Genomic DNA, 72,089 nt, shown 5'->3' with positions numbered 1-72,089 from the left:
AGACCGACTCTGCATAAGCCGCATCACCTTCCTCACATTCCAAAGCGACCCTACGGCTCCCATGAACCGTTATTGTCCCCTTGTAACCCGGCATCTTGAGCTGTAAGTAGATATAACAAGGCCGCGCCATGAACTTGGCATAAGCCGGCCGCCCAAACAAGGCGTGATACGGGCTCCGGATCTTCACCACCTCAAAGGTTAGTTTTTCGACCGGGAATCGTGCTCGTCCCCAAAAGCCACATCCAGGGCTATCTTACCGACAGGATATGCAGATTTGCCAGGCACCACACCATGGAACACCGTGTTAGACGGTCTGAGATCCTTGTCTGTTAGACCCATGCGGCGGAATGTCTCATAGTATAGTATGTTAATACTGCTCCCTCCATCCATGAGTACCTTGGTGAATTTGTAACCCCCCACTTGAGGGTCTACCACTAATGCTAGCTGGCCCGGATTATCAACCCGGGGTGGGTGATCCTCTCTGCTCCACATGATAGGCTGCTCAGACCAGCGCAAGTAACGTGGTAAGGCCGGTTCAACAGAATTCACCGCTCGCTTGTGGAGTTTTCGGTCGCGTTTATCCAAGCTAGTTGTGAAAATATGATATTGCCCATTGTTCAACTGTTTTGGCTGGCTCTGATAACCCGACTGCTGCTGCTGCTGCTGCTGATTATTCTAGTTGTTGTGACCGCCCTGATTGAGACCTGAACCGGAGGCTCCATCATGACCCGGCCCATGGAAACCGGATCCTGAACCGCCACCTGACCCATGGTCATACCGAAAGGCATTAGAGTTTTTAAACTCCTGCATAATATAACAATCCTTCCAAAGGTGGTTAGCCGGCGCCTCCTTCGTCCCGTGCTTTGGGCAAGGCTGATTCAACAGATAATTCAAACGGCTTGCGTTAGGATTGGGAGCCCCATTACGATTTGCCGCTTTACCTCTGCGCCGCTGCCCCCTGTCCTGTGCATTAGTGTTGGCCACAAAGTCCATGCTGCCATCCGCCTTGCGCTTGCCTCCGTTTCCATGACCCGCCGGTTTGTACTGTTGCCCCTTGGAGTTGCTATTCTTCTTTCCCTTCCCTGCTTCATCATCATCAGTCTCGGGATCCTTGGTACTGTCCGAATCAGCATACTTCACTAAAGCGGCCATGAGAGTTCCCATGTCATTACAGAACCGCTTCATGCGTCCCAGCTTCAATTTTAAAGGCTTAAACCGGCAGTTGCCTTCCAGTGTTAAGATCGCAGAGTCAGCATTGATCCTGTCAGACGAGTGCAAAACTTCTGAAACGCGGCGCACCCAATGGGTCGTTGACTATCCATCCTCCTGGACACAAGCCGCCAGGTCTACTATGGACTTGGGCTGCTTACATGTATCCTTGAAATTCTGGATAAACCGGGCCCGCAACTGGGCCCATGAGCTGATAGAATTGGGCGGTAGGCTCTTCAACCAAGTACGAGCCGTGCCTTCAAGCATCATGGTGAAGTATTTTGCACACGCGGTCTCATCCACGTCTAGCATCTCCATGGCCATCTCATAACTCTCTACCCACGCTTCGGGAGATAAATCAGCGGTGTAATTCGGCACCTTGCGCGGACCCTTGAAATCTTTGGGCAGGCGCACATTGCGTAAAGCGGGGATTAAACAAGGCACTCCCAAAGCGGACGCGACTCCTGGTCCGGCGAAGGTGGTAGGACGAACCGGTGTAAGTTGACCCGCATCATTCTGTGCTGCTAACTCGGCCTCCCTTCATGCTCGGGCCCGGTCCACCACATCCTGAGCATCGCGAACACCACCTGCCGGGTTATTGCCACGGGCCGCTTCACGGCCTCGCGCGCATTGCTCGATATGGCCGGTTCATCCATGCGCCTGCTATAGCTCCGGCTTGGACGGGGCGTAGAGTGAATCCGATCACGGCTGTACGAATATGCTTCCTGCTGAATCAGCGCGGTCTGGAGAAGCTCCTTAACCCGACGCGTCTCTACCGCTTGCGGAGAGTCCCCTTCGACTGGGATAGCCTCTAATCGCGCGGCGGCTGCAACAAGGTTGTCCATAGGATTAGAATAATGACCTGGGGGCGTCTGGACCGGCGGAGGAACCACAATGTTCTGCTAAGGAGGTTCCATCAGGCGAGGTTGGACCATCGCCCCTGGTCCTGGTGCCTCAATCCGGTTTGTCTCCAGGTGCTGCGGCGGATTACTGGGTCCAGCTCCTGGAGTCTGAAAGAGATTTCGGGGGTCAAACCCTAATGGCAGGCGTGATCTATACTTCCGCTTCAAAACCTCCTGTGATGCGTTCTGATCAAGCATGAGTTTGTAGGCCTGGGCGTCCAAAGCGGCCCGCTCTGCAGCCATCCTGTCTTTTTCTGCTGCCAGATCCGCTTTGGCTTGTACTATCTGCTCTCTCACCTTTGCAATCTCTGCATCATGGGCCTCCTGATCCGCCGGATTGGCCTCTGCCATAAGCGCGGCTAGTGCATCAAACAGATCAGATAGAACTTGAACCGGCGGGCGCACAAGGCCTCCTGCCCCTGCTGCCGCTGCCGCTGCTGATCCGGAGAGCATCGCTGCGGCGGTCGAAGAGTGATTCGCCGCCTGTGTGCCGGCCATGAATATTCCAACCCGGTTGACCTGGCCTGGGGGGTCCGGAATACTGTCGCCATCGGAACAGCCCCTAACCTGATCGTCTTGCAACTGGTATAGCGATTCGGTCTCTCCGGTTGAGGACTCGTCACCGGAATAGACGACGGTCTCGCTACCGTGTTCTGATTCGTCCTCACGCTCTCCTCCGTGGATGACTCCAACGAGGACACGCTTCACGGCCGGTTTAGCCTGGGTAGATCTCGCACGCTGAGCCGTCTCGACGAGGTCGGTGCAGATGTCCGGCTCAGGCCCAGGCTCACCGATCTTGCCGATGAAAACGTGTATGCCACCAAAGGGGACCCGGTACCCGTACTCGATCGAATCGGCCTCGGGACCCCATCCTGCGTCGTCGATGTAGATCCTGCCACGACGACTCTTGGTCATCCGGCCCACAACATAGCCTTCGAGTCCCTTGAGCTTGCCCTCCAAGACCGTCAAACCATCGTGCGATAGCCCCACGGTGGGCGCCAACTATCGTGGATTTGTCACGGCAGATGTCCTAGTGAAAGGACTTAGTCGTGGAGCCATCGCTACGAGTTTAATTGAAGGGGTTAAAGCGGACACAAAGACACGAGGGTTTTATACTAGTTCGGCCCCTTCGATGAAGGTAAAAGTCTACGTCTAGTTGTGATGGAATTGATGTGGTCTCGATGGCTAGGGAGCAAACAAGCTTCGCCTAGGCTCGAGTTGTGGTTGTCTATCTTTGAACCGCCGCCGGGTCGTCCCCTTATATACACGGGTGACGCCCGTCGGTTCATAGAGTCCCAACCGGTTCATACTCGTATCCCGGTTGGTATCTCTCTATTCCTAACTTACAATACAAGTTATACATCAGGCCGGTTTACGGCTACAGGTTCTAAACCCGACTACAGGCCTTGGGCCTTCATCTGCTTATACCACTAATGAAGTTAACCCGGCCCAAGTAGGTCGGTTTACGCCTAGTGGTAATATCCCCAACCAGATAAGATAGTGATTGACAGAATTCTCTAGTCACCATCACTAAGTTACTAGAACTTCGTGATGAACTATAGTATGCAAGGGATGACGAAAATGATTCCCGAGCTCTTCGTGATGTTGAAATCGATGAAGGTAGAAATTAAGAAAGAGCATCAAGTGTTGATGATTGAAAAGACCACTAGTTTCAAGAAAAGGGCAAAGGGAAATAAAGGGAAACTTCAAGTAGAATGGCAAACAAGTTGTCACTCCCATGAAGAAGACCAAAGCTGGACCAAAGCCTGAAACTGAGTGCTTACACTGCAAAGGAAATGGTCACTGGAAGTGGAAATGCCCTGAATATTTGGTGGATAAGAAGGATGGCAAAGTGAACAAGGGTATATTTGATATACAAGTTATTGATGTGTGCCTTACTAGTGTTTATAGTAGCCCCTGAGTATTTGATACTTGTTCAGTTGCTAAGATTAGTAACTCGAAACAGGAGTTACATAATAAACAGAGACTAGTTGAAGGGAAGTGATGATGAGTGTTGGAAATAGTTCCAAGATTGATATGATCATCATCACACACTCCCTATACTTTCAGGATTAGTGTTAAACCTAAATAAATGTTATTTGGCGTTTGCGTTGAGCATGAATATGATTTGATCATGTTTATTGCAATACGGTTATTCATTTAAAATCAGAGAATAATTGTTGTTCTGTTTACATGAATAAAACCTTCAATGGTCATACACCCAATGAAAATAGTTTGTTGGATCTCGATCATGATGATACACATATTCATAATATTGATGCCAAAAGAGGCAAAGTTAATAATGATAGTGCAACTTATTTGTGGCACTGCCGTTTGGGTCATATCGGTGTAAAGCGCATGAAGAAACTCCATAAAGATGGATTTTCGGAATCACTTGGTTATGAATCATTTGATGCTTGCGAACCGTGCCTTTTGGGCAAGATGACTAAAACTCCGTTCTCTGGAACAATGGAACGAGGTACTAACTTATTGGAAGTAATACATACCGATGTATGTGATCCAATGAGTGTTGATGCTCGTGGCAAGTATCATTATTTTCTGACCTTCACAAGATGATTTGAGCAGATATGGGTATATCTACTTGATGAAACATAAGTCTGAAATAGTTGAAAGGTTCAAAGAATTTCAGAGTGAAGTGGAAAAATCATCGTAACAAGAAAATAAAGTTTCTGCGATCTGATCGCGGAGACGAATATTTGAGTTACAGGTTTGGTCTTCAATTAAAACAATGTGAAATAGTTTCATAGCTCACGCCACCTGGAACACCACAACGTTATGGTGTATCGAAATGTCGTAACCGCACTTTATTGGATATGGTGCGATCTATGATGTATCTTACTGATTTACCACTATCATTTTGGGGTTATGCATTAGAGACATCTGCATTCACAATTAAAAGGGCACCATCTAAATCCATTGAGATGACACTATATGAACTGTGGTTTAGCAAGAAACCCAAGTTGTCGTTTCTTAAAGTTTGGGGCTGCGATGCTTATGTGAAAAAGTTTCATCTTGATAAGCTCAAACCCAAATTGGAGAAGTGCGTGTTAGAATACCCAAAGGAAACTGTTGGGTAATCCTTCTATCACAGATCTGAAGGCAAAACGTTCGTTGCTAAAAAATGGATCCTTTCTAGAGAAGGAGTTTCTCTCGAAAGAAGTGAGTGGGAGGAAAGTAGAGCTTGATAAGGTAATTTGTTCCTTCTCCCGAATTGAAAAGTAGTTCATCACATAAATCAGTTCCAGTGATTCCTACACTAATTAGTGAGGAAGCTAATGATGATGATCATGAAACTTCAGATCAAGTTACTACAGAACCTCGTAGGTCTTCCAGAGTACGGTCCGCACCAGAGTGGTACGGTAATCCTGTTCTGGAAGTCATGTTACTAGACCATGATGAACCTATGAACTATGAGGAAGCGATGATGAGCCCGGATTCCGCGAAATGGCTTGAGGCCATGAAATCTGAGATGGGATCCATGTATGAGAACAAAGTGTGGACTTTGGTGGAGTTGCCCGATGATCGGCAAGCCATATTGTATAAATGGATCTTCAAGAGGAAGACAGATGCTGATAGTAGTGTTACTATCTACAAAGCTCGACTTATCGCAAAAAGGTTTTTGACAAGTTCAAGGTGTTGACTACAATGAGATTTTCTCAACTGTAGCGATCCTTAAGTCTGTCCGAATCATGTTAGCAATTACCGCATTTCATGAAATCTGGCAAATGGATGTCAAAACTGCATTGCTTAATGGTTTTCTTAAAGAAGAGTTGTATATGATGCAACCAGAAGGTTTTGTCAATCCTAAAGGTGCTAACAAAATGTGCAAACTCCAGCGATCCATCTATGGACTGGTGCAAGTATCTCAGAGTTGGAATATACGCTTTGATAAGTTGATCAAAGCATATAGTTTTGTATAGACTTATGGTGAAGCATGTATTTACAAGAAAGTGAGTGGGAGCACTACAGCATTTCTGATAAGTATATGTGAATGACATATTGTTGATCGGAAATAATGTAGAATTATTCTGCAAAGCATAAAGGAGTATTTGAAAGGAGTTCTTTAAAATAAAGACCTCAGTAAAGCTACTTACAAATTGAGCATCAAAATCTATTGAGATAGATCAAGACGCTTGATAAGTTTTTTCAATGAGTACATACCTTGATAAATTTTTGAAATAGTTCAAAATAGAACAGTCAAAGAAGGAGTTCTTGCCTGTGATGCAAAGGTGTGAAGTTGAGTAAGACTCAAGACCCGACCATGGCAGAAAATAGAAAGAGAATGAAAAGTCATTCCCATGCCTCAGTCATAGGTTCTATAAAGTATGCTATGCTGTGAACCAGACCTATTGTATACCTTGCTCTGAGTTTGACAAAAGGAATACAATATTAATCTAAGAGTAGATCACTGGACAACGGTCAAGAATATCCTTAGTGAGGACTAAGGAGATGTTTCTCGATTATGGAGGTGATAAAAGAGCCCATCATAAAAAGTTACAATGATGCAAACTTTTACACCAATCCAGATGACTCTAAGTCTCAATCTGGATACATATTGAAAGTGGGAGCAATTAGCTAGAGTAGCTCCGTGCAGAGCATTGTGGACACAGAATATTTGCAAAATACATACGGCTCTGAATGTGACAGACCCATTGACTAAGCTTCTCTCACGAGCAAAACATGATCACACCTTAGTACTCTTTGGGTGTTAATCACATAGCGATGTGAACTAGATTATTGACTCTAGTAAACCCCTTGGGTGTTGGTCACATGACGATGTGAACTATGGGTGTTAATCATATACAAATATGAATATTGGTGTTAAATCACATGGCGATGTGAACTAGATTATTGACTCTAGTGCAAGTGGGAGACTGAAGAAAATATGCCCTAGAGGCAATAATAAAGTTATTATTTATTTCCTTATTTCATGATAAATGTTTATTATTCATGCTAGAATTGTATTAACCGGAAACATAATACATGTGTGAATACATAGACAAACATAGTGTCACTAGTATGCCTCTACTTGACTAGCTCGTGAATCAAAGATGGTTAAGTTTCCTAGCCATGGACAAAAGAGTTGTCATTTGATTAACGGGATCACATCATTAGGAGAATGATGTGATTGACATGACCCATTCCGTTAGCCTAGCACTTGATCGTTTAGTATGTTGCTATTGCTTTCTTCATGACTTATACATGTTCCTGTAACTATGAGATTATGCAACTCCCGTTTGCCGGAGGAACACTTTGGGTGCTACCAAACGTCACAACATAACTGGGTGATTATAAAGGAATACTACGGGTGTCTCCAAAGGTACATGTTGGGTTGGCGTATTTCGAGATTAGGTTTTGTCACTCCGATTGTCGGAGAGGTATCTCTGGGCCCTCTCGGTAATGCACATCACTATAAGCCTTGCAAGCAATGTAGCTAATGAGTTAGTTACGGGATGATCCATTACGTAACGAGTAAAGAGACTTGCCGGTAACGAGATTGAACAAGGTATTGGATACCGACGATCGAATCTCGGGCAAGTAACATACCGATGACAAAGGGAACAAAGTATGTTGTTATGCGGTTTGACCGATAAAGATCTTCGTAGAATATGTAGGAGCCAATATGGGCATCCAGGTTCCGCTATTGGTTATTGACCAAGAATAGTTCTAGGTCATGTCTACATAGTTCTCGAACCCGTAGGGACCGCACGCTTAAGGTTTCGATGACAGTTATATTATGAGTTTTGATGTACCGAAGGAGTTCGGAGTACCGGATGAGATCGGGGACATGACGAGGAGTCTCGAAATGGTCGAGACGTAAAGATCGATATATTTTATGACTATATTCGGAGTTCGGAAAGGTTCCGAGTGATTCGGGTATTTTTCGGAGTACCGGAGAGTTACGGGAATTCGCCGGGGAGTATATGGGCCTTATTGGGCCATACGGGAATAGAGGAGAGAGGCCAAAAGGAAGGAGGCCTGCGCCCCCTCTCTGGTCCGAATTGGACAAGGGGCGCATCCCCCCTTTCCTTCTTCCTCTCCCCCTCTTTCCCCTTCTCCTACTCCAACAAGGGAGGTGGAATCCTACTAGGACTAGGGAGTCCTAGTAGGACTCCACACTTGGCGCGCCCCCTCCTAGGGCCGGCCTCCTCCCCCCTTGCTCCTTTATATACGGGGGCAGGGGGGCACCCCATGACACACAAGTTGATCTACGGATCATTCCTTAGCCATGTGCGGTGCCCCCCTCCACCATATTCCACCTCGGTCATATCGTCGCGGAGTTTAGGCGAAGCCTGCGCCGGTAGAACATCATCATCGTCACCACGCCGTCGTGCTGACGGAACTCATCCCCAACGCTTTGTTGGATCGGAGCCCGGGGATCGTCATCGAGCTGAACGTGTGCTGAACTCGGAGGTGTTGTACGTTTGGTACTTGGATCGGTCGGATCGTGAAGACGTACGACTACATCAACCGCGTTGTCATAACGCTTCCGCTTACGGTCTACGAGGGTACGTGGCCAACACTCTCCCCTCTCGTTGCTATGTCATCACCATGATCTTGCATGTGCGTAGGAAATTTTTTGAAATTACTACGTTCCCCAACAGGTTAAAAGAACTGGAGCTCATCTCAACATGAGTTCTGCCTATCATCCAACCACTGATGGACAAACAGAGCGGGTTAACCAACAAGTGGAAGAATATCTTCGCAGCTTCATCAGTTCTCACCCTACCAAATGGAGCAAATGGCTTCCCATGTGTGAATTCTGGTATAACACTAATTGGCACTCAGCTGTGGGGAAATCTCCATTTGAATTGCTCTATGGACACCCTCCAAGATATTTTGGTATATCTGCATCAGATTCTGTAGCTCCTGTGGATATTCAGGTGTTGTTGGATGAATGACAGGTGGTGGTCGAATCTGTCAGACAACATTTGCTGAGAGCACAACAGCGCATGAAACATCAAGCAGACAAGCATCGTACAGAGAGACATTTTGCAGTGGGAGATAAAGTTTTTCTGAAGCTTCAGCCTATGTTCTGTCTTCAGTGGTAACCACAAGTTAGCATTCAAGTATTTTGGGTCGTATGAAGTGTTGGAGAAGATTGAGGAAGTGGCTTATCGCCTAGCACTTCCACCAGGCAGTAAAATTCACCCTGTCTTCCATGTTTCACAACTTAAACAAGTTATTCACCCTAACTGCACCGTCCAGCAAGTGCTTCCGTCCGTTGCTGCTCACTTGCAGGTTCCTGTCAAGATATTGCAGAAACGAGTGCGTCAAAGCGGCAAGTGTACCATTGCTCAAGGGCTAGTACATTGCATGCCAGCTGCCGACAAGAGAAAGACGTCTATAGTGATCCAGAATCGGCCCAGATAGAACCGGACCAAGAGGCCTCCCTAGTGGCTTGCAAGCCCAGACTTGGCCCGCTGAGCGGGTGTATGATATATAGCCATTGGCGCTTTCTTCTCTGAGTTGGCTAGGATTGGATGGCTTCGGCCGAGCTGTATTGTGATGATGGATAGAGGTGTGGGTGGCTGGGAGGAATCCTCTATCTAAATTCAAATTCCCATTCAATCTTACACTCAAACCCTAGATCGAGCGAAGTAGTAGTAAGTACCTTACATGTTAAGTGCCACTGGCTGGACGGTGTTAGATGCAAACGCACGAATCGCGGTGCACACTGGGTCGCCATGTCATCAGCGGCCATGCGGCCACGTCTATCTCTCTCGAACTATGGCGCCCTGCCTCCGGCACGCCATCGACACCAGGATTCCGGGGTTCGTCGCCCGCAGAGGAGATTCCCGTCAGGCGTTGTGGCGTGGTGCTGCGAGGATCTCGACGAGGGTGGCGCGGGATCCACTGGACCGCGGTAGTTCACCGGTGAGGCGACGGCTGGCGGCCGCCCGCCGGACTCGTCGCGCCTGAGTTCGCGGAGTACTGCACGGCGCTCCACCCGATGACGATGAGCTTGTTTGTCCGTGTCGGCTATGTGCGTTCGTGGCCGGAGCTCACCAAGCGATTCTGGTAGAGTGGAAGCTGAGTGAGGCGACGAGGCAGTCGGCAGTGGGTCTGCTGCCCATGGTGCTGCTGGAGGTGGTCAAGCTCTCGGCTGAGCTCGTGTTTTGGGCGAGGGCATGTCGGTCTAACATACCCGGCGACGCGGGATGCGGCCGCGCAGGCGCTTGGGTGATGGACCGGCATCGACGGGCAGGTGCTGGAGCTCTGTTGTATCTTCCCTGAGTTCGTCTTCATCCCGCTCATCTTCCGGTGCTTCATCAGGTTCGAGAAATTGCATCCCCGAGTAAGCCGGCGTCCTCATTTTCTGTTCAGAGCTAAGGAAACATGTTGATTCATCAGTGTACTTCTGCTTTTTCTGGTCCTTCTTTATAGCTTTTTGTTACCATGGCAGAAACTGCTATGAGTTTGGTATACATCGTGGCAATTTGTTTATGTAAACTTGCCATGTGGGCAGTACATGCAACTCTAGCTTTGCCATGATCTAAATCACAAAAAAAAATTGTAAACTTGCAATGTGACCAGTACATACAACTCTAGCTTTTTGCGATTAGCCATAAATCACTTTGTTCTCTAGATGTTGTAGTGAATCAAAAGTTTCTAATTCCTTCTTTTTTACTGTAAATTATATATTGGCAAAATTATCTTTTTTTAGTTGCCATGGCAAATTTACCTATGTTGACATGGCAATCTATCTATGTTGACATGGCAAATTTACCTATGGCGGTCTTCTTACCTATGATGTATTTTGCCGTGGCAACTTAACATGTATTGGCATGTTAAGTTTTGGGACCATCGTCACATGGCAAATGTATTTTTTGCACTTCAGTAAAGCCTGACAAATATTTAAAGGTTCTAAAACATGGCAAACTTGCCATCCTTAAAAAAATTGCCACCATCTTCTTACATGGACCATGGTAAACTTTTTAAACAAATCCCCGGCAGAATCACACACGTAGCATGGTTGTTTTGTATGTAACATACTAACATAGTACCCATGACATACGTAGCTACTTCCGCCATGATTTCACATAGCATGGCAATTTGTGTTCATTTTTCTCCTTTTTTACACATAGCATGGATGTTTTGTATGTAACAAAGTAGCCATGCTGATGGCACTTTTAGTTTGTTGATAATGGCAAATTTAATTTATTGACCATGGCAAATTTAGTTTATTGATAATGGCAAACTGATTTTATTGATCATGGCAAATTTAGTTTATTGGTTCATGGCAAATTTAGTTTACAAATCATGGCAAATTTAATTTTCAAATCATGTTAAATTTAATTCACATAAATTTTGTCGTGGCAAGTTTTGATGCAAAGTTGCCATGGTAAGTTTCGATAGGAATCGGCCATGGCAATTTTCTTGTTCATACTTGAATTTCAACCTTTTCCGTTTTCTAACACACGGCAAATTCATCATACCAAACACGGCAATTCTTGATATGAATCTGCCATGCCAAGTTTTGCTACGAAGCTGCCATGGCAATTTTCTTGTTCATATTTTTTGATTTTCAATTTTTTGTGTTTTTCCACACACACACACACACATGGCAAATTCATCACACAAAACACGACAATTCTTGATACGAATCTACCATGCCAAGTTTTGATACAAATTTAGTTTATTGATCATGGCAAACTGAATTTATTGATCATGGCAAATTTTAGTTTATTGGTTCATGGGAAATTTATTTTACAAATCATGACAAACTTAGTTTATTGATCATGGAAAATTTAGTTTTCAAATCATGGAAAATTTAGTTTAGATGAAATTTCACCTTGGCAAGTTTTAATACAAATATGCCATGGCAAGTTCTGATAAGAATCTGTTATGGCAATTTTCTTCTTCATACTTGATTTTCAACTTTTTGTGTTTTTTCACACATGCCAATTCATCATACAAAGACACGACAATTCCTGATATACATCTGCCATGGCAAGTTAATTGTTCATACTTGATTTCCAACTTTTTGTATTTTCTCACACAAGGTAAATTCATCATACAAAAACACGGCAATTCTTGATACGAGTCTGCCGTAGAAAATTTCTTTGTTCATACTTGATTTTAAACTATTTGTGTTCTTTCTCACACACGGCAAATTTCTGATTCAAAATACATCAATTTTGATTAAAATTTAATGGCATTTAATTAAAAATGCCATGGCATTTTTATCTTTATTGTCCTTGCAATTTTTCTTTTTTCACATGAATTTTCATTTTGTGTTTTTTCACATGGCAATATGGAATTTTTTTTTTGTCATGGCAGATTTGCCATGCTTTATTGGGGAATCAAATATGTGTTTACAAACCTTGCCATTGTAAAAAAAGAATATAATGGCAAATAGTTTGGTCAATCTTGAATGGCATTTTTGGATTTTTTTTTTCATTTTGATGCTTTTTAAAGATGATGGCATTTTTTAGTAGCCGAGCAAAATCTGGGCTTCTATTTGTCACGGAAAAATAATCTGGGTCTTTTCATTTAATTCGCCGTCAGCGGGTTTTATGTTCCTTTTTTTCACAGGGAAAGGGTCTGGTGTGATGGAGGCCTGTGGGCTATGGATTCCCCCTGCCGAATGAATTCATGCGGGGGGATCAATCCCCTCGTACCGAACAAGTCGTGCGGCATCGGCGTCCAAAATTTATTGTTCATAGTGCGGTTATAGTTTTTGTTCATCATGATTTAAATTTTGGTGTTGAAGTCAAAATTTTGGTTCGGTCTACTTAAAGAATGTATCCATTACACTTAAAATGTTGGTTCATTGCAGTAAGAAAAAAATTGTCCGCCACAGTCCAACCTCCCGTTCTTTATAGTTTTATTTCCTTTTCTTTTCATGTTGAAATTTGTCCACTCTACTTAAAAAATGTATTCACATTCACATATTTTTTTCTGTTCATGATAGTTAAGTATATTGTTCACCAACTTGCAGTTTTTGTTCCGAAGCCAAATTTTTGTTTATACTATGGTAGCAAACGTAGTTGTTTTTTTGCAAAATAGTTCACTACTAGAAACTTGATTCATGGTAGTCAAGCGTTTTGTTTCCAGTGGTTTCATTTTCTACTCTCAAGAGAAAAATTTATAACTTGTTCACTGCACTTAGATCTTTGGTCACTTTGATTGACGCGGGGCTGAGCTGTGGCGACCGGGGTGGTGCAGAACTGCCCAACCTCCCGTCTTGTCCCTCGTGCGATTGGTCATGTATTTCACCAAACAAAGCTTGGTTTAGTCTATTTACGAAAGGAGAGAAAGTGAGAGATAGGTAACTTTGTGTAGTACTCCCTCCGTCCCATAATGTAAGACGGTTTTTGACACTACTATGACAGCCTGATTTTTGGCCCTTTCTTTTCCTTTTGTTTTTCCGAGGTTTTTGCCTGAGTTTTCTTTTTTTTCGTGGCTTTGTGGTCTGGAAACTGAAGAAGATGACCTCTTCTTTGCTTCCAGAGTGGCTTGTCATTACTAAATCCTCTCCTAGACCCTGTCATTTTCATCCTAGCCCAAATCCCAATATTCTTTTTATTGGGAATATTCCTTTTCTATTAAAGGAATAACTCAAATTGCCCTAGGTTGTGAAGCAACCTATATTTCCATCACTCCAAAAATTCCCAAATAATTCTCATAAATTGTTTGGGTCATATCTTGATCAAATATGGCAAAACTATTCATTGCCATGTTCAAAAGTAATTCCCCAATATTCCTTTTTCTATTCTGCCCTGAATGGCCCTTTGTGAAGGAAGTGTCATTTATATTTTTCCTAGTGGCTCCCATCCTTTTTGGGAATGTTTATATGTCCGAATAATTGCCTCATGCACAAGTTAAACTTTATTTTCCTAGTCAATCTTCCTCAGTGATTTTTCAAAGTTTCTGTCAAACAGAAGGCTTTGTGAAGGAAGTACTAGCTAAGAGTACCCAAATGAGTTGAAATTTTGCACACTCTTTAATGTGCTCATATTAACCCCCTCCACCAATTTGCAGTCCCATAAAATCATCTATGTGAGCATAGGAGCAAATCTTTGATTATGGCAATATTTTCAGGTTGTGAAGCGAGTGCATTTTGTATTGCTTCAAAAATCCTGATAAATTACCAGATCATTCTTATACCCATGAAACATCTCTCCACCCATTTTTGCATCATTTAATTGATCCATTTGATCACCATAATTATTCCAAGTTTCTGGACAGAAATGATGTTTGTGAAGCAAGTGCCATTTTGGCTTGTCCATTTGGCATGAGCTTTTTACAGAATCTTTATATGTCCATATCATGAGTATTTGCCAAGCTGCATCTCATTTCATAACTCCATGTGAGAGCATCATCATGATCTAGTTTCTGGACCATTTTGGTCAGTTGTGAAGCAACTGCAGTAAATCTTGATCCATTTACCCTCAAACCCCCCAGGACTGTAGTCCTTTCTACCCTAAGCCTCCCAGACATCAAATTTACCATTCAAACTCTTTGGTTTTACCTCTAGGATGTTGCCAAGTTTGCAACAGCAAACTTGTGGAGCATGGTTTACTCAGCTCCATTTGTCTCTGCCCAAACCTTTACCGTAGTAACAATCTATCTTTGAAGGACTACGTGGTAGACATAATCTGGCCTCAGTAAAACCTCCAGAGTGCACCATGCCAGTGGTGACCACGAGGGCAGCCAGCCAAAACGGTGGTCTAGCCACTGTTGGCCTCGGCATCGTTGCTCCAGCTGGATTTGGCTCGTCCCCGCATGTCTAGTAGCTCTGCATCATTGTCGCCGTTCGCCTGGACCCCGCCCCCCCCCCCCTCCATTTTCTTCTCCGATGAGCCGTGCCAAGGGTCGAGCAGTGCGCGCCCGTGAGCTCGTCTTCTTCCTCGCTTTTGTCTTCTTCTTCCTCTCGTCCGCGAGCGCCCCTCGTCTCCGTGAGCCTCTACTGCTCGTCGTGACCCTCCTCGTCGCCTCCCCGTCCCTCCCCGTGAGCCTTGGCCGCGCCTGACGACGTCGCGCCATCGCCGACGCGCGGACACGTCGCCTGCCGCATGCCACCTCGCCCCCTCCCCCTCGAGCTTCCCCCGCGGCTATTTAAGCACACCTCGAGCTCTCTTGCAGTCCACCATCCCTCCTTGCAGCTCTCCCCCTCGCCTCGGAGCTCCCTGTCCGCTTCATGGCCGAAGCCTCGCCGCCGGTCGCTGCCTAAATTGGGCCAGTGTCGTGCTCCCCTTGCCTTCCTTCCTCCACCAGTAGCATCCCCGAAGTCCAGCGACCCATTCCCCCCCCCCCCCCTCGTTCCCTCGGCTACTAGTCGTCGGAGCCCTAGTTTTCCCGAGGCCGAAGCTCCTCTCCGCAGCGGCCCCTGCTGCTCCCTCTCCAGTGCTCGTCGCCGGCAACGGATACTACCCCGGGGTGCGCCTCCTCCTCCCGATCTCGTGGGTAGGTCGCCCGTCGCCTGCCGTGGCCGGACACACCTGCGAGCGCCGTCGGGGCGGTCGCCTCCCCTCGGCCCGGCGCGCATCCAGCTGGAGAAGGAGCCTGCCATGTGGGGCGTTGACCTGGCCAGGCGGGCCCCGTGACCCCACCTGGCAGCGACCCAGGCGCCCGGCCCCGCTGCTGCCTCTTTGACTGGTCAGCGCCACGTGGATAAGTGGAGGAGCCCCGGCGCGAAGCCGTTTTCCTGATTTGAAGGCATATTCTCAGAAAGACGCGTTCGGTTTAAAACTGCCAGGGACCTGTTTGTAGAAGTATTTTTACAGATTAGTCCCTGAGTTTTAAATGTCCGTATCTTTTTATCCGTAACTCCAAATGAGGTGATTCCAAAGCCTACTTCTTTGTTTCGTCGAGCCCGTTCTGTTGGCCATCCATTCACTATGGTTTGACACTGTGAAAATGACCATTATGCCCTTGCCCTTATTCGGCCCCCTCCAAGAGAGTATGTTTTCCGGCGATTCGTTCCGCGATTTTCTCGCGCTTCTCCCAGTGATTTCTTCCACCCCAGGAAACCACAATACCCACTTGCATAATAGTCATGCAGTAGCCACGGTTTTCAACTTGAATCTTTATTAAATATTTGCTTGTTGAAAAGATGGTTATCGTTGTTCCGGTGATGTTTAGATTTGCATGTTCACTTTTGTGCTAGGTTGTCTTGTACTATGTTATCATGTTCTACCTGCTAGTATTTCCTTTCATATGTTTATGCTTGCTAGTAGTACATGTTGATGTTGGTGATGGTCATGCTAGTCAGTATGCCATGCTCAGTGGATATGAATTATTGTTGATATGGTGGGTAGTTATGTGATACCCTCATGATTATGTTGATATCATGTTCATGCATTTTATCATGGCTCAGCATATTTGCATTCAAGTTAACCGGATTAAATTGAACTTGAATAACTGTTGGTTGAGTCATGGTGCCATTGAAATGATGCTGACCAGTGCAACCACGCTTACCGGTATGGGACGGTCCTAACTGGGTCTATTGTCGCGCCTCTCGCCGGTGCCTCTAACGAGGGAAGGTTATGGGCGCGCGATACCTTGATCAGGTAGGCGGACATAAGACTTGTGTTCCCATTGTTGTTGTTATGTGCACATGTCCCCGTTTGGGACGGTTTATTGTTTTGGGCCACGGCGGTGGATTGAGGTATCTTGAGGTAGACACGGGGCCACCCATGACTTAGCCCAGTGGGGAGTGAGTCGGAGTGGCCGGGAGAGTGTCATGGCAATAGAACGGTTTTGTCGGAACGCCGTTGGTCCACCCGAATGGGAGTGCGAGGCCATGGGTTCCGTAGTGTGGGTACAGTGTACTAACCTCTGCAGAGTGTATGTTAAATCTATCGATAGCCGCGCCCACGGATAAGGGCCCAGTTCGAAAGTAGGGTACACCATGAGTCAACAGTAATAAGAATAACTTGATTAATGACAACTCGTGGTTGTGATCGCCGTAAGGATCACGGTTTGGGGCCAAGTGTTGGTCGTGGTTGTGATCGTCGTAAGGATCATGGTTTGAGACCAAGTGTTGGTCGTGGTTGTGATCACCGTAAGGATCATGGTGGTATTGAGGATACCGAGTCGTTGGATATTCGTGATGTTGTGCGAGAATCGTGGGTAAAGATCAAGCTCCTTGTGGCCATTTAATGATTACTACGGTATTGTTTATACCAAGCTTGATTTGATCCTGAGATGATCGTGTGATGTCCGAGGTTGGTAAGTGATGCATGTGTTGGTTACGAGGTAACCCGAGCAGAATAAGTAGTGCATGATAGTGTCATCATGTTGCATGCTAGTATTGTCGGATTAATATGTTCATTCCATGTTCATGTTCTGTTAGCCGTATCATGTTCATCTTGTTCATGCTATATTGTTTTGATGATATCATGATAATTCCTGTTTAACCTGTAATTGCCATGTTGTTGTCTGTCTTGAATGCTTCTGGTTATTGTGAGCTTGCAAGTACATTCAATGTACTGACCTGGCGTGTCATGCCAGCTTGCAGGTCATTCCGGATTTGATTGCTTGCTTGTCGTGGTTTCTGTTCGTGCGAGCTGGGATAAGCGTTCTAGCCAGAGTCCCTGCGGAGTGGAGTTCACCACCGTCATCGTTGTTCCGCTGCTAGAGTTCTTTCGCTGCATCGTGTTGTTCTGCTGCTTGCATAGAGTAACAGTGGCAGGCTCGATCACCAACGGGCTCGGTAGTTGTGGGTGTGTGGTGTAAGTTTTTCTTGGCAAGCGCATTGGGCGATAATAATGTGTTTCAAAATAATGGTAATGGTATTGATATCCAATAATAATGTGTTTCAAAATAATGTTAATGGTATTGATATCCAATAATATTGTGTTTTTCAAATAATGTTAATGGTATTGGTATCCAATAATATTGTGTTTTCAAATAATGGTAGTAGTATTACTTATTTGATACTCCATAATTATTTTTTTGGTATACAATATCCAATAATAAATTTCTTTCCAATAATGGTATTAGTATTACTTATTTGATACTCCATAATTATTTTTTTGGTATACAATATCCAATAGTAAATGTCTTTCCAAATAATGGTAATGGTATTGATATGAAGCCCTCTATAAAAAGATTGCCATCTTATTTGTTCTCCTAAACAGCTCTAAAGTTTCGTAGCCATCAACAACAGTAGATATCAACGCCATAAGACGGCAAAAATGAGGAGAACCGGTACTGTGACTCAACTCCTGGTCCTCGCCTTCCTTCTGTTAACATATGGTGCCCATTTTCTTCTCTATAATGCATATCACACAAACTCATTTATCAAATTATGGCCATGATGTGTGACCCATGTTCTTTTCATGCCGATATCTTGTACTCCCTCCGTTCCCAAATACTCTCTCCGTTCCTAAATATTTGTCTTTCTAGAGATTTCAACAAGTGACTACATACGGAGCAAAATGAGTGAATCTACGCTCTAAAATGTGTCTATATACATCCGTATGTGGTAGTCCATTTAAAACTCTAAAAAGACAAATATTTAGGAACGGAGGGAGTACTTGTCTTTCTAGGCATTTTAAATGGACTCAACATACGGATGTGTGTAGACATATTTTAAAGTGTAGATTCACTCATTTTGCGCCGTATGTAGTCACTTGTTGAAATCTCTAGAAAGACAAGTATTTAGGAACGGAGGGAGTAGGTGCGACAGCGTATAAAGATTGCAAGAGAAAACTCATCCCACAGCCGGGTGGTCATGATTGTGATATAAGTGAATGCCAGAATCAAGTGGGCCAAGAGCTCTTGAAGTTTCACTGCCCTCCAAACTGCGCGTGCAACGCCAGTGCCAAGTGTGTTCCTTTTGGGTGTGAGTGCACAATATGCATATACGCTAATAAGCAAAGTACACCCCTCCAACAAACATACGGATCTAGCTGATGATGTACAAGGACATGCTCCCTGAAATAAATGTGATTGGGATATATATGAAAATTGATTTTTGTATTGCCGTGTGGATTATATGAAATTATAAATTATATAGATATGCAATATTTATGTATGGTTTTCACAAGTATATCTACTATATATAAGTAAAACACTACAAAAACAGCCGTGCGATGCAACGGGAAAAAAAATCATAATCTTGAATGGCCATGACCACATATTGCTACATCACCAAGATACAGTATACTCCCATTTTCATGAAAGCGTGAACAATTTTTGAAACTCATGAACAATATTTTAAACTCATGAGCATATCTGAAATCGGGAAGATTTTTACATTTTTTTAAACATTTTCTAAAATCATGTAAAAATTTGAATTCATGAACATTTAATACTATTTGAAAATACTTTTTAAAACATTTTTTTGAATAGGATAATATTTCTAGCATCTACGAACATGTTTTTGGAATTGGTGGGACAATTTTTTTCATTTAATGAACATTTTTTTATCCACAAACATTTTATGAATCAATAAACTATTTTGTAAGTCATGAACAGTTTTCAAAAATTTATGATATTTTTCAATTCATGAACATTTTTTGAATTGGCAAAATTTTGTTCAATTTCATCAATGCTTTTTAATACACAAACTTTCAAAAAAAATCATGAACATTTTTTATTCCCCAAACATTTATTTTGTTTTTTACGAACACTTTTTGAATATGCAAACATATTTTTTTAAATCGGGAACATTTTATAATTGCACAAACATTTATGAATTATCAAACATTTTATTTCAAAATTCTCATTTTTTTAATTTTGTAATTTTTTAAAATCCAAAATTATTTAAAGTAGAAAAATGAAGATGGCAAACAAAAACAAAAAATAGAAAACAAAATTTAAAAAAATATGCCGCCCCGACTTGGGCCGGCACAAACAGAGTGCAGTATAGTAGGTTCCTACCGCATGGGCCGGCCCAGGCGGGGATTCCCTTGTGTGAAACATTTTTATCCCTTATATAGATGGCATCAGTGCGTAATATTTTGCAACTTTGGGGGCAATTTCGATGACGTGCCGCAGCAATAGCCCCTTTATTATTAGGTATAGATTTAGCTAGACATAAGAACAAGAAAATAGCACACAAATTTCACATATGAATAGGAAAAAGAAAAATCATTGGTTGACAAATGGCTTCCATGTCTAGATTGGTTCAAAGAAAACAGAGCAAGGGCCACGTGATGTTATCATCCAGTACTAAGACTCATTCTCACGAACAGGTGCAACACAAAATTAAAACTTGCATCAACAAATAATTAAGTGTTGGATTCCGGTTGTTGACTCTCAACCCAACAAGAAATAAAAAATTATTTTAAAAGCCATAGACCTTAATTTCAGTCCATTAGATAATTGCATGTGAATTGTAACGAAGGCACACATAAATGTATGCAATGACCATGATTTACCTACAATTTTATTGTTAACTATAAACAGATATTACTGTTAAATGGATCAGTACTTATTGGCTCACCAATGCAACACGATTTTATTAGGTAAGTCAATGAGATTTCTAACAAAAAAACTCAAGCATGGATTCGTGGCTAGACGACCTGCGCATCGCCCCTTTCGCACCCACGCGAGGTGGTGGCGACTCCGGTTCGGGCAACGTCAAGGCGCTGAGCGTCCCTCCGACTCTGGCCAATCCAGGTGGGACTCACCCCACTGCGTTTGGCCATCCACCCGTGGAGCACCACGACCTCCCCCCTTCCCATAGACAGTTGGAATGCCTCGGCGGCAGCATGCCCAGGTCCATGGCTGATGGTGCAAGCCACCACTGCCTCATCCTACATCCACTGAGCCACGACGGGATCCGACCTCTGCTCATCCCCACACTCTCTCCATCAACGACGGGCATACAGTAGAATAATCACAGCCGTTTGGATCTAGAACATGTGGCATTAAGATAGCTAAATAGCAAATATCTTTTTTATAAGGAGTTATATATAGGAGTTCGGTTAAGTCCCACCGCTATCTTAACTCCTCATTTTTTAGGAGTTAAGATTTTTTTGCGGGTGAACTTTGTATTACTCAAGTGGGATAAATGCCATGATCTGCATTACAAAGCTCAATAACTTCTGACAAGACAGAGTTAAGCCAAACAACAGTTCTACTCTGAGTTCTAGCAAACTTAGCCAAAAAATTGCTAACACTATTCTGAATACAATGAACAAGACTAAATGTAGTTCTACGGAGGTTCCTCAGATGCTTGATTTCCTTCACCAGTGAAGAGAAGATCGATCTATCAGTTAACTCATCAACGATCATGCTCACAGCTTGTCGGGAATCCATCTCCACATGGATAGGAAACTCCGTTCTCTGAATGGCAAGTAAAAGCCCCTCCGTACATGCACTAAGCTCCGCTTCCAAAGCGTGTCTGCACGAGAAATGCTCTATGCATGATGTGTAAATGGTCTAACCCATATTATTCCGGAGTACCATACCAGCTCCCGCACTTCCATCAACTGACCAAGAACCATCTGTGTTGAGTTTGGTCCAGCCCTCCATTGGCAACACCCATGGAATGTGCCGAGGTGTAGATAATATCACAAGTGGTTTATATAGATGATCATAAGAGACCACTTGCTGTCCCTTAAACATATCCTAATCAGAGTATTTCAGTGATAAGAGCGAGTCCATGTAGCTCATCAGGAAACGCTTGGACACTTCCATCAACAATGGATCCTTTTTTATGAGTCACTTCATTATGGTTATGCCATACCCGCCACAGTGTCATCATTAGCATACCACTATCAATCTCAGGGAGTGGATGGAGCGCCTCCAATACCATTCAGTACCCGTATTTTTCATTTCCTCCAGCTGTGGCAAACGCCAAACAGTTGACATGCATTCCCACATTGCACCACAAAAGGGCATTTACATAATGCATGAAAAGTATCTTCCTCTTCCCGCTCGCAGATTGGGCAGATTCCCGAAGTTTCTAAGTTACGTTTATTCTTGTTTTGCCAAGTTGGGAGAGAGTTCACTGCTGTACTGCTAGAGGTACAAAACTTTTCCAAATAACTTTCCAACAGGTCTGATGTCCATTCGGGGCTGAGCTTGAAGATTCCGCAGTAGATATGTATGTCTCTTCAAAGGCTAAGGTATATGCTGATTCGACTGAAAAAACACCATTTCCAGCCGGCCCCCATGCAAGCACGTCCTCGCCTAGCCGCGGCGATGCTCTTATTTTCAGAATCTCCTGCACATCACATGGTAGGAAGGCTTCCTGGAGCAGATTGTAATTCCATGATCCATTGTCGCGTAGAAGCTGTGACACAAAACGGTACCTGCATGTACCCTGAACTGAGATTGGCCTATATGAAAAGGGCCTAGGGATCCAAGCGTCCCTCCATATACGAATACTCCTTCCGTTCCCAACTATCCATATTAAACCTTTCTTGAGCAAATCTAGGCCGTGACTGATTGCAGTCCAAGTTGAGGAAGTATTGCCCGAAAAACCCGTGTCCTCCAGCTTGCCGTTTGAGGAGTTAAGATTTGAGGGAGCATTTGAAAAGTCATATAGTGGTGTTTCAGTTAGAAATGCCCTAGGAAATTTATATTTTCTTTTGCGAGGTACTATTGCACAATGTACATAATCTATGTGAAAATCCAACTCGGTGCCCAGGCTCATATGCTCCCGCTCAGAAAAAATCAAAACAAATACTAAAAAAATTCAAAAAAATATACATTTTTTGTCTGGTAGATAATTTGATGCGTGATGTCAGCTCCAAATTTTAACTCATTTGGACATCTGAACAGCTCTCGACAAAAAAGACAAATCAGGAGGGGCCATGCGCAGGTGCAGATGAGCCACACACACAAAAAAGGATTTTTCTAGTTTTTCTTTGATTTTTTTATGAGCGCAGGTGCAGATGAGCCTGGGAGCAGAAATTTCGCGTGCTAATCTATGTCCTTTTCAAAACAAGTGTAAAAATACTTCGTATACTTCCTCCGTTTCAAAACAAGTGTCAACTTTGTATTAAATTTGAGGAAGGGAGTACATTTTTTCATTTATATCAAACTTTACGATGGTACTAGTAGTACATCGGAAAGTTAAAACGATGCTGCAGCACTTGACAAGTCGTGTCGAAGGGAGAGAGGGGGGGGGGTGTCAAACGGGCCGGGATCCCATCCCCTCCTCCCGGCGTGCACATATTCCTTGCCCCTCGCACCCAAACACAGCACAATTCTTTACTTAACCTCGGCGCGCTCTTATCCACCCGAGGACACCCACTGACACTGCGGCCCACCGCACCCGAGCTAGCCCGACTTCGCACGGGTACAAGAGCCGACGCGTGCGCGGCACCCCTCCGACCCCCGCAGACCAGAACAGCGCCGCATACCTCCGACCCCTTCCATCCACCCGAGCTGACAGCAGCAAACTAAACCCAGCAGACAGGTGGGACCATCCCAGGTCCGGGCCCATCCATCAGCGTGGCACACGGGTAGGCCCCACCGTGAGCTTGGGACACTATGTAGCGGTTTCTCACGGTGATTTCCTCGTCCCTTTTCTATCCCCAAACCCAAAGGCAAAGCCCTCTTTTGAATTCCCTTCCCCTCTCCTCTCGGCCGCCTCGTCGCCGACCCGGCCCGGGACGGAGGCCCCCTCCTCCCTCCCGGAACCTTCTGGAAGCTTCCGCGGCTCCCTCCCCTGCTCCGATGAGGTCCCGCGTCGCCGCCGCCGCCGAGGGCCACCACCTCGCGCGCTTCGACCCGTTGCTTGCATCGGGAGGAAAGGTATTCGTTCCCCGCCCCACTTTGCTTGGATTTGGTCCTTCTGTAGGGGCGGCAGTAGCGGCGCCGCCCCCTCCCCGTTCCGTCTCCGCCGGGGGTTAACTTCTCCCCGCACACGCTATGGATACACTATTCATCCCCTCATCCCCCCAATGCATAAATCAATTTTACTCATTTTTTCAAACAGAATGTTATGATCAGTATTAGTGAATGATTTACCTTTGAAAGTTTTTGGAATTTCCAGATTCTGCTTCCTCTTGTAAGCAGCAGCTTTTTCCATGATATTCAAATTGCCATGCCCCCTAGTAGCAGGTTTCTGAACCAGCACAGGCCTCCACTTGGTCTTCTCAGCTTTTGCCCTTGGATCCTGATCCTGATCAAGGGTTTCCAGCAAAGATCTTTTCAGAGATATGTTTTGAATGGCTTGTACAACTTCAGGAGGAAGAGTTTCAAGTTCATCACCCTTGGAATCCTCTTCCTCGGACTCAGAAAAGTCAACAGATTTAAGTATACTCTCACAATACTCCATGCTTTCAAGCTTCCCTCCAGAACTGGTGATCCCCTCAGCAATCCTTACTAGTGGCTTGGATGGAGTGGATTCCATCAAAGTAGAAGGACAGAAATCCTTAGATTCAGTTCCTTTTTCAGTTACAAGATGTTCTTCTTTATCAGCAGCAACACACTCCAGGATAAAGGTTTCATGATCAGAGTCAGAACAGAACATGTCAGCTTGGGGCCCTTTCTGTTTATTCTTGCTTTGATTAGCTATATTAGCCTTATCTAGCTCATCAATTGCCTCCTCACTATCAAGTAAGTCTTCCAGTCCATCTTTCTAAGCATTTCCACCCTCATCCTCCTGTCCCTCAGCGACACCTTCTCCTTCTATTTCTTCATCATCCTCAATATCAATAACAGAGTCAATCCCACCAACTTGCTCAAATCCCTCCGCAGCAAAGCCCAGTAAAAACAACTTCTTCTTCATCTCAATGAGCCTCTCAAATGGGATCTTTGTGGGGTCCCTACAAGCAATTTTTATTCTAACATTCTCAAAGAAAGTCCTGAACATGCCATTCCAGCCTACATCAGTCAGTACCCCAAACAAAGAAGCAATCTGAGCAAAAACTTTCCATGTGCACCATTTAGGAGGAATTCCTTCAATCAGTACCCAAGCCTCAACAAGTTCTCCAAAAGGTTCACATGCCCCCTTCCGCTCAGTAAGGGCCTGTTCGGATGTCCTCCCGCTCCACGCTTTGCAAAATTCTGGAGCGGGAGCTGAGCCGAACGGAAAAGCCCCGAGAAGCTCGCTTCGGGAAGCTGAGCCCAATCGCAGTGTAAAAATTCGAAGCTGCCTCGGCCCAGCTCCACGGAAAAGAGAAACTGGAGTTTGCCCAAATTACAGCCGTATGCCACCGCAAAACTTACCGATTCGTTCCCCTCCCCCAAATCCTATCGCTAGCTCTCCCCAGCTCGTTCCCCTCGAGCGGCGCTGACCCAATCCGCCGCCACGCCGTCGCCGGCCGCCGCTCCTTCCCGGCAACAGATCGAGCCGTTCCAGGGCAATCCCCGCCGGTTCCCGTCGACGCAGCCCGGGGAAGGCATCGAAAACGGGCCCACGGGCGTAGGCACCACAGCGGGATCCGGCGCCTGACCACGGCTGCGGTGCCGCTCACCTCCCCGCACCACACCGCCCCTTCCCCTTCCTGCTCCTCCCCTTCGCGCTCTCTTCCTCACCTCGTCGAGTCGCCGGAGTCCGCCTCACCTGACATGTTGGACCGAATTTGGCTGCCTCCAGCCGGCCCAACAGGCCACAGCCCTCCCAGCTGGGCTGCAGCGCTGGGAGAAGCTGTCGATGCTCCCGAACGCTCCTGCGATCGCTAGGTGGAGTTAGAAGCGAGGAGAAGAAGCTGGATATGTGAAGTTTTGAGAAGCAAGAGAAGTTCAGAACAGGCCCTAAGTGTAACAAAAACATCTTGAGGCAATGAGAACCCCAAAGCGCACTTTTTGGCGGTGTAAATTTTACATCTTCAATTTTGGACCGTCAAATTTTGGACCATCTATTGGAGATGCTCTAAATATAGAAGTTCGGTTAAGTCTGTCCGTTATCTTAACTTCTCAGTTTTGGGGAGTTAAAATTTGAGAGAGCATTTAAAAAGTTGTGTGATGGTGGTTCTGTTAGAGATGCCCTAAGTAGTGTATATTTTCTTTTGCGAGATACCACACACAATCTATTCCCTCTTTGCAGCTGGAGCGATCACGGTATATGCACCTACTAATCTGAGTTCAAAATCGCGACACTTATTATGGATGGGGAGTATATTTTTTTTATCAAACTTTACGATATACCACATCGTTAAATCAAAACGATGCCGCAACACTTGACAAGCGTGTCGAAGAGAGAGAGAGAGAGGGGGTTGTCAGATGGGCTGGGATCCCATCCCCTCCTCCCGGCGTGCACATATTCCTTGCCCCTCGCACCCAAACACAGCACAATTCTTTACTTAACCTCGGCGCGCTCTTATCCACCCGAGGCCACCCACTGACACTGCGGCCCACCGCACCCGACTTCGCACGGGTACAAGAGCCGACGCGTGCGCGGCACCCCTCCGACCCCCGCAGACCAGAACGGCGCCGCACACCTCCGACCCCTTCCACCCACCCGAGCCGACAGCAGCAAGCTAAGCCCGGCAGACAGGTGGGACCATACCACGTCTGGGCCCATCTATCAGCGTAGCACACGGGTAGGCCCCACCGTGAGCGTGGGACGCTATGTAGCGGTTTCTGACGGTGATTTCCTCGCCCCTTTTCCATCCCCAAACCCAAAGGCAAACCCCTCTTTTGAATTCCCTCCCCCTCTCCCCTCGGCCGCCTCGCCGCCGACCCGGCCCGGGACGGAGGCCCCCTCCCTCCCGGAACCTCCTGGAAGCTTCCGCGGCTCCCTCCCCTGCTCCGGCAACAGCCCGCGTCGTCGCCGCCGCCGAGGGCCAGCACCTCGCGCTGCCGGCCCGTTGCTTGCAGCGGGAGGAAAGGTATTCGTTCCCCGCCCCACTTTGCTTCGATTTGGTCCTTCTGTAGGGGCGGCAGCAGCGGCGCCGCCCCCTCCCCGTTCCGTCTCCGCCGGGGGTTAACTTCTCCCCGCACACGCCACGGATACGCTGTTTGGTTGTTTCGGGTATGGATTAGGCTGCGGTTGTCGCGTCCCGTGCCCCGTTCGATTCTCCGCGCTGCGGTGCGCTGCTCCTCCGGTGCCGTTCGGGGGCCGCAACCGCGCGGGGCGTGGCGCCCAGGGGTTGCGAGCCGCTCGCATTTGGAGGGATTTGCGAGCCGCTCGCATTTGGAGGGATTTGCGAGCTTGATGTAGCGGTTCCTCTGCGGCGTGTTGATTCTGGTTTCGCGCTAGGCCGAGGCTGATCTGGTTGGGTTTGCGCGAGGTGCTTTCGGCTGCTCGTTTGAATTGATATTGTACCTGGTGCCTCCGTTTATTTATTTTTTGCTTCCCAGTTCATGTTTAGATTAATTTGGTTGGTCTTCTTCTGAGAGCGTAGGTGTACTTTTGGCTGCTCGTTTGAATTGATTTGTATCGGGTGCCTCCATTCAATTTGCCTCCCAGTTCATGTTCAGATTGATTTGCTTGGTCATTTCTTAGAGCAGAGGAGGTTTACCTTCTGCTGTCATATACTAAAGCAGAAATGTAACAGTAAATTGTTTGGTCTGACTGGGAACAAGTAATTGTCTGGATTTCGCCATATTCTCTGTAGTATTTGTTGTGACAGAATCAAACTCTAGCAGAACGGGCTCATATGAACTTATGATGCTTGATGCACCCCCTATTCTATATATCTAGACCCAACTTTAACAGAAATTTTGTTTGGTCTGGCCAGAACAGGTAGTTGTTAGGTTTCCCCTTTTCAGTGTAGCCTCTGTTATAACAAAATTGAACTCCGCAAAATGGTTTGGTATCACCTATGAACTTATGCTGTTAACATGAATACATGATTGGATAATGCTTTCTAGGCGTGTGGTGGCTGAATTAATTAGCATGATAAAGGCTTGATCTGGCATGCAGTGCCTATTTCCATCCTTTTGTGTTCTGTTTTGCTGATGTGAAGGAGCTTGTGGAAGGCTGTGGCATAATAATGGCTGCTAACCTGTTATAGATTTGACCTCATAGGACATTTATCAATTTTGTTGTTGGAAATTTCCCAACTTCAACAGAAATTTTGTTTGGTCTGGCCAGAACAGGTGGTCGTTAGGTTTCCCCTACTCTGTGTAGCCTCTGTTATAACAAAATCGAACTATAGCAAAATGGTTTGGTGTCACCTATGAACTTATGGTGCTAGCATGTTTGGATGCCGCTTTCTGGATGTTCGATAGCTGAAGTAATCAGCAAGATAAAGGCTTAATCTAGCATGCAGTACCTATTTTCATCTTTTTATGTTTTGCTTCCCAGTTCATGTTTAGATTAATTTGGTTGGTCTTCTTCTGAGAGCATAGGTGTACTTTTGGCTGCTCCTTTGAATCGATCTGTATCGGGTCCCTCCATTCAATTTGCCTCCCAGTTCATGTTCGGATTGATTTGCTTGGTCATTTTCTTAGGGCAGAGGAGGTGTACCTTCTGCTATCATATACTAAAGCCAAAATGTAACAGTAAATTGTTTGGTCTGACTGGGAATATGTAATTGTTTGGATTTCCTCCTATTCCGTGCAGTGCTTGCTGTAACAAAATCGAAATCTAGCAAAATGGACTGATATGAACTTATGATGCTTGATGCACCCCCTGTTCTTATCTAGACCCAACTTTAACAGAAGTTTTGTTTGTTCTTGCCAGGACAGGCAGTCGTTAGGTTTCCCCTACTCTGCGTAGCCCCTGTTTGTTATAACAAAATCGAACTCTAGCCAAATGGTTTGGTATCACCTACTCCCTCCGTTCCGAAATAATTGTCTTTCTAGCCATCTCAAATAGACTACAACATACGGATGTATGTAGACATGTTTTAGAGTGTAGATTCACTCATTTTGCTTCGTATGTAGTCACTTGTTGAAATCTCTAGAAAGACAATTATTTCAAAACGGAGGGAGTATGACTTTATGGTGCTAGTATGATTGGATAAGGCTTTCTAGATGTGTGATGGCTGAAGTAATCAGCAAGATAAAGGCTTAATCTAGCATGCGGTGCCTATTTCCATCTTTTTGTGTTCTGTTTTGCTGATGTGAAGGAGCTTGCGGAAGTATATAGCATAATGACTGCTAGCCTGTTATATATTTGACCCTCATAGGACATTTATCTATCTTGCTTTTGGCAATTGACAACATATGTAATTGATGTTTCTGTGGTGTAGGGGTCAAGATGGTTGTCGGATCATTCATCACCAGAGCTTTAATGTAAGCAGCAATTCAGTTCTTATTTAATCACAGCAATGGTGTGATTCTTGTTTACACCCACAATGTTTCTGCTATTTATCCGTTTTGCAGACTTGTTCTTGGATATGCATATCCAGCTTATGATTGTTACAAGACAGTGGAGCTGAATAGGCCTGAGATTGAGCAGTTGCGGTTCTGGTGTCAGTACTGGTATGTCTTTGACGTCCTTCCATTTTATTTTGGGCTATCATTCTTTGTTTTTGCTTGGTCTCACATGCATGACCATGGTTTTGCAGGATTTTACTTGCAATGCTTACTGTTTTCGAGAGAGTTGGGGATAATTTCATATCATGGTAATGTGACTCATTTGAATTCGGATTTTGGGTGATTACAGTTGGGGGACTTCATCTGCTTGATGGTTGATAGTTCCATTTTCATACAGGTTGCCAATGTATAGTGAAGCAAAGCTGGCTTTTATTGTGTATTTGTGGTATCCTAAGACACAGGTTTTGTTTCCTGCTTTTTGTGTTGCCATAACATGTTATGTCTTATGGCTTGTCTCTAACAAAGGGTTATTCCAGGGGACTTCATATGTCTATGAGTCGTTCTTCAAGCCTTATATCGCAAAACACGAATCTGAGATTGATCGCAATCTTCTTGAGTTGAGGACAAGGGCTAGTGATATTGCTGTTACTTACTTCCACAAGGTTGCAGACTACAGCCAGTCAAGGTTCCATGAAATCTTGCAATATATTGCTTCTCAATCACAAGGATCTCGTTCTCAGGTACTTTCAAAACTTTAAAGCTTGTGTGACAGTCATTTTGTACTGCTATGATGTCTATTTTAGCGAGAAGTGTAACACTACCCACTATATGATGACTGAACTTCTATAGTTTGTACTCCCTCCGTCCCAAAATTCTTGTCTTAGATTTGTCTAGATACGGATGTATCTAATACTAAAACGTGACTTGATACATCCGTATTTAGACAAATCTAAGACAAGAATTATGGGACGGAGGGAGTATATGATATAATCTGGTGGCTTGTTCCATAATGGTAGTGCTATTTAGGTTTTCTTCTATTTGAGCCCAATGTTGTAGGCTGGAGTAGAATTTTAAATGCTAGGCCATGAATTTATTCACATGTTGTATTGATAACGATGTATGTATTGCATCCTACCACCACATGTTTTTTTTAAATGTTAAAATGATCTTAAATTCACATTGATTCCCTGATTTCTAGTGGAAGTTAGAAAAACATGAATAATACCCATTTCTATGTTCCTTTATGCAACACTTCTTTTTACATTCAGCCTCTCGTCTACGAGTGGTGTTTACTGATTTTTTTTTGTAGTTACAATTGGAGTTAAATAATACTCCTATGTTTGGGTAAAAGAAATATAGTATGACGCTCAGAGATCATATATTGCTCCAAAATTTTGGCATATGCATTTACCTTCCATTTATAATAGAGAGAATATGCATCTAATTTTTCCTAGTTCTGAGAATTTCTGTGAATTATCGATAGGTTGGGAAATTTGCTCTGGTCTTCTAAGAGCGCTACTACTGGAGTGTTTTCACACCATATTGTGAAATTCTAGAAATATTTCCCCCTAGTGTTCAGTTGAATATTCTACCTTGCGTGCACTCTAAGAATTTGTGTGTATGTCCTGGTCGCACCCTTTGGAAGAATTTGTGTGCCGCACAAGTTCTGCTATGTCATCAACTCATCACCATGTAGTTGCATTATAACATTATCCCTTTTTCTTTTCATCAGTTAGGGCGCAGTTTAGTCAAACCCAATTGTTCTGCCAAATCAAACTGGCTTACGATTGTACCTGGATTTATCACTATTCAGTAATCTCTGTTGGTATTTGGTAGGAAATGGCATTTGTTTCTCTGGTTTATTTTACAGCTTAGGAGCCTGAGTTGTGGTTAATTGTGGCATTTGCGTGGACAAAATTAGCTAGCAATGATTTTGTAGTATCATGCCATTCATCTACCATACTCCTGTACCAATTTTCTTGCAAGAATTATCACAATAGGATTATTCATGGTGTCCTCGACCTCTAGGTTGCTTAGCTCTTATTTGTTTGGGCACACATACAAAAGCAAACTTGTCTAGAATTACCTTGTCATGCTTGATGCTTTACATATCTTGTTAAAGACAACATAGATATTTGATCGTGTACTGACAGTGATCAAGTTGACGACCTGCAATTTAGTTTTGCTCCATACCTCTGGTACTTCTAGCAAAGTTTGATCTATAGTTCCACATAGTTTGTATCACCTTGCATGAATAGCACTTCCATTCTTGTTACATCCTTTGTTAGAGTTAGTAACCTGAGAAGCACGTATAATATATAATTTCCATATTGGAATGTGATAACTGCTGCACCATTTCGTCATACCATTTGTTAGGAAGGGTTAGGATTATTCATGTACAGAAGTTCTGTGTGCATTTGTCGAGAGTGCAGCATGGGCTTTCTGTTTACCAGTTGCAGGATTCAGAGTCAGATGGTTTTTTAGAACTCATTAACTTACCTAGTATTGTGTGCTTGTGCGTGTGTGTGTCAGTGTCAGCTGTATATGTCTCATGTACTTACTTTACTGTCTCTCTATACAGGCACAGCAACAGCAGCAGCGTCCACCACCTCCACGGACTCGGATGGCGAATCCTGCACCACCACCTGTTCCCGCACCAACGGCACCACCGATGCCGCCACAGGCCGCCCAAGTTCCTCCTACTCCACCAAGGATGCAGGTGCAAGATAAAGGCCCAGTTCCAGTTGCCCCTCCTGGCGCAGTGCCTCCTGTGCAGCAACAAACACCTTCCTGTCCTGGCCCTGTCGCCGGCAACAGCCCCCCAAAGAGTGAAGACATGCTGGTTGATCAATCTGGGCCTTCGACAAGCAACGTGCCACCCCGCCCAACAATGCCTGAAGACGAGGAGACGCTCATCCAGGAGGCTATTCGGTTGACTCGGGGCCGGCTCAGGAGGCGCATGGGTGGATCTGGACCTCCATCCAACTAGCTCTTCTCGCACTTACGACGATGGCAGGGGAAATGCTGGGTTGGTCCATCAGGCATGGCTGAATTTCCTCGCACAGTTGCAAGCTCACGTCCACCTTGTAAAACGATGAATCCTGGTTCCTGTTGTTTCACAGCCCAGATTGTGTATATAAACCCACCCCATGCCAGGGGTAAAAACGCTGGGATGCCAGTGGACCACCAGTTTAGCTAGGCGGTAGCAGAAGATGGTGGTTAAGATGCTCGGTGAAATCGGTTCCAACTTAGTTCTGTCGAAATTCGTTGGTGGTGACTTCGTCTGTATTGGAAAGTGGTTCAAAGGTGAAGTGAAATAATCTTAGGCTGTACCGGGAAGATAGAACCTTCGCCCGCCTCGCATTAGCACGTTCTGTTGCTGCTACATTTATTTAGCTGCTTCTCGAGTTTGGCATTGCATGCCAGTAAGAAAATCTGTATCATTTAGTAGAGCTGATTTTTTCTGAGCCTGCTTGAGGGACAGATGCATTTTATCACCTCTGGCCACCAACAAAGCTTCACTGCCCTTTTCAGGTTCCGTATGCACGCGTGACTTGCATATAATGAAATAGAGTTGCGTAGACTTTCTCAGATTTGCAGTACGCGTTCGCATCTGCAATACTGGATGCATGCTAGGAAATCAAATCAAATATGTTGGAAATATTAGCACCACCTTTTCGATTAATCTAGTTCACGAGTTAACAGTAAGCATATGATTCACAGTATGCAACTCATACCGATAGGTGATAGCTAAACATGTGAGCATGTATAACACAAAGAACAAAACATCTATGTACAGGACATATATGGCTAGCAGATGAACGAGTTAGTAGGGGATGAACAAGTCATACTCTTTGGTTGGCCAGGCAGCGACAGCAACAACCTTGACGTCGTCCGTGGCTTTCTTCTTGGCGGCTTTGTCATCGTTCGCCATGGGATCATGCAGGGAAAGTAGTTGAAGTAGAGGAGGACAGAGACGCTCCCCAAAAACCTTATGGCCCTTCTCCCGGGTAGGATCTCGAAGGACGTGGTTTCGAGGGCACCCGCTCTCTTGGCCAACTGTGCATGCGGTTGTCAGGATGGGATCTCTTGGCCAACTGTGCATGCGGTTGTCGGGATGGGATCGCCAGAAGCAGCACACTGAAAGGTACATTTAGATGACGGATAGGGTTACGCGAGGAGAGAGTGTGTCTATCAACTACACTGGCCAACTCTTGCATTATATAGACTGCCAGGTAGGGAGTCATGGGCCTGGGCTTAGGCCCACGATTGTGTTGATGCACGCCAACTAATACAAATAACACAAAGGTGATGCCAATTGTTAGTGTTTACAAGGAAATTAATGATTTCACCATGAAGAGGCGACAATGTCATTTTAGTACATCTAAGCCGCTAGCAGCTAGTGGCCGTCTTGCTGGCTGTGTTGGGACAAACCGGACTACCTCGCTCTCACACTCGCTCGGACATAGGTGGAAAAGAAGAGGGACACAAATATTTCCGGCGCACAAACGCCACATCACACGAACGGCGTCAATTTACTGGGCACATACCCGGGCTCGGCAACGCACCGTGGCATGGCTCATACCGACGCACTTACAACGAGTACACGGGGGCTTTTTTAACCCAAGCTAGCTCCAATGCACACACTCACAAAAGCCAGCCACAATGCTCGGCGCCACTACGCGCGCACACACACTTGTTGGGAAACCGGGTCCACCACGAGGGTGGCGGCGGACACGTGCGATGCGCACGGCTTAGCCCCTTCTGGTTCCACACTTTACGTTAAATGAGTATTTATCTCTTGACCCCTGCCCCTATATAAATACTCGTTTATATAGCTTACCTCGTTAGTTATCATGATTCCATGATTTCATACAATAAATTCGAGTAAACTCGATTTGGTTGTAAGCTCCATGAGAGCATATTCTTTACATTGGCGATTGGATGACATTTATGTCATTCATTTATTTCATTATTTATCCATGATAGTACTCCCTCTCTCTCAGTTTAAAGGGCGTGCGCGTACCCCTAGGTCGTCAATTTGACCAACCTAATATAAATCATATATTATAAAAAATATATTAATATAAAATTCAGATGTTCTATTTTCAAACCGTATAATTTTTGTGTTATATAGTTTATATTAGGGTGATAAAAATGGTAACCTAGGTATACGCGTAGGACTTGTAAACTGAGACGGAGGGAGTATGTCATGTTCCGAAATGTGTGCATTTATTATTAATGTAGCTTGTTCCTCATTACATTAGTTAGATGTTATATTTTAGAACGCATGTGGTGCCCGAACGGAGGAAACGTGCCTTGCCGATAGCGCCACACACACACCATTTTATGAAAAATTGCACTGATTGTCAGACTGATATTTTTTTGGATTCGGCATGTAAAAACTAAGCATACTTGTCTCTTTTTGGCTGTGATAGAGCATGCGATCTGGCGCTGGTGTGATGTGACACACTGTGTGGATCAAACTAAATTTGAATTTCAAATTACCTTTTACTGGCGGACATATATAGGATAGCGTTGAATGACGGCCTCTCGCATTCGTGTACGCGGACTGGTCCCCCTGTCCACGGACGAACGTGGAAGAAAAAATTATGGATCACCGTTTTTTTTAGCTCGAAACACTTCATTTCATTAATGAACCTGCCGAGCAAAATCGCTGGCCATAAAAATTTGGGCGAAGGTAGGGACCAGACCCAGCTGTGGGGGTGTGGACCGGACTGGTTTCAGTTGTTTTTTCCTATTTTCTTTTGTCGGGTTTTTTTGTGCTGGTTTGTGTTGGGTTTTTCCTTTTTTCATGTTTCTTTTTTGTTTTGTGTTTTATTCCTTTTTATTTTCTTGTTTGTTTGTCCTTTTTCTCTTCTATTTTAAGTTTCATGTTTTGTTTTAAAAATATACTAAGATATTAAAAAAATATGGGTTTAAAAAAATACATGAATATTACACTATTTTAAAATTACATGAAGACTTTTCAAATGGGTGGAAAACTTGTTTAATTACATGAATAATTTCTCAAATGGACGAATGCTTTCATTAATAACATGATCGCTTTCACAGGAAATGCATGAACATGTTTTGAAAGTATATGAACACTTTTTAAAATATGTGAACATTTCTTTAAAAGTACATGTATTTTATTCAGAATAGATGAACACATCTTAATTACATGAACATTTAATAAAAATACTGAACATTTTTATTCTACATGGCATTTTTTTACATACACGTGAACACCTTTTTTAGTCGTACACACATTTTTGTTAAAATGTTTGAACTAACATTCCTAAAAAATGCACGTACATTTCTGTGAAGTTGGAAAAAATTATGTTGTCGAAATCTCTTCCTCTCCACTTGCAGATTTCGTCCCAGATTCCGTATGAAACCCATCCCGGTCATTGAGATTTCAGGGCGGGCGCAATCTATAGTAGCAACAACGACGTAGCTCTCTTCTAGTGAGCACTCTTCCAACCTAGCACAGATATATATGGCTGCTGCTTTACCCCGTAGGCGCCACAACATTTGTATGGGAAAGGAGGCTACGAATCACCCTAGTCATTTAGATCCAGGGACGTGGAGAAGTTTCAGCGCAAGGTCGGCAAAAAAAATCCTACCTCCTTTTCTGGCCAGACATCCTGCGTGTGTGTACGTCGGCGCAGTAATATAAATGTTCGTCGCTGCCTATATGTATTTGTTCGTGGCGGCTTGACAAGTACGGTAGTTGCTCACTTGCTCCTTAGCCAACAGTTGTGTGGTTACAGAGGTGATAGTCGCAACTGACTGATGGCGGCGCACGTCTTCTCCTCCGTCGAGCCACCGCTGTTCTCAGCCTCGCCGGTGGCCGGAGTTGGCGGCCGGCGACGTCGATCCTTCCGCCCTTGCATGGTGACGAGCCCTACCCGGGACTCCCACGCGATGGCCGATGGTTTTGACTTCCAGGTGAGGTGCTCGACTCGACTCGCACGTCGTCTTGTAAATCTTTATAAGAGCAATTTTAACATGCACGGAGACAGAGAGTAAGAGGAGCATGTTAAAAAACCTCTCTTTTCACACGGAAGGTAAGAAGTTAAGAGTTAATCAAACCCACTATTTAGTACAATCAACGGCTTAGATCTATTTTATACTCGTATCTTTCATGTGAAAATGGAAAATAAGAGGGAGCAGGATAGAAAACCCTCAGTAAGTGAAGTATTTTGGTGACAGAAAGAAAACGAAAATGTTAACGCCCACACGTGTGGGCGTTTGCACATCGCCCACACGCCTCCATCACCACTCATTTTGCCACGTATGAATAGATGACATCAGCAGAATTTTTTTTGGTTTTCGGCTTAAAAATGTTGTATCTTCTAAATAAAAAAGCGAACTAAAAATCCGTTTTCACCATTAAATCCGTCTCGACGAGATCTTCAAAACTAGACCCCATGTTGATATGTTTCGATGATTTTTTTTTTGTCAGAAGTTGCCACGATGTTTACACTGCAGTTGCCATAGGGCTTAAACTAAAGTTGCCATGTGGCAATTTTAGTTTGTAGATCATGGCAATTTTAGTATTTTGATGATGGCAACTCTAGTACTTTGACCATGAAAATTATTTTTTGTATGAACCATGGCAATTTTACGTGCATGTATCATGGCAATTTTAGTTTATGGTTCATGGCAAGTCTAGTTTCTTAATTCCCCGTTTTATAAATGTCAAAATTTACTTTTAAATGTAGAAGAAAAGAGCTGAAACATATCATGGCAACTTCAGTGTAAACATCATGACAATTCATATGCAATAGACATGGCAACTTTTAATCCAAAAAAAAATTCATTAAAACATATCAACATTGGATCTAGTTTCGAAGATCTCATCGCGAGGGATTTAATGGTGAAAACGGATTTTCAATCGGATTTTTCGTTTAAGAGATAAAACATTTTAAAAACTGAAAATCCAAAAAAATTCCTGCATGCATGCATGCGATGACGTGGCAATCTGTTTACATTAGAGACGTGTGGTGCGTCTTCCTTCCTGCCACACGTGTGGCAGTTAGCGCGACCCAAAGAGAAAGAAACTTCTGATTGCGTTTGTGCCAATAATAAGGATACAAGATTATTTAAATCGAATGTCTCGGTGATGAGCTAGGCGAGAAGAATATCATTATCTATTGATTCAATCTAACGTTGCAATAAGCGACGGGTCTAGAAATTCATCTTAGTGGGTTCCAAGTTAACACTCAGACACTCGAGCACCGGTAATAGACACATTACATAACTAGTACTCACTCGCTTCATAAATATAAGAGATGTTCTGGATATTTTAATATTACTATGTACAGACTAAAATGACTGAACAAACACATTAGAACATGTCTATCAAGGCTGGGTCGGCAAAATCCAGAGCCCTGTGCGAAACTAAAAAATGGGGCCCCATCTCACTAAAATAAACTAATGAGCAATATAACGTATATGATATAATGTCTTACATAGCAATTGGATGTGTAAAAAAGCATACCTATTCAACTCCCGGTTGCCTGATATTTATTTGAACAAGTCATTCTTTTAGTATTCTTTGAAATGAAATGTTCAATGATATCCTTGTAATTAATCTTCTTCAACACTTTGCTCTCAAGCGCAGAAGTGGAGCCAGGATTTAAACATGAAGGGGTTGAGGGAAGAGAATGACCACGCAATAGATAAAACTTCACGGAAAATGATCCTTGTGAATCTTTATTATTAGATTGACTTTAGACCATGGGGTCTATTGCAGCAATTTCATTTGGGTTAAGTGATCATGTGATTTGCCAAATTAATCAAAGTCATCTACTATGGAAAAGCGACACACCTAATTTGTGAATTAACCTGTTGTCTTATATGCAAGTAAACGAGATCACTAGAATACTGGATTGAAATCCACCAACATAATAAAAACTAGTACTTAATACATACCTATAGATCTAACTGCTCAAGAAACGGATACGCCAATACAATACAGTGATCTGCGGACTGAATACTCGCACCGCACTGCTGCCAGTGTAGGATGGACGAACCATGACGGCGGTGTGTAGGTGGCATCCGGCAACTCACAAGGCAACCGACAGGGCAGCGACGGCGGCGCGGAATAGATGGACGCTAGGTCTTGGAAAACATACAATTTTTTTTAGACAAGCCAAACATACAAATGAAAGTACAGTTTACCACAGTGGCCTAAATACAGGATAATGCGCGTGGGCTGTTTTGGGCTTCAGTACACAGCACATGAAGGTAATTATGGCTGGGCATAAAGTAATTATATCTTCTGCCATAGTACAACACATAATTAGTGCGGAAAAAAACCCAGCGCTACGCTGAATCTTTTGAGGGCGGCAATCGTTGGCTGCCTCTGGATGGAATGCCGCTCGCTGCCGCAAGTTGTCCGGCGGACGCACAGGGAGATCGATCGAGGGTTCGCGCGTGGGCCGGCCTGTAAAATGTTTCGATGTTCCGGTTTTAGGAACCTTCTCGCTTGTTCCCAGCCGTTTTTTCCGGTTTTGGGAACCTTCTAGAAGCTTCCTAACACTTTTTTTCTGTTTCTGTTTCGTCTTTTTTTTCCTTTTTCCTGTTTATTATTTCTTCTCTATCTTTTCCTTTTCTACCTTTACAAGTTTTCTTTTTTCATCCTTTTCTTTCTGTTTCTTTTCTTTATTTTTCCTCCTCTTCAGTTTTTCATTTTTCATAATTTTAAAAATATTCAAACTATTAAAATTTTGTCTGCATGTAAAAACTATTCGTTCTTTACAAAAATTTTTGAAGTTAAAAAAATTGTTCGCTTATCAAAAAATATGTTCAAAGTTTAAAAAATGTGTTCCGGTTTTCAAAATATTGTTCATGTATTGAAAAAATGTTTGAATTTCCAAACGTTTGAGATTTTTAAAAAGGTTCTAAATTTTCAAAAAAATTCTTCAATTTTAAAAACTGCTCATGCTATCGAAATTCCTTTCTTTCAAAATTTTATTCTACTTACCAAATTTTGTTCACAAATTCAAAATATTCATAGTTCTAAAATTTTGTTCACAAAATTCAAAAAATGTTCATATTTTCAAGTTTTGTTTAGGAGTTCGTAAAAAATGTTCCTCTTTCAAAATTCATTCGCAAATTTGAGAAAAATGTTCATGTTTTCCAATTTTATTTGGTTGTTTCAAAAATTGTTTCTATTTCAAATTTTGTTCGTAACTTTCAAGAATGTGTCTGTTTCTAATTTTGTTTGGGAATTTCAAAAAATGTTCGACTTTTTAAAAAATGCTAACGAATTTGAAAAATGTTCATCTTCTTTTCTCGTTTTTCTGCTTATTTTCTCCTGTTCCTTTTTCCTTTTTAGAATATATCAGAGTTCTAAAAAACATTCTTGATTTGATAAACTGTTCATATTTCTAAAAAAATGTTCAAAATTTTAAAAAATGTTCGAATTTTATAAAATGTTTTCATTTTCAAATTTTGTCCTGAGTTTGAAAAAATGTTCTTGTTTCAAAAATTGTTGACCGATTCCAAAACTATTCGTGTTTCCAAATTATTGTCCAGAGTTTCAAAAAATGTCGCCTTTAATGAGAATTTATTCACATATTCAATAATGTTCGCCATTTTCAAAAAAGTGTTCAGTTTATCAAGAAATGTTCGAGCTTTTTTTCTTCTTCTCAAAGTTGAAAAGTGGTCCCTTTGAAAAAACATATTTCCAAAATAATGTTCGCCTTCAGAATTTGACAAAATGCTCGGATCTATATTACCATTAGCTTCACACGCCATAGTACACGAAGAAGCTCATCTATCCCGTTGGCTAGGCTCGCGCATAAGCAACAGGAGGTCCCTGGTTTGATCCCTCCCTCGAGCAGACTTTTTGGGGATTTTTCACGCAACGAGCGGCGCATAGGAACTCCAGCTCTGGATAGGATGCGATGGATCCCGTTTGGGGGGCATCGAGCAGGCCGCTTGGACGCGGCAGGAAGAAAATATACATAGGCCTTATACCAATTTGGGCCCCCCAAAATCTATGGGCCCTGTGTGGGCCATACAGTCCCGCACAACTATGGGCCCGTCCCTGATGTCTATATACACCCGACTCAGTAAAAGTTCAAACATCTTATATCCGTGAACAGAGAGACTACATATATGCTAAAATAAGAAAAATTACTAGCTGCCGCTGGTTGCAATACTTTGTTTTTTTACACGGTTTTCTTGCGTGAAAAACTTTCAATCTATTCATGAACTGTTAACGTAGTACATAGTACTAGAAGTAAAAAGTACACCCAGGTTCGTAGACCACCTAGCGACGACTACATGCACTGGAACAAGCCGAAGGCATGCCGCCGTCATCGCCCCTCCCTCATGGGAGGCAGACAAATCTTGTTGTAGTAGACAGTCGGGAAGTCGTCATGATAAAGCCCCACTGGACCAGCGCACTAGGTCAACAACCGCCGCCGATGAAGAGATGTGTAGATCAGAAGGATCCAACTTGCAGGCACATGAACACAAACGAATGAAGATCGTATCCACGTGGATCCAGGAAGACAAACACCGACTTAATCCCATGAGATCCGCCAGAGAGAAACCTTCACATGCCCTTCGATGATGCTAGAAACACCACCCAGATGAGGGTTAGGCTGGGAGGACCTTATTCCATCTTCTGAGAGCCGTCGCCTCCCCTCTCCGAGTAGTACACAAAGCCTAACAAAACTAAAAAACCATCTGAAAACAAAGCCCTCCCGCCGGCAACTGCCGAGATCCACCGCGCTTCCTTGGAACTAAGACCACGAGATCGATCGACGGAGGCGCATAGGGTGCCCTGGCGTACAAGAGCGAAGGGGTATGCAACCAGACTATCGCTTACACGGTTGTTATTTGGAAGGATTTTACTAGCGAATCTATGAAGCCCAACCAAAATTTCCTCACAGAAAAACAACCAAAATACTTTTATTTCTGTCAATTATTATTTCAATAATAAACAAAAAACACTTCTAAACTTTTTTTGAAGAAAAAATTCACTTCTAAACTTGATTGGCCGCTGAGTATGGAATTTGGCGGGCGCCCGCCAAATAGCACGCCCCTTGGAAAGTTGACCCTTCCAATGAACATGATTCATTTTACCAAAGATGCACGGTTTTCAAAAACTCTACTGGATTTTGGTCATATTTTATTCTTTTGAATTATGTTTTCTGAAACTCTTTTCAAATTTCGGATATTGGAGCGGCCCCGAATTTCCAAACAGAAATTTGTAACATCTGGAACCAAATCCAAATCCATCTTTCTTTAGGGTCAAATCCATCCTCCTAGGGCATTTACAACGCGGATGCTAACGATCGACACCAAGGTTGATTTCCCGGCAGTTATGCCCGATTCCCACCCTAGACAGGGAATCTCGCTTGCGTCAATGCCGCGCAAGGCATCGAGCGCTTCTGTTTTCTTTTTTTCTTTTTTCATAAATCATGGGCCATCTATAGATTGCTATTGGCGTTGGAGGGATGGACACCCTACACAGTCGGCCCATGGATCTTTTTAAAAGATCTGCCGCCTTACGAGCCGTCAAATCTGGAGCGCCCAAGATTAACCTTCTACCATTGCAACACATGTCGTGTTGGGGTTATGTTACGGAAATTTTTGTAACATAGCTCAAGTTGCCGATTATTTTTTGCAACATATGTCTTGTTACAGTTTTTTTGCAACAGATGTCTTGTTGCATTTTTTTTTGGAACAAAGGTCTTGTTGAAATCTATTTATTTTGCAACATAGGTCTTGTTACAGTTTTTTTTTGCAACATACCTTATTGCTGAAACTGGTTGTAGAGAGCATCGACCATGTCGACCTAAGGAAAGGCTGGTGCTCCTTCGGGACGGTGGGGCGAAGGTGGACGTAACTCCCCCCCAAGGACACAGATGCTGGTGCTCCCACTGGGCGGCGGGATGCAGCTTGAGTTCGGGCGCACCAGGACGTCCAACATTCATGGTGGAGGTGGGCGGCAACGGCTGCGGTCACGCCCGCGACCTTGTCGGCATGCTGCCGGTGGCGAACGTCGATGACGGCGGTCGAAGCAGCACGAGACAGAGTTGGCTTGATGGGGATCTTGCGAGGTGCACGGGTGGTGGCCAATGTCGAGGGGATCCAGATCCCACAACACAACAGTTTTTGCGGCGGGGGAGATTGCAAGAACGACTTTAGTTGCAAAAACTAGTCTAGGTAATACGTTGCTTCTAGCCATCTGATTAAAACCTGATCTAACGGCCACAGTGGCGGTGGATCACACGCGTCGTTATCCGTCGGCTGATCCCAATCATTTCCCGTACATTTCCTATCATGTAAAAGCCTCAACAAGCGTTCACCGTTGAAGATGCCCTTATCACCAGTAGAAAGAGAATATCTTGATTTAAAAAAAAGAAAAAGAAAATATCTCCCCCTTGGTTTCTATTCTTTGTTCTCCCCTCACTTTCTCCTCGACTCTTCCAAATCACACAAATCCATTCTCCCGTCTCATCTCCCCAAAATCTCTCCTCTCTCAAATCCAGCGCCTTATGCGGTCTCCTCGTCCTCCCTCCCTCTCCTCCATATCGAGTCCCCCCTCCTGGCCATCAGCAACGCGCGGCCGTCCTCGTTCCTCGTGGCCATGGGCACGCGAAGTTTGGGCTGTTGGGTCTAACCCTATACGAAGGTAGAAGAATAAGTGCACGAGACAAGAGAAATTTTTTGGGGCGATGTACCCCCGCGCAAACCTCTTTTTACCGGTTCCTGGAGGTACCGGCAAACCATGCATCCATCGTTCGTCTTGTTTGCGTTTCGTGCATTTATGTGGCCCACCTCTAGTATAGCATTTTTATTTTCATAACCCACCTCTTGTATAACACTGTTGTATGTCAGATGGCTGGCCCACCTCTTTTCACCACTTTGCACTAGTATGTCAGCTACAGGTACTACTTCTGTCAGCATACCGTACGCATGCATGCAACTTCTTTCCTCTCTCTGCCCTTTCAAACAAATGCATCTTTTTATTTTTGCTTACAATTTTAGATGGTCACTGTCTTTCACAAAAATCCATTACTGAATTTTTTATATATATTCAAATTCCTTGCAACATGATATACAGAACAAGTTCAATATTGAATATTTTTCAACTAGATTTAAAAATAAGGTGTTTCACATTCTCAAAAAAATATCTCGTTTTATAGATTTCACTTAGTCCAAAAAATAAAATTCATAAGTTCATAGATATAAATCATTTCAAGGAATTGAAACATATATTTTAAGTCAAAACGATTGAAAATCAATCTTTTATAAGGACTGAAATCGGTCCTCTAAAATGAGTGAAATAATTCAAGCACTTCTTTTCAAATGAAACAAGCAAAAATTGTACTTTCAAATGAGTGAAATCAGGGAAACCGCTTATTTCAGTGTGTATATTGTGAGTGTAGTAGTTTTCTGAAACTACTAAAATGAGTGAAATCTATCTTTTGTAATGAGTGAAATCACTTTTTTGAAACAAGTGAAATATAGTATTTCAATTGAGTGAGCGTAATATGTTTTCTGAAATTAGTTTCTTGAAATATTATATTTCTGAAAAATTATATACCAGCTTATTGATATATATATGAAATCAATTTGTAAATGAGTGAAATCTGTATTTTCAAAGTAGTGAAATATTTTTTTTGGAATGAGTAAACTCTGTTTATTGAAATGAATAAAATCGTACTTTTTGCAATGTGAAACTAATTGAAACAGTAAAATTCAATCTAGCCAAATTGTATTCAAGACCGGTCTTGTTTTAAAGGTCTTATCACCCTGACTTCAAATGTACAAAAAAAATTCAATTACTGAAATTTGGTTCATAGTTATTAACCATTCAAAATATGACCAGGAAATAAAATGCAACTATTTTGTTTGGGGCAGAGAACCCATGCGCCGTCCTCTTCATCAGTCACCCAGTCCTGTCACATCAAAAGTTGTCACACATCTCACATGCATAGATGTATTCCTTTGTCTAATGTCTGTATTGCATAGCAAATTATTTTTACTTTATACACAAAAGGCTGGCACGAATCTCAGAGAAACCAAGTGAATGGTAGATTCTCCACAGGTAGCTCCCAGCTCCGGTAAAAAAAACTTAGCCGCGTACCCCTGGCGCTCAAACGCCCTAGTTTTTCTATTTCTCCGGCTTAACCAGCCTCCGCACGTCTCATCTGGACTTAGCAGACACCCCCTATTTATCTGGACTACCAAGATGAACTGAGAGCTTTTATTCTTGGTAGAAATTTATTCACATCACCATCAGTTCTCCAATGTGACTTTAAGGCTTGTTATTGAATTAGATATATTTTTTCTAACCATTTAAATTTCTGACTAACTGAATTACTCGGAAAAGAACTGACTAACTGCGCTGCTATAAGCCTTGGAGAAGATAGGAAAGTAGCCTGTTTTTTCCCCTTTGATGAATAGAAGAATTAGCCTCGCAAAGTGAAACATAAAGTCTCCCATATCTCCCATTTTTGCATTTTAATTTTTTTTCTCTCTCCATGGAATAACAGGAGGGCCTGAAGAGTGTTAAGGAAATGCTGCATCAAAACCATAAGGAAAAGAGGAAGGTGATGACTGATATTGATCACCTCAAGCGCCTCTGCATCGACCACTATTTCCAAAACGAGATCAATGATGGCATGGATGCGTGCTTGAATCTTGTTGACAGTGATGATCTACTAGATGCAACACTTTCCTTCAGGCTACTGAGAGAAGATGGATATGATATTTCAGCAGGTTAGTACACTTATCATATATTTTTCGATAGTATAGAAATGATCCCTCATTTTGTTTACGGTGTTCATGGGCCCAAGTCATTTTTACTGTTCATGGTCTTCAAATTCAGTACAAGATTTATAAGATAGTTCAAAATCATAATTTACTATAAAAAGATAAAAAACTTTGCCATGTGGGGCATGTTCCTTCTCGGCAATGGCTGTCACACCTAAAATCTTGGCTTGCTGGCACTCTCCTGTGGTGGTGCGTGGTGAGTGGTGACTGACCTTGCGTAGAGGAATGACTGGTCTAGAGGATGTGGGAACTCTGAGGATTTGCGACCTTCTCGAGGGCTTTTGATTCATTGGTCATGAATTTGTCATGCAGAATAGTACGCTTTTTTTGTCAGGGTCCAGAAGTTGTTCTAGCTAGTTGTGACTAATCCACATATCGAATTAAATTTATTTTTGCCCTTTTTTGAAAATGGAGGCTCGGCCCCGGCCTCCGCATCGGATGATGCATGCAGCCATTTTATTAAGAAGTCTCGAAGTAGCACAAAGTCATAAAAGTATTACAGCTCGCAAGCGGAGCGAAAAAGGAAAAAAGAAGCGAATGTTCAATATTACAACAGGTATGACAATGTAAAGGACAAGCTCCCTAGACTCCTATCTTGTTATGCAACCGCCATCTGAACTGGTTGAATATAGCCCGTGCTACCATCTCCCACTGGTTGCACCTAGTAACCAAAGGCTCCCTGAAGTCCGTAGGAGTGAGTAAGGACCACGTACGGATCCATACAGTAGCTCTGAAGATGACCTGCAAGAAAGTTAGATTAGGTTGTCTGTTAAAAATCATATCATTCCTGCAATTCCATATAGCCCAAAGAAGCGCACATATTTCAATCCGAATATCAATCGCAGTAATATGCTCCACCCCAGCTAACCACGTCCCAACTAACAATTCAATGTCAACTGGAGGAGTGATGTTAAAGGCTATATGGATCGTTCTCCAAAGCAATTTCGCGAATGGGCACTCTATGAATAAGTGTTGTATTGTTTCAACATGATCACAAAAACAACAACGTGAACTACCTACCCACCGCCTCTTTATTAAGTTATCTTTGGTTAGGATCATTTGTTTGTGAATGAACCACATAAATATTTTAATACGCAAGGGAACCTTAACCTTCCAAATATGTAACGATCTCAAGATTGGTCCAGAATTAGTCAGATCCATGTAAAAAGATTTCACCGTAAACACCCCATTTCTGGCTAACTTCCAGTGCATCGAATCTGGTTGGTCGGATAGTTGAACATCTATCAATCTCCGGACCAAGTGCATCCAGGTAGTCCATCGCTCACTAACTAACGCACGTCTGAACTGAATATTCAAGGGAGTCGATTGAAGTATGGTGCCTATGTAATCCTCCTTACGTTGCACAATGTTATATAGGGTGGGGTACTGTATGGCTAGTGGCGTCTCCCCTAACCACGTATCCTCCCAAAATCTTGTTGACATCTCATTGCCAACCACGAATTTGACCCTACGAAAGAACAAATCTTTCGTTCACACGAATCCCTTCCAGAATGGCGAGTCAGTTGGTCTCACGGTGACCTGGGCTAGCGTTTTTGATTGTAGATATTTATTGCGTAATATCTATGCCCACATACCCTCCGGCTCTGTCTCTAACCTGTAGAGCCATTTACTCATAAGACATTTATTCTTAACTTCCAGGTTTTCAATACCGAGACCCCCCTGGTCCTTGGGTCGGCATAGAATATCCCATCGTGCGAGACGGTATTTCTTCTTGGCCTCATCTGACTGCCAGAAGAATCGAGATCTAAAGAAGTCAAGTCTCTTCCACACCCCTTTTGGTACCTCGAAGAAAGATAATAGGAACATCGGCATACTAGTAAGTACTGAGTTTATCAACACTAGCCGACCTCCATACGACATTAGCTTGCCCTTCCAGCAACTAAGCTATTTTTCAATTCGATCTTCAATGCACTTCCATTCTTTATTAGATATCTTACGGTGATGAATCAGTATGCACAAATAGCTGAAAGGTAAAGAAACTAATTCACACCCAAACAATTGTCTATATGTGTCTTGCTCTTCTTTGGCCTTCAAGGCAGAACAACTCGCTCTTGTGAAAATTTATTTTTAATCCAGACAATGTTCGAAGACATAATATGAGTTTCATATTTTGCGCTTTTGCAATGTCATGTTTCATGAACAGATAGTGTTGTAAGCATATTGTAAAATGGAGACTCCCCCATCGACCAAACAAGGTACTAGCCCATCCACTTGACCGTTTTGCTTGGCCCTGCCTATAAGAATGGTCAACATATCGGCCACTATATTAAATTGGAGAGGAGACATGGAATCCCCTTGTCTCAACCCCTTGTGTGTCTGAAAGTAAAATTTATTTTCGCCCTGTTATTGCAACCACAGTTTATATTCCTAAAAACCTTTATCCTTGATGTGGTAGATGAGGTTCTTCAAAAGTTTGTCAATGAAAACGAGGACTTCAACGTTGATCATACCAAAGACATCAGAGGGTTGCTCAGCTTGCAGGACATATCACACTTGAACATGGGAGAAGCATCACTATACAAGGCAAATGACTTCTCAAGGAAACACCTCACTTCTGCAATTAAACACTTGGACCTAAACCTTGCAAGATATGTGAGGCATTCACTGGATCATCCCTACCATGTGAGCCTGATGCAGTACAAGGCTAGACACCACCTGAGCTATCTCCAGAGCTTGCCCACTCGGAACACTGCAATGGAGGAGCTGGCACTTGCAGACTTCAAGCTTAACAAGTTGCAGCATCAGATGGAAATGCAAGAGGTTAAGAGGTACATATATAAGTTCATTCCTTGCAAACTTTATGTTTTATCTGCAGCTCCCAGAAGAGGAATGTGGCTAGAGCATTTGTTTCTTCTCAGGTCCATCACAAAGACCACTGAGTTGAAAATTAGTACCTAATCTGTCTTCCAAGTTGATTTACCATCTTCACATTAGATAACATTCTCCATTTTATACCTATCTTTGGGGGTATTGACAAATTTCTTCTTTAACTTCTAAATGTCATTGTGACAGATGGTGGATGGGCCTGGGATTGGCTCAAGAAATACCAGCTACGCGTGACCAAATTCTTAAATGGTACATGTTTCCCATGACTATCCTCCAGGGGCAATCCTTCTCCAGATACCGGATTGAGATAACCAAAATCATTGCAATTGTCAGTATTGTGGATGACATCTTTGATGTTGTTGCAACACAAGAGGAGCTTTCTCGCTTCACCGAGGCAATCAGAACGTAGGCTTTTCCTTTCTGGCTACTATAAATTCATCTCGCTGTTTATGATCAACAGTAACTGTCAGTATTGTGTAACCGAAATTTCATGTTAGAAAATGCATTTCTTACAGGTGGGATCTTGCAGCTGCTGCATCACTTCCAAGCTACATGAGATCATGCTACAGTTCTCTTTATACAATCACAAATGACATCGCAGATATGGCTGAAAGAGAACATGGGCTGAACCCTATTGATCATCTCAAAAAAGATGTATGTCTCTTGGAATATCTTTATTCTTTTAGATTTCCTGATTTGTCTAGATAACCAACTAAATTGTTTGTTGGACGAGCAACATATGTATCTATCCAATATATAATATTTGAGAATATTTAAGTTCATGTATAAATATATTAAAAAAAGGAAAATAATAATCAACTGAAAATAGTGAATTCATTTTTCTTTTGCAGTGGGCCATGCTTTTCGATGCATTTTTGCTTGAGGCGAAATGGTTGTCTGCTAATCATGTTCCTTCCCTAGATGACTACCTATCGAACGGCGTCATCACTACAGGAGGACCACTTGCACTTGTGCATCTCTTTTCCATGCTAGGACATGATCCAACAAGGGATGCTACAAACCTCACGGCCGGCCGTATCCCTCCGATAATCTCCTGCCCGTCAAAGATCTTGAGACTTTGGGATGACATGGGCAGTGCCAAGGTCAGATTCCAACTGCTGAAATTACCCCCCTGCTTAATTAGAAACCTAGAATTTCTAATGAATCTTAGCCCCACTGGTTTAAGATACCATAACATGATCACCATTCTTGCACCATGCAGGACGAAGCGCAAGATGGCCTGGACGGATCATACAAGGAGTTGTACCTGAAAGAGAACCCCGGTGGCGACGCGAAGGGGCATATGCTGGCGCTGATCGAGAGTGAGTGGGGGGAGCTCAACAGGGAGTGCTTCTCCAGGAGGACATTCCCGCCCAGCATGACCCGGATCTCGCTAAACCTCGCGAGGATGGTGAGGGTCCTCTTTGGCTACGGCGAAGGGCAGACGCTCCCCGTCCTTGAGGAGTACATAAGGATGCTCTTGTTATGAATCATGCCCACACAATCAGGAATCGAGAGGATGACAGAACCAGAGGAAAGCTGGGGTTTTCCCATGAAAATCCTGCTTGAGGATTCTGCAGTTCCCCCTATATTCGCCATAGTGAAAGAATATACTTTGTAGAATGACACAGTCAAACTTTTCTAACATTGACTACATTTTTATAAATAGTGGTAAAGTGGAAATTGTATAATCTTCAAAGTTGATGCTCGGCATAGGTAGTGGGACCCGCCAGTCAGGTGGTGGACACGTGGCTGGTTTGCTAATCGTTAGCTTTGCCGAGAGGAGATCTCGGCAAAGCATCCACTCGGCGTTGGACGTGGGACATCGAGTGGCCTTTGCCGAGAACAATTCTCGGCAAAGACTTTGCCGAGAACAATTCTCGGCAAAGACTTTGCCGAGTGTTTTAGGCCCTTTGCCGCGGCGTAGGGTATGATTCAGGTAGTGTTCACAGCTAGAGATTCCCTACTCTCACGGATATGGAGGGACGTTCAGATTGAAGCCATATCGCACCATCTGCAAAATCTCATAGACTCAATACCACAGAACTGTGCAAATATCCTGCCATAGTTCAGTATCTAACTTCATAGCAGGCAAAATTAAGCAAGTGCCGGTGTTCAAGTGAAGTTTCGAGCTGGGTTGAACAAAAGCTAATATGGACCAAAGCTAATAAACTTTGACAAAGTTTATAAACAAATCAAGTGCCAGTGTGCAATAGAAGTTTCGAGCAAAGAAAAGCAGTAAGGAAAAAACGGCCAAAAAATATTAACATATACAATAACAGATTAATACCATTAGATTCACTATTGAATGTACTTTCACATCATATATTTTCATTAAGGTAAAAGTATATTTTTTTGTAAAGTTGGTCAAACTTAAGTTTGACTTTAGTTAAACCTAATATGCAGAGTAAATAAAAAGGAAGGAGTACTTTGGTTTTCTACCATTCAAATTTCATCATGAATGTTTGGGGCGTGTGCCCATTTTAGTCTTATGGTGCGCCCGACTCTATCCACAAGAGAATTCATGCATGCAAAGGGTGATAACAGTAGATTCCCTCTACTTAATCAAATAAAGAAGAATATTTCAAAAATTCACTTTGGCACGTGGGCCTGCCATATGAGCACTTTTATTGAGATGAAGGAGCATCCTCTATTTCCCGTATGCTTTTATAACCAGAATAATTATTTACAAAGCCTATTGGACAGCGAATAGGGTCGCAACGCGTCGGGAGGAATACTAGTGTTTAGTAAGAAAATTCCGCACAAGCTATATCTCACTTATAGCGAGATGGTAGCTCCCCTCGCCCACAACACCCACGCGTATGCGTCGGCTAAGTACATTCATTCGGGCGTTGCTGTTTTCCCGGTCATGCGTTTCGTTTGGTCGCTGTTGTTTTGTTTCGATTTTTCCCTGCTTTGGTTTCTTGTTTTCTTTACTGGTTTTCTCGGTTTATCTGTTGTTTCCTTACTGTTTTTCTTTGCTTTTGTTTTTGGTTGTTTTTCACTGCTTTTGCATCGGTTTTCACTGTTTCAACTTTTTATCTTTGTTTTACTCCAGTTTTATTTGTTTCTTTGTCGGTTTTCTTTGTTGTTCTTTTTTACTTTGCGGTTTACCATTTTATTTGTTTCTTTCTCGATTTTCACTGATTTGTTTCTTCGTTTTCTTTGCTTTGTTCCTTTCCATTTTTTCCCAAATTTTTTCTTGTCTCCCTTTTCTTTTTTGCACTTTTTCTCCGATTTTCTTGTTTTCCTTTTCTGTTTTCTTTGTTTCTTTCTTATTATTTTTATTTTTTAAACACATGCCTACATTTTTGTACATATTATATATTTTTTATACATCAAACATTTTAGTTATATGTAAAACATTTTTTAATATATGTTTAACATTTTTTCAAATAAATGATTACCATTTTTTCAGATATATGTTTTGATAACTATTGTTTTCATATATTGTACATTTTTAGTATACATCTAAAACATTTTACATATAGTTTTGACCTTTCTTATATACTCCCTCCGTCCCAAAGTTCTTGTCTTAGATTTGTCTAGATACGGATGTAACAATTTTGGGACGGAGGGAGTATATGATTAACTTTTTTAAATTATATGTTTTGTTTCTACATTTTTTGACGGACCAGATCTATAATTTCGGCAAATTTGAGGAACCAAAAACATATTTTTTTTCAAGAAAAAAAAGGTTAAAACCCATCCTAAGCTATTTTTAGTAGGCGTAGTTCCTAAACCGGCCATAAATTTGGGCCATCTAAAGGGAACGTGCATGGCTATCATCCCGCAAAGAAAAAGCTTTTTGCAATGAAAATGGTAAACCCACAATCCTGTTTTAAGTGACACCAGAAAATGTTTTACTTTTTGTATAAAACTCCCTGATATTTCATTTAATAAACCCTTAGTCCATCTAGAAAATAACATTATATTTTGGGGGCAGATTCAAATACTTTTTAAAAGTATCAATAACTTAAGAACCGTAACTTCAATTTTGACATGTTATATATGAAAAGTTGATTAGAAAAATGTGTAGAATTTTCAAATGATGTTGGTTAGCTGTGAAACATTTTTAAGTGTTATTTAGTATGCAACCTTAATCAATAGCTCACAATTCGCCTTTGTTTCGTACCGATGTAGATCCAGATTGGAAATCAACACATCAACAAAATCACATTAGGGACAAAACAATCTATAACCTCGCATGCACACTTCGACAAAAACTTTTTTGGGGAAACCTTGGGATTGACCACATTCAAACGCCTTATGGTTGTATGAGCACTGAGGCCACATTCAAAAATATATTTTTTTCAAGAAAAAGGGGTAAAAACCTATCCTAAGCTATTTTTAGTAGGCGCAGTTGCTAAACCGGTTATGAATTTTGTCCACCTAAAGGGAACATGTATGACTACTTTTTAGGAAACAATATTGTTCTGGGAGACGAGAAGGCAGCCGAGATGAAGGACTGATCCAGACTAGAGCAGCTATAGCTGATTCAGGTTCGGCAGATTTAATTGGAGGATTATGCGTTCTGTTCTTCTGAAGGATGGGTGGATTATTTGTGTTTCGAACATGGTTTATCATTGCACACACATTATAGCTGTAGAATTGGAATGCTACTGCAGGATATAAACTCCTATATTGCTGTTTCGATGGAACAGAACAAATCAGGAATACAAGCTAAAAATAATACGTAATACCAGCGAAACTAGCTAGGTGCCAGTAGCACACTTGCAATGGAATCATACGTCACGGGGGGCATCGCTACATGCATCTGAACATCGCTAGTTTCCGGGGAAGACCTTGCGGAGCACGCGCTGCGAAACCGGGCCGGCCGGTCCTGCTTCGGGGGCGGCGGAGAATGGCGAAATGGGTGCCGTGGCTGTGACCGGGGGCCCGCAGCAATCGTACCCACAGCACTTGAGGTTGCAGCAGGGGGTCGGCAACACCTGGGCGTCGCTCTGGTTGAGCGCCAGCAGGAGGACCAGCAAGAGGGCGCCGACCATCTTGGAAGCCATCGCCGTCGAGCCTTTGCAGCTGGTTTTGTGATGAACTCGCTTGTGCTACGGGGCCAACGACCTTGTGATGCGAGAAACGAGTGTGGTATGGATGTCTTGCTCGCTCCCTCCTATTTGTAGTCCTGAGCAGCAGGTTTCCCGAATAACGCAGATGGAAGGAATTCAATTGGAGCATTAACAACGTGCCATATAAAATCGTGGTCAAATCATGATATCATCCGGATGACTCCTCAAAGATAAGGATGAGTTTTAAGACAGGCTCCCAAATTTAGAATAAGATTATTGGATTCCAAAGGTGGCTAATATAAGGATGCTAATTAGGAAATTATCCACGATGGCAAATCTTTGGTAGCAGGACATTAAAGATAAAATCTCACATGCTATAGATTTTTTTTTGAGATTACCCACATGCTCTATATCATCATCAGGATGAAACCTCATGGATAAAGATGGATAGGATCGACCGTTGTTATCCCTCCATTCCAGATTTATTTGGCTGGCGAGCTGTTTGATTAGACAAAGGTAGAGCATGCTTTTTTTTTTCAGTTTGCAAACCCACCCATAATTATGCCAATACCGAGAATCATTTTGTGGTTGGATGATTAGGCGGATGGTTGTACCCCTAGCACACCATGGATCAAACTACATGTTTGACACCTATGTGCCCAAGTGCCAGTGGTGTGTGTCTTTATAGGGTTATAATTGTACATGCATATATGTGAGTGTCTATGTCTGCATTGTGTTTCTCAAGCAAAAAAAAAACAAAGTTAATCACCTGATAAGTCCAAATTTAAATGTGGTCAATCTCAAAATGGAGTTGAAAAGCTCCAATCTAAATAATGGTACCGAAGGGATTTGCTAAATATTGCTCGGGTGATTTTTTTTTGGTTATGGCACTCGTGTTTCTGATTTCCAGAGTTTATTCTCTGATTTGTGTTGGTTTGTGGAACAATCAGGACAGTGTGACAGGACTGAAACGACAAGAGTTTGTGGATTGCACAGCAATGTATCGCCGCATCAGGTTCATGTTGTGGTACTTCATCAGTGATGTCTTATTTGTGACAATACTATAGGTAATAATGGACATAGCTTAGATGGTTAGGTTCCTGGTGGTGAAGTCAGCCCACAAGGGTTCAAGTGATGTTCTTGACACTAATGCTCGCATTAATCTCAAGATGTTATTCCCTCAATATCTTGAAGCTGCTTATATGTGTAGGGTGTTCGTACATGTGTCCATAGGGGTGAGTGCGTGTACCAAACTTCTCTTGATGCGCCCACACCTATATATAGGTGGAGGGGTGAGGGTTTCATCCGACCTATGGAGGTGGAGTCCTTGTAGGAGCACACCCCTTTTGTTGGTTTGCCCCCCCAAGAAATAGGGGGGTTGGCCGACTTGGGCCCTATGGGCCGCCTTGCCCCCAAGGCAGGGGGTAGGTGGCATTAGGATCCTTCCAGAATTTTCAAAAGGTTTTTGGAACATATTGGAGCTTTCGCCACCTTACAGAACATTCTGAGACACTACATGATATCACTGGGACGCTCTCGGGACCTCCGGGAACAATTTTGATATTATCAAAATACTTTTGGACCCCTTCTATCTTGTTCTTGATTATCACATATTACTCCTATATGTTGCTAATCATTAAGCGTGTGACCCTATAGGTTCAAGACTACATGGACAAGTTTGTAACACCTTCTAGTCAATAATTATTAGTGAGATCTGGACACGCACAATAATCCCCACATAACATTGTAGATCTTTATAAAAAAAACTTTTTTTATCGCATGCAATTGCCTTTCCCTCTCCATACGTTACCAAACATGAGGGGAGACTTTGATTGTATCGTTGTGACAACTACTTGATCACTATACGTAGTTATCCTCATTACAGGTTTGTACTCTTTCCTTGTAATCGTATTTCGGGATGCACATGACTAATTCCTTAGTCACAATACATGGTCAAGAGATGCCAGACAGTGTAATACCATGTGGTCTGAGAGTGTATATATCGATCGCCGGAGGGGCAAGTTTAAGTCTTCACATATCTAGTACCACGACATACTTCCTTGCGTTACCAAAAGTTAACTTTATAATTACCCAGTTATAGAGTAACATACAACATATTGACAACACGAACTCGCGTTATACAATACGATGGATCTATCCAACATCATTATTACCCTAACAACATGCTCTGATCATTTTTTTCATCCTCGTTACGTTAACTATGCACATGGCCATGAAAGCAGAACCATCAACAATACATGAGCAAGTCCAGAGGTCTAACTCTGTTTCGCGTTTATATCTCTAAACATGAAATTTGGTTTTCCTCTAAATCTCACTTTCAAAAACCAATGCAATTCTAGCATTGAAATATAAACTTAATTACGAACATGCAAATAAAACAAGGGACATTTACATTTTTGCCCCTAACTGGAATCCACTAGTCAGATTTGCCCCTAATTTCGAAGCATGCCCAAATTTGTCCCTCTGCCATTAGTTGCCCTCATAGAAATGCCCTTCCGCGCCCTTAATGTCCGGGCAAAGGGCTTTGACCGTCTCGAAAAAATAGCAAAAAAATCTGAAATTTTGTGGGATTGAAGGTACTCAAGTGCGCAAGGTGCGTGCAAATTTTCATGTTGTTTGGACACTCTAGGAGCTCATGGCGAAGGAAAAACAGTAAATCAGTACGCCTGTGAACAGTAAATTCAAAAGGTAGCAAGAAAATTCAAAAAAGTATGAATTTTTTTGGCATCCAAGATGCTCGGGTGCACAAGGTGTGTGCAAAATTTTGTTGTGCTTGGACATTGTAGGAGCGCGCGAAAAAAACAAAATCTGGCTCGGAAAAAACTTTGAACAAATACACTATTTTGTTTTTTTGCTAGAGCTCCTTGCATGTCATTTGATAAAAAAAATTGCACACACCTTGCGCATCCGAGCATCTTGGATGCCAAAAAATTTCGTACTTTTTGAATTTTCTTGCTATTTTCTTTGAATTTACTATTCACAGTCGTACAGATTTATTGTTTTCCATTGCCACATGCTCCTGGTATGTCTAAACATCAAGAAAATTGACAAGCACCTAACTATCTTTGATCCCACAAAATTTCAGATTTTTCTGCTAATTTTATCGAGATGGTCAAAGCCCTTTGATCGGACGGTAACGACGCAAAAGGGCAGTTCTATAAGGGCAACTAACGACAGAGGGATAGATTTGGGTATGCTTCGAAATTAGGGGCAAATATGAGTAGTTGGTTCCAGTTATGGGCACAAATGTAAATGTCCCATAAAACAATATCAACTTTTATTATTGCCTCCAGGGCATAGTTCTAACAGTCTCACACTTGCACTAGCATCAGCAATCTAGTCAATGCTGATGCACTAAACATCTATGGCCTTTCGGTCTTGTTCATGTTTTGTTTGTGGTTGAGGCTCAATGGATCTGATACATTTTTCGAAGTTAACAATTAGAGCAATAATACACAGGATCAAATCCTTTGTTGGAAACTGAGTGCATGACTGAGCAGGAAAAATATACGGCTACAATCCTCAAGTCTACATTCAGAAAAGAAGCACTGATTTTAGAATTAAGAAACATATTTTAATGTCACCAAAACAGGCAAGTGGCATGGTGCTAGTAGCCAGTGACTACGGTGTATTCATCCTTTTCATCTTTCTTCATCGCTCCTTTTCAGAGAAGAAACATCGGCAATATTGTGATGCAAACATTCTAACCGAGTTTCGGAAACGTTTGCATGCTAACCGAGTGTCAACTGTCAACCATTACAAAGATCTGTTAATAAAGAAAAGAAATTAATCCTTGCTTTCTCATCTGTCCAAAACTATGAAGAGATTGTTAACAAACTAGAACCACTACTCCAGGGAGGAGAAGCTGATGAGCACGACATGTCCTGCAGTAAAGAGAGGAACAAAAGAAGATGGAGGCGAGAAATCAAGACGAGTTGTTTCTTTTTCGTAAAGGAGACAGATCATCTGGCCCACACACTCCTAAGAACCCAGACAGAAAAACGGGCAAATTAATGCTTACAGCGCAATGTCACACAAGAAAGAACCGGAAAAAACACTGGATGCTCAGCCTCAAATGTGCTGCACACAAATGCTAGATCCATCTTCAACCTGACGTTGTAGGATATACTAGATCACAGATCATAATTAAGAGACATGCAAATCAACAGAGCACACTAAGATAACTTGACACACACAGCATCTTCTTGGGCATTACATGGAACTTCGGTAGGATCGACAGAAGGAACTAGCTAGCGGCAGATCAACAGATCTGGAGTAGTACACTAGTAATATAAGATAGATCAACACACACCGAACATTTCTAGTAGACAGAGACAGCACTGACTTCAGTAGATCGACGGAAGGGACATGCATGCATGCATGCATGTGCTGCGCTTCCCTACTAAAGGAAGGCGGCGGCCGCTGCCTTGGGTCCGGCGGTGCGCAGGAGATGGAAGTAGAGCTGCGGGTTGGCCAGGAAGGCCGCGCGTGAGATGAGGAATCCGGCGGCGCCTGGGGCCTTCATCATGGCGCCGGCGGCCACACCGGCAGGCCAGAAGAAGTAGGCGCCCACGGCGCCGGCGACCACCGCCACGGCTCCCAGCGCGCCCTCGCGCGTGGTGACCATGTCCTTCGCCTTCTGCTTCAGCGCCTCCATCTTGGCTTGCTCGCTGCTTCTTCTGTTGAAGATGTCGCCTGGCTACAGGTTGGGAGGGAGATGGTAGAGGACTTGTTGGCGAGACAGGGCGAGGTGGGTGTGGGTTTATAAAGATGGAGGTGGTTGTGGTACCTTCTCGACCTAGTAGTAGTACTACTCGCTGCCTCCCGGTTAATCTCGTTTTAGTTGCTGACTGTGCTTGGCCTCAACACGATTCTCCGTTTAGGGTTTTTCCGTTTGAACTTGTTGAGTAGCTAGTTTTGATTACCGAAAATATTTTTCTGTCGAGGATGAATTCTGCTGAAAAGTTACAAGTTCACAAGCAGAGGCACGTCTCAGTGATAAGCACATGCTATATGTACATATAGTATATATACTGGATCGCTCGATGTGGATGCGTACACTAGCTAGGAGCATCATCCGATAGAAAAAGTAAAGGTAACTATGCAAGCTAGGGGATGTGGATGAGCTTTGGTTCAATGGTGTTCGGACGTTCTGTACCGCGCCGCGCGGTGCGCCAATCGGGCTTTCCTCGGGAAGGATGGCAGCCGGAGACCCGCAGGCATGCGTACTGCAATTCGTGGGCGCGTTTGAGGAAAAATAGTGCCTCGCACCGGTTGGAGGAGGCGCGCGGCGGCATCGGGAGCTATCTACACTTGTCATCTCGCATGCGCGTCCTAGCGGCCGATGCATGTCATGGGTCCGTTCTGTTCCAAGGCAAAAGCAATACTACTAGAGTAGATGCGAATGGCAAATGAACTCTTGTATGGAAAAAAAATTACACCCTCTATGTCTCATAATGTATTGTCAAGAAACGTCTACATTTTAAGACAGATGGAGTACAATATGTTCAGAACAGATGCGATGATACAAAGAAACGTCAATTCCTAGTCAAGAGACATTGCGTCTCTTTAGGTTTACTTAGATTAGTAACATGCATGTGTTGCTAGTTTTTGTTAGTAACATACTTCCTTTGTCCACAAAAAACTGTACGTTTCACGTTTGAAAATTTACACATAGATCAAGAAGATACCTGACTTACCCTAAGAAAAAAAGAGCTAAGTTTGCTCAATGGCATAATTAGCCCAGAAAATGTTGAACGTGTATACAAATTTTTTTTCTAATGTATACGGAAGTGTATGGAAAAAATGGACATAAAAAGTATTCATTTAAGTATGTTACTAACGTATTTGAAAATTATTAAGCGTGTATACATAAAATGTTCCTCGTGCATACAATTTTTTCTACAGTGTTTATGGAAAAAATCAGATATCAAAAATATATGTTTTAACAAAACATGTTTTTTTCAAAATGTGAAATGTGTATATGAATTTTTTTCAGATGTATGCAGAAAATATGAAATGTGTATGAAAAAATGTAGACATCAAACAAAATAAGTTTTCCAGAAAATGTTAATCATGTATTTGAAAGATATTAAACATGTGTATAAATAATGTTCTGGTCCATAAAAAAATGGAAAAAGGAAAGTGAAGAAAATGAATAAAAACCGAGAAAGAAAAACAAAGAAAAGTGAAGAAAGAAAGAAAACCAATGGAAGCCCAGAAAGAAACATAGAAATAAAAAAACTATAAAATACCAAAAAAATGAAAAAGGGTGAGAAACAAAGAAAACCATTTAGAAACATAGATAACCTAGAAGAAAACAAAAAACAAAGCAACAGAAGAAACCCGGTAAAATACCAAAGTATAGCAAAGAGAAAAAAAACCGTGAGTAAGAAAGAAAAGAAAACTGAAGAAATAAAAAAAACAGCGCAAAAAACCATAAAAGGTCAAAAAAGAACACAGAAAACGTAGAGAGAAAAACCTCACTGAAAAACTCGCTATGCAATTAGATGAAATGGGCTGGCCCATACTGTAGCTACCCAAAAAACCATGAGCGAGGGCTATCTCGCTGCAAGCGAGATATAACTAGCAATAAGTCGATGACCAATTAGATCGATGATGGTTGTGGGCTCGGTTCATGTATAACACATGACACGTTGATATATAGCTGGCTTTCTTGTGAGAGCAACTAACTACATGGCTCCCGCAAGGGTCATTTTTGTGGGTTGAGAGAGCATCAAATGGTGCGTGCTGCTGCCGCCATGCGTTACGTGCTGAACGCTCCCTCTAGATTTCGATTTTTATATTTCTGTACAAGTTTTCAGGTTTTAGATTGGTTTTGCGGTTTTTTTTGGCCTTTTGGCTTACGTGTTGATTTAGGTTTTAGAGGAAAAAATTAGTGAATTATTTTTGTGTGATTTTTTTCTTCCACGAGAAGCACATATTTGATTTTTGTGGAGGCACAAATTTGGTTCCACGAGAAGCACAGAGCACAACTGTGCTTCCCAGAAAAGGAAAAAAATCATGACTTTTTTTGCACGAATTTTGTTTGGTTTCCACGAGAAGCACAAATTTGCTTCTCGTGGAGGTACATATTTGTTTCCGCGAGAAGCACAACTATACATCTCAAAAATGGAGAAAACTGTGATTTATTTTTCTTGAACAAGAAGCACAAATTCGCTTCTCGTGTAGGCACAATTTTTTCCCAATGTACAGCCCATGAAACAATTGACGATTTTTTGCGTGATTTTTATTTCTCCCACGATTTGCTTCTTGCGGACGCACATATTTGTTTCTGTGCGAAGCGCAATTGTGCTTACCGGAAGGAGAGATAAATCACAAATTTTGTTTGCGTGTTTTTTCTTGCTTCCATGGGAAGTACAAATTTGCCTCTTGTCAAGGCACACATTTAGTTTCGCGAGAAAGCACACCTAGCTTCTTTGAAAAGTGAAAACAATGCGGATATTTTTGAACTTTTTCTTTGTGCTTCCATGAAAAGCACAAATTTGCATCTCGTGGAGGCACATATCTGTGCCTAGAAAAAGGAAAAAATAAGTGAGGAAAAAACCGAGCTCCCGGCTCTGTTTTTTCTTTTGTTAGGAAAAATGGTTCTTGGAAACTTAAGATGGGATCTTGTTTCGTAGACCTCTACGCGAGAAATCCAACGACGGAAATGGTTCGTGATTTGAACATACAGTTCACAAGATAAAATATTTGGAAAATAGAATCTAGGGAAAAAAGGAAAATAGTCCGGTTGCGACAAGTGGCGCACATGCAATGCACCACTCGTCAACGCCTGAGAAGGTGGGAGTGACATCTTCAAGTGGTACCCCTTCACTGGTGTTTGGTTTCTTTGTTCCTACTATTTTCTTAGCGATTAATTAACTCTATACATATACATAAAATAATTCACAGAAAATTTAAGTAGGGTGAGTGCACCACCTTACCCTGTTGAGTCCTATTGCCCCGTCGTGTAGCCGTGATGGTGGGCACAATGGCGTCGTACGTAGGACTCCATGCCTGATCAACAATATTTTTTTTTGAAGCAGATGCAAAAGATTTGCCTTATATATTACTTAAGGAGAGGATAGAGTTTCTTATAATTCACCTATAAATCCGAAAGGAATGATTACTCTCGCAAAATGATTGACCATAGCTTCTTTGCCTTTGCGATGACAAAAGTTTTGCCTCTTCCAAGATGATGTTTAACATGATCGGTGGGGGCGCGCTCTTGTTCTGGAACACTTGTGCATTCCACTCATTCCATATGTTCCCTGATACAAGCATAGTAAGTGAGGCCATTTCTTTTCTATTGCATGTACGAATACTGGTTCAGCTTGCCCCCAATCCTCAATAGCGCCCTCCATGTGCCAGGTGGAGCTGTCCCGATCCTCAAGGAGAAATTTCTCAATGACCAAGTTCCAAAGCCTAAGAGACTAACGACATTTGAAGAAGATATGGGATCCACATTATTGCACCTCCGGCAAAGGGGACAAAGGCCGAAGTTCGGACAACCTATCGGCGATCCAAATTTGATCTCGAAGGGCCAACCAAGCAAAGAACATGACTTTTGCGACGCCGAACCTTCCACTCCATTTGATCCATGGGAGAGAGGACCATGCCGGGGAATTGCTCTTTCTAGGCTGAAGCTACCGAGTAGTGGCCACTAAGTGTATGCTTCCAGATAATGTCATCCTCAGCAAGCTCATTAAGATGAATATCATGAACAAGCATCCAAATGGTAAAAAATTGACATATGTGCTCAACAGTAACAATGGGCGAGGGGTTAATCTTGAGAATCCACATGTTTGTTTTATGCCTGCTGCACCTTCCAATTATGTACCGACAGGGCCTCAAAGATGAGCGGAGCAATATCTATGGGCTTACACCCAACTAGCCAGGGAGCGTCCCAAAATGGGGTCCTCGCCTAGTTGCCCACTGTGATGATTGTAATGCACACGCAAAATCTTACTTAGCTCCTTCCATTCAAACCATGGCCACCTCAATTGTAATGCACACGAAAATTTTTCGGCATTGAGGACCCCAAGGCCTCCATATACACGCGGTTGGCAAACAATCTCCCAATTCACCTTGCACTTTGCCTTGTTCGTCATATCGGAGCCGGGCGAAAGGAAAACTTGTTCTAGCTTATTGACATTATGTAGTGTGCTTGGTGCAATAACGAGGGAGGTGATGAAGTAGACCACTTGGGAGGTGCTCACGGACTTGACTAGGGACGTGCGACCAATGGTAGTGATGTTTTCCCCTTCATACATGACCAACTTAACTGCCACTTTACCCTGAAGGAACTGGAGATCTACCCTGCTAAGTTGCCAAATGGAGAGAGGGAGCCCTAAGTATCGCATAGGAAAAGATACTCTAGATGCGGGCAAGCTTTGAATGATGAACTCCAAGTTTAGGTGCTAGCACCTAATGGGTACCACCAAGCTCTTATGGAAGGTGGTGCTTAAGCTGGTGGCCTCTCCAAAGCTTCTCAGGATGACCAAAAGATAGTCAATATCCCTTTTGATAATAGCCATAAACACCACTGCGCCATCCCCGTAGAGGGAGGTGCGCACCATGAGACCTCTTCCCCAGATCTTATGAAGGAACCCTCTTCGTGTTGCTAGCTCTAGGTGTAAAGGGATGATGGCGATGACGAAAAGGAGGGGGGAGAGGGTTTCTCCCTGCCGAAGGCCCCTCACATGCTTGATTGGTGGGCTGGACACCCCATTCAAGAGGACCCTCAAAGAGGAAGAGCAGAGGAGTGCCACAATCCAATTTCTGAATTTGCTTGCGAACCCTCGGTGTTGGAGGAGATCAAGGATATACTCCCACTTGACCGCATAAAAAGCATTAGAATATCAAGATCGAAAAGGAGCGATGGAGTCTTTCCCTTGAGGAGCCACAAGCAAGATTCGGCACGTACATGAAGTTGTCATGAATACTTCTGTCAATGGACTTTGGGAATTGGAAATGAGGCGTTCATCTATAGGTCTACTCGAGTAGAGAGCACTTTAGCAATGGTTTTGGCAATGACATGGATGGGACTAATGGCTCCATAGGTGGAGATCCCCTCTGCCCTTCCCTCTTGGGTAAGAGCATGATGTTTGCGGAGTTGAGCCAGTGAAGGTTTGCTGTGTACAACGAGTGAAATGAGTGCACCACACTCCTGAACTCATGCTTTATGATGCCCCAACTCTTCTTAAAGAAGGCCCAGGAAAATCCATCTAGCCTAGGCGCCTTATCACTTGGTATGTCATTGATGGCCTCACTGTTGGGGAACGTAGTAATTTCAAAAAAAATTCCTACGCACATGCAAGATCATGGTGATGGCATAGCAACGAGAGGGGAGAGTGTTGTCTACGTACCCTCGTAGACCGTCAAGCGGAAGCGTTATGACAACGCGGTTGATGTAGTCGTACGTCTTCACGACTCGACCGATCCAAGCACCGAACGTACGGCACCTCCGTGTTCAGCACACGTCCAGCTCGATGACGTCCCCCGGGTTCCAATCCAGCGAAGCGTCGGGGATGAGTTTCATCAGCACGACGGCGTGGTGACGATGATGATGTTCTACCGGTGCAGGGCTTCGCCTAAACTCCGCGACAATACGACCGAGGTGGATTATGGTGGAGGGGGGCACCGCACACGGCTAAGGAACGATCCGTAGATCAACTTGTGTGTCTATGGGGTGCCCCCCTCCTCCGTATATAAAGGGGGAGAGGAGGAGGGGGCCGGCCAAGAGGGGAGGCGCGCCCTAGGGGGGGCAAACCTACTCCAAGTAGGTTTGGCCCCCCTTTCCTATTAGGAGTAGGAGAGGGAAGGAAGAGAGGGGAGGGAAGAAGGAAAGGGGGGCCGGACCCCTCCCAATTCGGATTGGGCTTGGGGGGGCGCGCCCCCTCCTTTGCTCCTTCTCCCTCCCTTCCACTAAGGCCCAATAAGGCCCATATACTTACCGGGGGGTTTCGGTAACCACCCGGAACTCCGGTATAGTCCCAATCTCATCCGGAACCTTTCCGGTGTCCAAATATATCCGTCCAATATATCAATCTTTATGTCTCGACCATTCATATTGGTTCCTACATATTCTATGAAGATCTTTATCGGTCAAACCGCATAACAACATACGTTGTTCCCTTTGTCATCGGTATGTTACTTGTCCGAGATTCGATCGTCGGTATCCAATACCTAGTTCAATCTCGTTACTGGCAAGTCTCTTTACTCGTTCCGTAATACATCATTTCATAACTAACTCATTAGTTACAATGCTTGCAAGGCTTAGGTGATGAGTATTACCGAGAAGGCCCAGAGATACCTCTCCGACAATCGAAGTGACAAAACCTAATCTCGAATTATGCCAACTCAACATGTACCTTTGGAGACACCTGTAGAGCACCTTTATAATCACCCAGTTACGTTGTGACGTTTGGTAGCACACAAAGTGTTCCTCCGGTAAACGGGAGTTGCACAATCTCATAGTTGCAGGAACTTTGTATAAGTCATGAAGAAAGCAATAGCAACATACTAAACGATCAAGTGCTAAGCTAACGGAATGGGTCAAGTCAATCACATCATTCTCCTAATGATCTGATCCCATTAATCAAATGACAACACATGCCTATGGCTAGGAAACATAACCATCTTTGATCAATGAGCTAGTCAAGTAGAGGCACACTATTGACACTATGTTTGTCTATGTATTCACACATGTATCATGTTTCCGGTTAATACAATTCTAGCATGAATAATAAACATTTATCATGATATGAGGAAATAAATAATAACTTTATTATTGCCTCTAGGGCATATTTCCTTCAGTCTCCCACTTGTAGTAGAGTCAATAATCTAGTTCACATCGCCATGTGATTAACACCCATAGTTCACATCACCATGTGATTAACACCCAAAGGGTTTACTAGAGTCAATAATCTAGTTCACATCGCTATGTGATTAACACCCAAAGATTACTAAGGTATGATCATGTTTTGCTTGTGAGAGAAGTTTAGTCAACGGGTCTGTCACATTCAGAGCCGTATGTATTTTGCAAATATTCTATGTCTACAATGCTCTGCACGGAGCTACTCTAGCTAATTGCTCCCACTTTCAATATGTATCCAGATTAAGACTTAGAGTCATCTGGATCAGTGTCAAAACTTGTATCGACATAACCCTTTACGACGAACCTTTTGTCACCTCCATAATCGAGAAACATATCCTTATTCCACTAAGGATAATTTTGACCAATGTCCAGTGATCTACTCCTAGATCACTATTGTACTCCCTTGCCAAACCAGGGCAGAGTATACAATAGGTCTGGTCCATAGCATGGCATACTTTTATAGAACCTATGACTGAAGCATAGGGAATGACTTTCATTCTCATTCTATTTTCTGCCGTGGTCAGGATTTGAGTCTTACTCAATTTCACACCTTGTAACACAGGCAAGAAACTCTTTCTTTGATTGTTCCATTTTGAACTACTTCAAATTTTTTGTCAAGGTATGTACTTATTGAAAAAACTTTTCAAGCGTCTTGATCTATCTCTATAGATCTTGATGCTCAATATGTAAGCAGCTTCACCGAGGTCTTTCTTTGAAAAAACTCCTTTCAAACTCTCCTTTATGCTTTGCAGAATAATTCTACATTATTTCCGATCAACAATATGTCATTCACATATACTTATCAGAAATGTTGTAGTGCTCCCACTCACTTTCTTGTAAATATAGGCTTCACCGCAAGTCTGTATAAAACTATATGCTTTGATCAACTCATCAAAGCGTATATTCCAACTCCGAGATGCTTGCACCAGTCCATAGATGGATCGCTGGAGCTTGCACATTTTGTTAACACCTTTAGGATTGACAAAAACTTTTGGTTGCATCATATACAACTCTTAAATAAATCCATTAAGGAATGCAGTTTTGTCTATCCATTTGCCAGATTTCATAAAATGCGGCAATTGCTAACATGATTCAGACAGACTTAAGCATAGATACGAGTGAGAAACTCTCATCGTAGTCAACACTTTGACCTTGTCGAAAACCTTTTTGCGACAATTCTAGCTTTGTAGATAGTAACACTACTATCAGCGTCCGTCTTCCTCTTGAAGATCCATTTATTCTTAATGACTCACCGATCATCGGGCAAGTCAATCAAAGTCTACACTTTGTTCTCATACATGGATCATATCTCAGATTTCATGGCCTCAAGCCATTTCACGGAATCTGGGCTCATCATCGCTTCCTCATAGTTCGTAGGTTCATCATGGTCAAGTAACATGACTTCCAGAATAGGATTACCGTACCACTCTGGTGCGGATCTCACTCTGGTAGACCTACGAGGTTCAGTAGACACTTGATCTGAAGCTTCATGATCAATATCATTAGCTTCCTCACTAATTGGTGTATTTGTCACAGGAACTGATTTCTGTGATGAACTACTTTTCAATAAGGGAGCAGGTACAGTTACCTCATCAAGTTCTACTTTCCGCCCACTCACTTCTTTCAAGAGAAACTCCTTTTCTAGAAAGGATCCATTCTTAGCAACAAATGTCTTGCCTTCGGATCTGTGATAGAAGGTGTACCCAACAGTCTCTTTTGGGTATCCTATGAAGACACATTTCTCCGATTTGGGTTCGAGCTTATCAGGATGAAACTTTTTCACATAAGCATCGCAGCTCCAAACTTTAAGAAACAACAACTTGGGTTTCTTGCTAAACCACAGTTCATATGGTGTCGTCTCAACGGATTTAAATGGTGCCCTTTTAACGTGAATGCAATTGTCTCTAATGCATAACCCAAAAACAATAGTGGTAAGTCAGTAAGAGACATCATAGATCGCACTATATCCAATAAAGTGCGGTTACGATGTTTGGACACACCATAATGTTGTGGTGTTCCAGGTGGCGTGAGCTGTGAAACTATTCCACATTGTTTTAATTGAAGACCAAACTCGTAACTCAAATATTCGTCTCCACGATCAGATCGCAGAAACTTTATTTTCTTGTTACGATGATTTTTCCACTTCACTCTGAAATTCTTTGAACCTTTCAACTATTTCAGACTTATGTTTCATCAAGTAGATATACCCATATCTGCTCAAATCATCTTGTGAAGGTCAGAAAATAATGATACTTGCCACGAGCATCAACACTCATTGGATCGCATACATCAATATGTATTATTTCCAATAAGTCAGTAGCTTGTTCCATTGTTCCGGAGAACGGAGTTTTAGTCATCTTGCACAAAAGGCACGGTTCGCAAGCATCAAATGATTCATAACCAAGTGATTCCAAAAATCCATCTTTATGGAGTTTCTTCATGCGCTTTACACCGATATGACCAAAACGGCAGTGCCACAAATAAGTTGCACTATCATTATTAACTTTGCATCTTTTGGCATCAATATTATGAATATGTGCATCACTACGATCGAGAGCCAACAAACTATTTTTGTTGGGTGTATGACCATTGAAGGTTTTATTCATTTAAATAGAACAACAATTATTCTATGATTTTAAATGAATAACCGTATTACAATAAACATGATCAAATCATATTCATGCTCAACGCAAACGCCAAATAACATTTATTTAGGTTTAACACTAATCCCGAAAGTATAGGGAGTGTGCGATGATGATCATATCAATCTTGGAACTACTTCCAACACTCATCGTCACTTCCCCTTCAACTAGTCTTTGTTTATTCTGTAACTCCTATTTTGAGTTACTAATCTTAGCAACCGAACAAGTATCAAATACTCAGGGGCTACTATAAACACTAGTAAAGCACACATCAATAACCTGTATATCAAATATACCCTTGTTCACTTTGCCATCCTTCTTATCCACCAAATATTCATGGTATTTCCGCTTCCAGTGACCATTTCCTTTGCAGTGTAAGCACTCAGTTTCAGGCTTTGGTCCAGCTTTGGTCTTCATCACGGGAGTGACAACTTGTTTGCCATTCTACTTGAAGTTTCCCTTTCTTTCCCTTTGCCCTTTTCTTGAAACTAGTAGTCTTGTCAATCATCAACACTTGATGATCTTTCTTGATTTCTACCTTCGTTGATTTCAACATCACGAAGAGCTCGAGAATCGTTTTTGTCATCCCTTGCATACTATAGTTCATCTCGAAGTTCTAGTAACTTAGTGATGGTGACTAGAGAATTCTGTCAATCACTATCTTATCTGGAAGATTAACTCCCACTTGATTCAAGCGATTGAAGTATCCAGACAATCTGAGCACATGCTCACTAGTTAAGCGATTCTCCTCCATCTTTTAGCTATAGAACTTGTTGGAGACTTCATATCTCTCAATTCGGGTATTTGCTTGAAATATTAACTTCAATTCCTGGAACATCTCATATGGTCCATGATGTTCAAAACATCTTTGAAGTCCCGATTCTAAGCCATAAAGCATGGTGCACAAAGCTATCAAGTAGTCATCATATTGAGCTAGCCAAACGTTCATAACGTCTGCATCTGCTCCTGCAATAGGTCTATCACCTAGCGGTGCATTAAGGACATAATTCTTCTGTGCAGCAATGAGGATAAACCTCAGATCGTGGATCCAATCCGCATCATTGCTACTAACATTTTTCAACACAATTTTCTCTAGGAACATATCAAAATAAACATATGAAAGCAACAACGCAAGCTATTGATCTTACAACATAATTTGCAAAATACTACCAAGACTAAGTTCATGATAAATTTAAGTTCAATTAATCATATTACTTAAGAACTCCCACTTAGACAGACATCTCTCTAGTCATCTAAGTGATCACGTGATCCAAATCAACTAAACCATAACCGATCATCACGTGAGATGGAGTAGTTTTCAATGGTGAACATCACTATGTTGATCATATCTACTATATGATTCACGCTCGGCCTTTCGGTCTCCGTGCTCCGAGGCCATATCTGCATATGCTAGGCTCGTCAAGTTTAACCTGAGTATTCGGCGTGTGCAAAACTGGCTTGCACCCGTTGTAGATGGACGTAGAGCTTATCACACCCGATCATCACGTGGTGTCTGGGCACGACGAACTTTGGCAACGGTGCATACTCTGGGAGAACACTTCTTGATAATTTTTAGTGAGAGATCATCTTAAAATGCTACCGTCAATCAAAGCAAGATAAGATGCATAAAGGATAAACATCACATGCAATCAATATAAGTGATATGATATGGCCATCATCATCTTGTGCTTGTGATCTCCATCTCCGAAGCACCATCGTGATCACCATCGTCACTGGCGCGACACCTTGATATCCATCGTAGCATCGTTGTCGTTTACGCCATTTATTGCTTCTACGACTATCGCTACCGCTTAGTGATAAAGTAAAGCAATTACAGGGCGTTTGCATTTCATACAATAAAGCGACAACCATATGGCTCCTGCCAGTTGCCGATAACTTCGGTTACAAAACATGATCATCTCATACAATAAAATATAGCATCACGTCTTGTCCATATCACATCACAACATGCCCTGCAAAAACAAGTTAGACGTCCTCTACTTTGTTGTTGCAAGTTTTACGTGGCTGCTACGGGCTGAGCAAGAACCGTTCTTACCTACGCATCAAAACCACAATGATAGTTTGTGAAGTTGGTGCTGTTTTAACCTTCGCAAGGACCGGGCGTAGCCACACTTGGTTCAACTAAAGTTGGAAAAACTGATACCCGCTAGTCACCTGTGTGCAAAGCACGATGGTAAAACCAGTCTCGCATAAGCGTACACATAATGTCGGTCCGGGCCGCTTCATCCAACAATACCGCCGAACCAAAGTATGACATGCTGGTAAGCAGTATGACTTGTATCGCCCACAACTCACTTGTGTTCTACTCGTGTATATAACATCAACGCATAAAACCTGGCTCGGATGCCACTGTTGCGGAACGTAGTAATTTCAAAAAAATTCCTATGCACATGCAAGATTATGGTGATGGCATAGCAACGAGAGGGGAGAGTGTTGTCTATGTACCCTCGTAGACCGTCAAGCGGAAGCGTTATGACAATGCGGTTGATGTAGTCGTACGTCTTCACGACTCGACCGATCCAAGCACCGAACGTACGGCACCTCCGTGTTCAGCACACGTCCATCTCCATGACGTCCCCCGGGTTCCAATTTAGCGAAGCGTCGGGGATGAGTTTTGTCAGCATGACGGCGTGGTGACGATGATGATGTTCTACCGGCGCAGGGCTTCGCCTAAACTCCGCGACGATACGACCGAGGTGGATTATGGTGGAGGGAGGCACCGCACACGGCTAAGGAATGATCCGTAGATCAACTTGTGTGTCTATGGGGTGCCCCCCTCCTCCGTATATAAAGGGGGAGAGGAGGAGGGTGCCTGCCAAGAGGGGAGGCGCGCCCTAGGGGGGCAAACCTACTCCAAGTAGGTTTGGCCCCCTTTCCTATTAGGAGTAGGAGAGGGAAGGAAGAGAGGGGAGGGAAGAAGGAAAGGGGGGGCCGGCCCCCCTCCCAATTCGAATTGGGCTTAGGGGGGGGCTCCTTTGCTCCTTCTCCCTCCCTTCCACCAAGGCCCAATAAGGCCCATATACTTACGGGGGGGTTCCGGTAACCTCCCGGAACTCCGGTATAGTCCAATCTCATCCGGAACCTTTCCGGTGTCCAAATATATCCGTCCAATATATCAATCTTTATGTCTCGACCATTTCGAGACTCCTCGTCATGTCCGTGATCACATCTGGGACTCCGAACAACCTTTGGTACATCAAAACTTATAAATCATAATAAAACTGTCATCGTAACGTTAAGCGTGCGGACCCTACGGGTTCGAGAACTATGTAGACATGACCTAGAACTATTCTCGGTCAATAACCAATAGTGGAACCTGGATGTTCATATTGGTTCCTACATATTCTACAAAGATCTTTATCGGTCAAACCGCATAACAACATACGTTGTTCCGTTTGTCATTGGTATGTTACTTGTCCGAGATTCGATCGTCGGTATCCAATACCTAGTTCAATCTCGTTACTGGCAAGTCTCTTTACTCGTTCCATAATACATCATTTCATCACTAACTCATTAGTTACAATGCTTGCAAGGCTTAGGTGATGAGTATTACCGAGAAGGCCCAGAGATACCTCTCCGACAATCGGAGTGACAAAACCTAATCTCGAATTATGCCAACTCAACATGTACCTTTGGAGACACCTGTAGAGCACCTTTATAATCACCCAGTTACGTTGTGACGTTTGGTAGCACACAAAGTGTTCCTCCGGTAAACGGGAGTTGCACAATCTCATAGTTGCAGGAACTTTTTATAAGTCATGAAGAAAGCAATAGCAACATACTAAACGATCAAGTGCTAAGCTAACGGAATGAGTCAAGTCAATCACATCATTCTCCTAATGATCTGATCCCATTAATCAAATGACAACACATGCCTATGGCTAGGAAACATAACCATCTTTGATCAATGAGCTAGTCAAGTAGAGGCATACTAGTGACACTATGTTTGTCTATGTATTCACACATGTATCATGTTTCCGGTTAATACAATTCTAGCATGAATAATAAACATTTATCATGATATGAGGAAATAAATAATAACTTTATTATTGCCTCTAGGGCATATTTCCTTCACTCACGAACCTCCCTCTTGGTTACTGGGGATTCTAACTCTTACAAATCATGAGCCACCAAGTTGAGCTCCTCCCAATTGAAATCTTTTGTGCTCGTGCACCCATTTTTCATGATGTCGGAGAAGTGGATGTGTATTATACTCTTTTTTGCTTCATGCTCGGTGAGCCAACCTTGGTCATGCTTGACCGTGTGAATCTGATTTTGTTCTTCTTCTAGCATTGATCTGTTGATGGAAGGATTTTGTGTTGGCATCTCCTTCCATGAGGTTTAAAATTTTCACACATTGCTTCTTGAGAGCTCGCTCCAACATGACCAAACTTATAACCATTCTCTTGAGGCGAGTCCGGAGATCATGCTCTTCGGGGAAGAGTTGTTTCTCCTGTTGCACGATGTCGAGGCATAGGATGACCATGAGTGCAGCATGAAGATGATTTTTTTCCTTAGAGAAGAGGCCCCTAGTCCATTCTGTGAGATGTATTATCGTATTTTTGAGCGTGTGGAAGTAGATATGGCATGGCACGGTGTGCTAAACATGCTCCGTCCACGCTCTGTTAACCAAGTC

At 43.0% G+C, this 72,089-nt stretch overlaps 3 protein-coding genes across 3 annotated transcripts; 2 read left to right on the top strand and 1 right to left on the bottom strand.

Moving 5' to 3' along the window:
- The first annotated feature begins 26,537 nt into the window (after window positions 1-26,537).
- LOC123135859 (putative HVA22-like protein g) lies at window positions 26,538-32,596 on the top strand. Its single transcript, XM_044555090.1, has 7 exons — window positions 26,538-26,824; window positions 29,135-29,177; window positions 29,268-29,366; window positions 29,453-29,509; window positions 29,599-29,662; window positions 29,738-29,941; window positions 31,783-32,596. Exons 2-7 carry the CDS (start codon window positions 29,143-29,145, stop codon window positions 32,188-32,190), a joined length of 867 nt encoding a protein of 288 aa, XP_044411025.1. The 5' UTR covers window positions 26,538-26,824; window positions 29,135-29,142; the 3' UTR covers window positions 32,191-32,596.
- A 3,271-nt stretch (window positions 32,597-35,867) lies between these two features.
- On the top strand, window positions 35,868-49,634 carry LOC123135858 (S-(+)-linalool synthase, chloroplastic). The gene is made up of 7 exons (XM_044555089.1): window positions 35,868-36,155; window positions 44,735-44,960; window positions 47,431-47,803; window positions 48,048-48,266; window positions 48,377-48,515; window positions 48,713-48,964; window positions 49,084-49,634. The coding sequence occupies exons 1-7, from the start codon at window positions 36,000-36,002 to the stop codon at window positions 49,348-49,350; spliced, it is 1,632 nt and encodes a 543-aa protein (XP_044411024.1). The 5' UTR covers window positions 35,868-35,999; the 3' UTR covers window positions 49,351-49,634.
- A 7,431-nt stretch (window positions 49,635-57,065) lies between these two features.
- LOC123133534 (protein EGG APPARATUS-1) lies at window positions 57,066-57,660 on the bottom strand. Its single transcript, XM_044553009.1, has one exon. It carries the CDS (start codon window positions 57,564-57,566, stop codon window positions 57,312-57,314), a length of 255 nt encoding a protein of 84 aa, XP_044408944.1. The 5' UTR covers window positions 57,567-57,660; the 3' UTR covers window positions 57,066-57,311.
- Between the last annotated feature and the right edge of the window lie 14,429 nt (window positions 57,661-72,089).

The sequence above is a fragment of the Triticum aestivum genome, chromosome 6B (assembly GCF_018294505.1).
Source record: "Triticum aestivum cultivar Chinese Spring chromosome 6B, IWGSC CS RefSeq v2.1, whole genome shotgun sequence".
NCBI lineage: Eukaryota > Viridiplantae > Streptophyta > Magnoliopsida > Poales > Poaceae > Triticum > Triticum aestivum.
This window is presented reverse-complemented; position numbering and strand designations above follow the sequence as displayed.

Coding starts and splice junctions, on each gene's coding strand:
- LOC123135859 (XM_044555090.1), top strand. CDS start 29,143: ATGGTTGTCGGATCATTCATCACCAGAGCTTTAAT. Junction 29,510..29,598: donor GGGGATAATTTCATATCATG/GTAATGTGACTC, acceptor ATTTTCATACAG/GTTGCCAATGTATAGTGAAG. Junction 29,663..29,737: donor TGTGGTATCCTAAGACACAG/GTTTTGTTTCCT, acceptor GGGTTATTCCAG/GGGACTTCATATGTCTATGA.
- LOC123135858 (XM_044555089.1), top strand. CDS start 36,000: ATGGCGGCGCACGTCTTCTCCTCCGTCGAGCCACCGCTGTTCTCAGCC. Junction 36,156..44,734: donor CCGATGGTTTTGACTTCCAG/GTGAGGTGCTCG, acceptor ATGGAATAACAG/GAGGGCCTGAAGAGTGTTAA. Junction 48,516..48,712: donor TTGATCATCTCAAAAAAGAT/GTATGTCTCTTG, acceptor TTTCTTTTGCAG/TGGGCCATGCTTTTCGATGC.
- LOC123133534 (XM_044553009.1), bottom strand. CDS start 57,566: ATGGAGGCGCTGAAGCAGAAGGCGAAGGACATGGTCACCACGCGCGAG.